Raw genomic sequence first — 72,089 nt, 5'->3', positions numbered from 1 at the left:
TGGCTTGTCAACAGCTCCCTTCTCCCCGTGGGCTCACTTGGCTCTTCCTCTGTGTGTGCACATAGAGAGGGAGATTGCTCTGTCTTCTCCTTCTCAAAATGGCACTAATCCTGTCATGAGGGTCCCACCCTCATGACCTAATCTAAACCTCATTATCTCCCAACGGTCCCACATCCAAATGCCATAACAGTGGGGGTCAGCGCTTCAACGTATGAATTTTGGGAGGACACAGACGTTCAGCCCACAACACACGGGAACCATAGAGGATGTCTGTACATGGAAATAGACCAGTGTATTAGTTTCCTGAGGCTGCTGAAACAAATTGTGATAAACTATGTGGCTTAAAACAGCAAACATTTATTTTTTTATTTTTGTTTTGTTATTGAAGTATAGTTGATTTGCAATGTTGTGTTTGTTTCTGGTGTACAGCAAAATGATTCAGTTATACCTATATGTATATCCTTTTTCATATTCTTTTCTATTATGATTTAATCACAGGATATTGAATATGGTTCCCTGTGCTATACAGTAGGACCTTGTTTATCTATCTTATATATAATAGTTTGCACCTGCTAATCCAGAACTCCCAATCCAACCCTTCCCCACTCCCCTCCCCCTTGGCAACCACAAGTCTGTTCTCTATGCCTGTGAGTCTGTTTTTGTTTTGTAGGCAAGTTCATTTGTGTCGTATTTTCGATTCCACATATAAGTGATATCATGTAGTGTTTGTCTTTCTCTTTCTGACTTAACTTCACTTAGTATGATCAGCTCTATGTCCATCCATAGAAATTTATTCTCTTACAGTTTTGAAGGCCAGAAGTATGAAATCAAAGTGTCGGCAAGGCCACACTGCCTCTGGAGTCTGTAGGGGAAAACCAGTTCTTTGCCTCCACCAGCTTCTGCTGCCTCCTGGCATTCTTCGACTTGAGGCTGTATCATTCCAATCTCTGTCTCCTCCTCTTCCGTCAGTGGAATCTTCCTCCTTCTCACTCTTTTAAGGAGACTTGTTTCCCTGGACAACCCAGATATGCCCTTCCTCTAAAAATCCTTAACCACATTTTTAGTCATATAAGGTAATATTTACTCTTTTATTATATAAGGTGATTATTATTATTATTATTTTCTTCGGTACGCGGGCCTCTCACCGTTGTGGCCTCTCCCGTTGCAGAACACAGGCTCTGGACACGCAGGCTCAGCGGCCATGGCTCACGGGCCCAGCCGCTCTGCAGCATGTGGGATCTTCCTGGACCGGGGCATGAACCCGCGTCCCCTGCATCGGCAGGCGGACTCTCAACCACTGCGCCACCAGGGAAGGCCCTCATATAAGGTAATTTTGACAGACTTTGAGGATCAGGATGTAGACACATCTTTTTGGGAGCTACTATTCAGTCGAAGACAATTTTGGAAAACTGGATTTACCTAGCTCAGTTTAGTAAGAGTGGAAGGAGAGGGTACAGGTGAGTACGTGAGCAGGTGCTAGGAAAGCTCAAGAGGGAGTAGGTTCATCATGAACCTGCTGGTGGCTGTTAAGAACGTGAGTCAGGAACTTTCTTCAATGGAGGAAAGCACACAGACTCAAAAATGCATTGCTTCATCACTTCGCTGCTTCATCCATCCCCTTAACTTCCACAGCATCAGAGGGAACTCCAAACTTCAGCCTCCAAAGTACACATCTCAGATCCTTCCACAGACCCAGATTCCTGTGGAACATACTCTATTAGCTATTCATTACCTTGTAACAAATCACCCTCCAGCTTAGTGGCTTAAAACACATGTTTAGTAGTTCACAGTTTTTGTGGGTCAGGATTCTGGACCTGGCTTAGCTGGGTGCCTCTGGCTCATGGTGTCTTACGAAGTTGCAGTCAAGCTGCCGGCTAGGACTGGGGTCTTATCTGAAGGCTCTACTCAGGGCAAGGCATCTGATTCTATGTGGTTGTTGTGAGGGAGCCTTTCCACATGGTCACCTCACAACATGGCAGGCGGCTTCCTCCACAATGAGTGAGAGAGAGAGGGAGAGAGAGAGGGAGGGAGAGAGAGAGAGAGAGGGAGAGAGAGAGGGAGGGAGAGAGAGAGAGGGATTAAACGGACATCAAGTGCCTCAGCAGGGTTTTGAGTTAGATGGCATTATCCCCTCCTCCCTTTGTTTTTCTAGATGAAATAGGGCTTGGAGAAGTCAAAAACGTTTCTTAAGTAAACACAGACAGTAAGCCAGCATTCAAACTCGGGTCTTAGATGTGCCCTTTCCATTGGGCCATGATGATCCTTGAGGGGAGAGAAGATTGTATGAGGGACCCTCAGCTTCTTGTCCACTCAGTTGACTCCTGTGTTAGTTTCCCAGGGCCACTGTAACAAAGTGTCACAAACTGTGTGCTTTGAAACAACAGAAATTGGCTCACAGTTTTGGAGGGTAGAAGCCCCAACTCAAGGTGTCAGCAGGGTTGGTTCCTTCTGGAAGTTCTCAGGGAGGGTCTGTTCTCTCTCCTAGCTCCTGGCAGCCCCAGACACTCCTTGTGTCTGGGGTCACTCCCATCCTCCGTCTTCACGTGACATTCTCCCTGTGTGTCTGTGTCTTTTTTTTTTTTTTTTTTTTTTGCGGTACGCGGGCCTCTCACTGTTGTGGCCTCTCCCGTTGTGGAGCACAGGCTCCGGACGCACAGGCTCAGCGGCCATGGCTCACGGGCCCAGCCGCTCCGCGGCATGTGGGATCTTCCTGGACCGGGGCACGAACCTGCGTCCCCTGCATCGGCAGGCGGACTCTCAACCACTGCGCCACCAGGGAAGCCCCTGTGTCTTCTTATAACAACACCAGTCATATAGGGTTGGGGGCCCACCTTACTCCAGTAGGACCTCATGTGAACTAAATACATCTGCAATGACCCTTTTTCCAAGTAAGGTCACATTCTGCAGTACTGGGGATAAGATTTCAGCCTATCTTTTTTTGGGAGGATATAATTCTACATAATGGACTCCCAGTGAATGGAAAAGAGTAGCATTTAGGACCCCTGGGCTCAGGTGAGTTAGAAAAACGACTTGTGTTTTACCAAATAAAGGAGGGATTTGAAATTGTTGATTCAGCTTGACGTTTTCAAACACTTTTGACTCTAGGGTTTGCCTGACAGGTTAAAGGCTCTCCCAGTTGTAGCCATCGGAGGGATTTAATTGGGCTGCCACACATGGCAATCGTTCCACCTGGGCCCTTCTTGGCCCTTGAAGCTGGAGGGGCAATTCCTTTAGTAGTTGCTCCTGTCACAAAATACCGAGCTGTTGCCTGGGCATACTGGGAGGAGGGGATGTCCCTAGGACTCCTGCGGATGACTTCTAAGGTGGCTCTAAAGCCTCTTGGGTAGTGGCCTTTTGGGATGAGGGACTGGTGGCATCTACATGCCTGGAGGGAGCTGGAACGCTGTGGTCACTTTCTCTTCCCTCTCTACCCTCCCTCCAGCCCCGTCAGTGCTTTGACTCAACGATTATGTCAAGTACCAGGTCATTCCACTAGAGGGCCGTAGAGCACAGTGTTAGGAGTTTGGGATCGGAAGGCAGTTCTTTCAGTTTGTCTCTTCCCTTCCAGGTGAGTAGAATGCAGACAGGAGAGTGAATCATTTTGGATCATGATGATGAAGACAACAACCTAGGGATAGTGGAGGAGCAAGTTGGGGCCAGTAGCAATATAACACATACAACACGACGGTTAAGAGCAGGTTTTTAGACTCAGAGAGAACAGACTTATGGTTGCCAGGCGTGGAGGGGAGGAGGGGGAGGGATGGGTTGGGAGTTTGGGATTAGCAGATGCAAACTATTGTGTACAGAATGGATAGACAACAAGGTCCTACTGTATAGCACAGGGAACTATATTCAGTACCCTGTGATAAACCATAATGAAAAGAATCTGAAAAAGGATGTACATATATGTATAACTGACTCACTTTGCTGTACAGCAGAAACGAACACAACAATGTAAATCAACTATACTTCAATAAAATAAATTTAAAAAAAGAACTTAGATTTTTGTTTGTTTGTTTTTGGAGGTAGGCTGCCTGGGTTCAAAAGTGGAGGGAAAGGACACATCTCTCCCCTTTAAAGACAACCTAGAGGTTGTGTACATTACTTCTGCTCACATCCCACCGTCCAGAAAACATGCTGCTAAGGATTCATATGGCCAGACTCTTCTGCAAGAGAGGCTGTGAAATGTAACCTTTCCTCTGGGTGGCCAAAATTCTGTATTATGGAAGAAGGGAAAAATGGATATTGGCAGTTAATTAGCAGTTTCGACCACAAATCCTCAAACCAGCTTAGGTTAATTAACCTGGATTATAAATGGACTGATTTTTGGTTAGAGAAGGAGACTTCCAAGGTGACTGAGATCCAAGTTTCTGGCTTAGCTTCCTTCTTTTGTTTGTATTTTAACTTAATTTGTTACATCAAGAAGATTTTTGGATATTACAACCTGGATCCAACCCCAATGATGTTCTTTTAGAATCCTCTTTGGCTGGTGTCCTGTCACTACGATTATGCTGAACTGGTCTCTTAGCATTATTATTATTATTATTTGCCGTACGCGGGCCTCTCACTGTTGTGGCCTCTCCCGTTGCGGAGCACAGGCTCCGGACGCGCAGGCTCCGGACGCGCAGGCTCAGCGGCCATGGCTCACGGGCCCAGCCGCTCTGCCGCATGTGGGATCTTCCCGGACCGGGGCACAAACCCCGTGTCCCCTGCATCGGCAGGCGGACTCTCAACCACTGCTCCACCAGGGAAGCCCCATGTAGGCTTTCTTTACTCTTTTTTATTCTTTTTTCTTTGTTCTCCTCTGATTAGATAATTTCAAAGTTATTGTCTTTTAGCCACAGATTCTTTTTTCTGCAAGATCCATTCTGCTGTTGATGCTCTCTATTGCAATTTTCATTCCATGCACTGTATTCCTCATTTCTAGAATCTGTGTGTCCTTTCTTTGTGATTTTCATCTCTCTCTCTCTCTTTTTTTTTTTGGCTAGCTACAAAGCTTGTGGGATCCTGGTTCCCTGGTTCCCTGACCACGGATCAAAACCGAGCCCCTGGCAGTGAAAGTGCAGAGTCCTAACCCCTGGATGGCCAGTGAATTCCTGATTTCCATCTCATTTTTATTTAATTATTTATTATTATTTCTATTTTTTACCATCTTTTTTTTTAAGGCTATGACATAAATTAATGCTTTTTTTGTCGTTATTTATTTATTTTTAACATCTTTATTGGGGTATAATTGCTTTACAATGGTGTGTTAGTTTCTGCTTTATAACAAAGTGCATCAGTTATACATATACATATGTCCCCATATCTCTTCCCTCTTGCGTCTCCCTCCCACCCTCCCTATCCCACCCCTCCAGGCGGTCACAAAGCACTGAGCTGATCTCTCTGTGCTATGCGGCTGCTTCCCACTAGCTATCTACCTTACGTTTGGTAGTGTATATATGTCCATGCCTCTCTCTCGCTTTGATGATGGCCATTCTGACTGGTGTGAGCTGATATCTCATTGTAGTTTTGGTTTGCATTTCTCTAATGATTAGTGATGTTGGGCATCTTTTCATGTGTTTGTTAGCAATCTGTATATCTTCTTTGGAAAATGTCTATTTAGGTCTTCTGCCCATTTTTGGATTGGGTTGTTTGTTTTTTTGATATTGAGCTGCATGAGCTGCTTGTATATTTTGGAGATTAATCCTTTGTCCATTGCTTTGTTTACAAATATTTTCCCCCATTCTGCGGGTTGTCTTTTTGTCTTGTTTATGGTTTCCTTTGCTGTGCAAAAGCTTTGAAGTTTCATTAGGTCCCATTTGTTTATTTTTGGTTTTATTCCTATTTCTCTAGGAGGTGGGTCAAAAAGGATCTTGCTGTGATTTATGTCATAGAGTGTTCTGTCCATGTTTTCCTCTAAGAGTTTTCGAGTGTCTAGCCTTACATTTAGGTCTTTAATCCATCTTGAGTTTATTTTTGTGCATGGTGTTAGGGAGGGTTCTAATTTCATTCTTTTACATGTAGCTGTCCAGTTGTTGCAGCACCGCCTATTGAAGAGGCTGTCTTTTCTCCATTGTATATTCTTGCCTCCTTTATCAAAAACAAGGTGACCATATGTGCATGAGTTTATCTCTGGGCTTTCTATCCTTTTCCATTGATCTATATTTCTCTTTTTGTGCCAGTACCATACTGTTTTGATTACTGTAGCTTTGTAGTATACTGTGAAGTCAGGGAGCCTGATTCCTCCAGCTCCAATTTTCTTTCTCAAGATGGCTTTGGCGATTTGGGGTCTTTTGTGTTTCCATACAAATTGTGAAATTTTTTATTCTAGTTCTGTGAAAAATGCCATTGGTAGTTTGATAGGGGTTGCACTGAATCTGTATATTGCTTTGGGTAGTATAGTCATTTTCACTGTGATGATTTTCCGATCCAAGAACGTGGTCTATCTCTCCATCTGTTCGTATCATATTTAATTTCTTTCATCAGTGGCATAGTTTTCTGTATACAGGTCTTTTGTCTCCTTATGTAGGTTTATTTCTAGGTATTTTATTCTTTTTTTGTTGCAATGGTAAATGGGAGTGTTTCCTTAATTTCTCTTTTGGATTTTTCATCATTAGTGTAGAGGAATGCCAGAGATTTCTGTGCATTAATTTTGTATCCTGCTACTTTACCAAATTCATTGATTAGCTCTAGTAGTTTTTTGATAGCATCTTTAGGATTCTCCATGTACAGTATCATGTCATCTGCAGACAGTGACAGCGTTACTTCTTTCCTGATTTGGATTCCTTTATTTCTTTTTCTCCTCTGATTGCTGTGGCTAAAACTTCCAAACCTATGTTGAATAACAGTGGTAAGTGTCAGCAGCGTTGTCTTGTTCCTGATCTTAGTGGAAATGCTTTCAGTTTTTCACCATTGAGAACAATGTTAGCTGTGGGTTTTCCATATATGGCCTTTGTTATGTTGAGGTGTCCTCCCTCTTTGGCTACTTTCTGGAGGGTTTTTATCATAAATCTGTGTTGAATTTTCTTTTTCTGCATCTATTTTGATGATCAAGTTGTTTTTCTCCTTCAATTTGTTAATATGCTGTATCACATTGATTGATTTGCGTATATTGAAGAATCTTTGCACTCCTGGGATAAACCCCACTTGATCATGGTGTATGATCCTTTTAATGTGCTGTTCGATTCTGTTTGCTAGTATTTTGTTGAGGACTTTTGCATCTATATTCATCATTGTTATTGCCTGTAGTTTTCTTTCTTTGTTACATCTTTGTCTGGTTTTGTATCAAGGTGATGGTGGCCTCATAGAATGGGTTTGGGAGTGTTCCTCTCTCTGCTATATTTTGGAAGAGTTTGAGAAGGATAGGTGTTAGCTCTTCTCCAAATGTTTGATGGAATTCACCCGTGAAGCCGTCTGCTCTTGGACTTTTGTTTGTTGGAAGATTTTTAATCACAGTCTCAATTTCAGTGCTTGTGATTAGTCTTTTTATATTTTCTATTTCTTCCTGATACCATCTTGGAAGGTTGTGCTTTTCTAAGAATTTGTCCATTTCTTCCAGGTTTCCCATATTATGGGCATATATTTGCGTGTAGTAATCTCTCATTATCCTTTGTATTTCTGCAGTGTCAGTTGTTACTTCTTTTTCATGTCTAATTCTCTTGATTCGAGTCTTCTCCCTTTTTTCTTGTTGAGTCTGGCTAATGGTTTATCAATTTTACTTACCTTCTCAAAGAACCAGCTTTTAGTTTTATTGATCTTTGCTATTGCTTCTTTCATTTCTTTTTCATTTATTTCTGATCTGATATTTCTGGTTTCTTTCCTTCTGCTAACTTTGGTTTTTTTTGTTCTTCTTTCTTTAGTTGCTTTAGGTGTAAGGTTAGGTTGTTTATTTGCGATGTTTCTTGTTGCTTAAGGTAGGATTGTATTGCTATAAGCTTCCCTGTCAGAACTGCTTTTGCTTCATCTCATAGATTTTGGGTTGTCGTGTTTTCATTGTCATTTTTTTCTAGGTTTTTTTTGATTTACTCTTTGATTTCTTCAGTGATCTCTTGGTTGTTAAATAGTGTATTGTTTAGCCTCCTTGTGTTTGTAGTTTTTACAGATTTTTTTCTTGTAATTGATATCTAGTCTCATAGCGTTTTGGTCGGAAAACATACTTGATGTGATTTCAATTTTCTTAAATTTACCAAGGCTTGATTTCTGACCCTTGATATGATCTATCCTGGAGAATGTTCCATGAGCATTTGCAAACAGTGTACTCTGTTGTTTCTGGATGGAATGTCCTATAAATATCAATTAAGTTCATCTTGTTTAATGTATCATTTAAAGCTTGTGTTGCCTTATTTATTTTCATGTTTGATGATCTGTCCATTGGTAATAGTGGGGTCTTTAAATGCCCTACTATGATTGTGTTACTGTCAATTTCCCCTTTTATGGCTGTTAGCATTTGCCTTATGTATTGAGGTTCTCCTATGTTGGGTGCATAAATATTTACAATTGTTATATCTTCTTCTTGGATTGGTCCCTTGATCAGTATGTACTGTCCTTCTTTGTCTCTTGTAATACTCTTTACTTTAAAATCTATTTTGTCTGATATGAGAATGGCTACTCCAGCTTTCTTTTGATTTCCATTTGCATGGAATATCTTTCTCCATCCCCTCACCTTCAGTCTGAATGTGTCGCTAGGTGTGAAGTGAGTCTCTTGTAGACAGCATATATATGGGTCTTGTTTTTGTATCCATTCAGCTAGTTTATATCTTTTGATTGGAGCATTTAATCCTTTCACATTTAAAGTAATTATCAATATGTATGTTCCTATTACCATTTTCTTAATTGTTTTGGGTTTATTTTGTCGGTCTTTTCCTTCTCTTGTTTTTCCTGCCTAGAGATGTTCCTTTAGCATTTGTTGTAAAGTTGGTTTGGTGGTGCTGAATTCTCTTAGCTTTCGCTTGTCTGTAAAGGTTTAATTTCTCTGTCAAGTCTGAATTAGATCCTTGCTAGGTAGAGTAATCTTGGTTGTCGGTTTTTCCCTTTCATCACTTTTACTATGTCCTGCCACTCCCTTCTGGCTTGCAGAGTTTCTGCTGAAAGGTCAGCTGTTAACCTTATGGGGATTCCCTTGTAGGTTATTTGTGTTTTTCCCTTGCTGCTTTAATATTTTTTCTTTGTATTTGAGTTTTGATAGTTTGATTAATATGTGTCTTGGAGTGTTTCTCCTTGGATTTATCCTATATGGGACTCTCTGCTCTTCGTGGATTAGACTGACTATTTCCTTTCCCATGTTAGGGAAGTTTTCAACTATTATCTCTTCAAATATTTCCTCAGTTCCTTTCTTTTCCCCTCCTTCTTCCTGAACCCGTATAATTCGAATGTTGCTGCATTTAACGTTGTCCCAGAGGTCTTTGAGACTGTCCGTGATTCTTTTCATTCTTTATTCTGCTCTGTGGTAGTTATTTCCACTATTTTATCTTCCAGGTCACTTATCAGTTCTTCTACCTCACTTATTCTGCTATAGATTCCTTCTAGAAAATTTTTAATTTCATTTATTGTGTTGTTCATCATTGTTTGCTTGCTCTTTAGTTCTTCTAAGTCCTTGTTAAATGTTTCTTCTGTTTTCTCCATTCTATTTCCAAGATTTTGCATCAACTTTGCTATCATTACTCTGAATTCTTTTTCGGGTAGACTGCCTATTTCCTCTTCATTTGTTTTGTCTGATTGGTTGTTACCTTGCTCCTTCATCTGCTGTGTGTTTCTCTGTCTTCTCATTTTGCTTAACTTCCTGTGTTTGGGTCTACTTTTCGCAGGCTGCAGGTTCGTAGTTCCCATTGTTTTTGGTGCCTGCCCCCAGTGACTAAGGTTAGTTCTGTGCATTTTGTAGGCTTCCTGGTGGAGGGGACTGGTGCCTGTGTTCTGGTGGATGAGGCTGGATCTTGTCTTTCTGGTGGGCAGGAGTATGTCTGGGGGAGTGTTTTGGGGTGTCTGTGAACTCATTACTATTTTAGGCAGCCTCTCTGCTAATAGGTGGGGTTGTGTTCCTGTCTTGCTAGTTGTTTGGCATAGGGTGTCCAGTACTGTAGCCTGCTGGTCATTGAGTGGAGCTGGGTCTTAGCATTGCGATAGAGATCTCCTGGAGAACTTTCACTGTTTGACATTACGTGGAGCAGAGTGGTCTCTGATGAACCAATGTCCTGAACTCAGCTCACCCACTTCAGAGGCACAAGACGGACACCCAATCGGAGTGCCAAGACCCTGTCAGCCACACGGCAGGCTATTTTTGTGCCTCATCTTCCAATCCTCAAGCCACCACATGTCAGCCACTTCCGCGCCCTCAGAGTTTCCCAGTGGCATCTGCTTACCTGATCTGCAGGTGGATTCTTAACCACTGCACCACCATTGCCTGGTAATTTTTTTTTAAACATCTTTATTGGAGTATATGCCTGGTAATTTTTGATGGAAGCCAAGTATTATGACTCTTCACTTGCTGGGTGTTGCATATTTTTGTATTCTTAAAAATATTTTTTAGCTGTATGGGATGTGATTAAGTTATTTGCAGACACTGAGTTTGGGGGTTCTTGCTTTTAAACATCTTTAAGTACCACAGAGCAACATTTAACCTAGGGTTAATTTTTCCCCCTAATGAATGAAAATTTTCTATGAATACTACCAAAAAACTCATGGGAATTATCAGGCTTTTCTACTTTTGTTGATAGGAGTTGGCACTATTCCCATCCTTGTAAGAAATTCAATGAGTTTTACCTCTAACAATCTAGGATAGATCTTTCTCAATCTTTTGTGTTTTTTCCACATGCATAAATACTTGAATAAATTCAGTGAGGGGCGCTCTGCCTAATGCTCAATGGAATCTCTCTACAGATCTCAGAATCAAAATAATTTCTAAGAAAGCCAATTGAACAAGATAGCTCAGGAAAAATGGCATGAAGTATGTAGGAGAATTTATGATATAGTTGAAGTTGAAAACAGTGTGGAAAGTAATATAGTCCTAGAAAAAATATTTAAATATTTTGGGTAAGTAATATTATAGCTTTATATTACATCAGAAAAAATTCCAACTAATTTAAAAGTTAAAAAATCTAATGTAAGTCATAAAATACTATGAGAAAATACAGAAGAACATCAAAGTTTCAGAGTGTGAAGAGTTTTTGTATCATAAATCCAATTTAAGTGATCAAAGATGTAAAGATCAAGATTTTGCTTACAGTAACATTTAAATATTTCTAAGGAGAATACATCTAATTACAGATTAATTAGAAAGAATAAAGTATAAAAATATTAATTTAAATTTCGGGGTCATTGACATTTAGGAAATTTTTATATTTTTTTGTATAGATTCTCTTAATTTCATGACTTTTAAAAACATATATATTAGGGGACCTTCAAGATGGCACAGGAGTAAGATGTGGAGATCACCTTCCTCACCAAAAATACATCAAAAATACATCTACATGTGGAACAACACTTACAGAACACCTACTGACCGCTAGCAGAAGACCTCAGACTTCCCAAAAGGCAAGAAACTCCCCACGAACATGGGTAGGTCAAAAGAAAAAAGAAAAGAGACAAAAGAATAGGGACAGGACCTGCACCTCTGGGAGGGAGCTGTGAAGGAGGAAAAGTTTCCACACACTAGGGAGCCCCTTCACTGGTGGAGATGGGGGGTTAGCGGGGGGAAGCTTCAGAGCCACCGAGGCGAGTGCAGCAACAGGGGTGCAAAGGGAAAAGCAGAGAGATTCCCACACAAAGGACCAGTGCTGACAGCACTCACCAGCCTCAGAGGCTTGTCTGCTCACCCGCTGGGGCAGGTGGGTGCTGGGAGCTGAGGCTCAGGCTTCAGGGGTCAGATTCCAGGGAGAGGACTGGAGTTGGCTGTGTGAACACAGCCTGAAGGGGGCTAGTGTGCCACAGCTAGCTGGAGGGAGTCCAGAAAAAGTCTGGAACCGCCTAAGAGGCAAGAGAGCATTGTTTCAGGGTGCACGAGGAGAGAGGATTCAGAGGACCACCTAAATGAGCTCCAGAGACAGGCGCGAGACAGGCTATCAGTGTGGACACAAGACACGGGCATGAAACACTAAGGCTGCTGCTGCAGCCATCATGAAGCCTGTGTGCGAGCACAGGTCACCATCCACACCTCCCCTCCTGGGAGCCTGTGCAGCCCGCCACTGCCAGCGTCCCGTGATCCAGGGACAACTTCCCCGGGAGAACACATTATGCACCTCAGGCTGTTGCAACGTCACACTGACCTCTTCCGCTGCAGGCTTGCCCCACATTTTGTACCCCTCCATCCCCCTGTACTGAGTGAGCCAGAGCCCCCTAATTAGATGCTATTTAAACCCTGTCCTGTCTGGGCAGAGAACAGACGTCCTCAGGCCACCTACACACAGAGGCAGGGTCAAATCCAAAGCTGAACCCCAGGAGCTGTGTGAACAAATAAGAGAAAGGTACATTTCTCCTAGAAGCCTCAGGAGCAGTGGATTAAATCTCCACAATCAAATTGAGGTACACTGCATCTCTGGAATACCTGAATAGACAATGAATCATCCCAAAATTGAGGCAGTGGACTTTGGGAGCAACTGTAGACTTGGGATTTGCTTTCTGCATCTAATTTGTTTCTGGTTTTATGTTTATCTTAGTTTAGTATTTAGAGCTTATTATCATTGGTAGATTTGTTTACTGGTTTGTTTGTTCTCTCTCTCTTTCTATATTTTTTTGTTTTTTACTTTTTGTGAGTGTGTATGTTTCTTTGTGTTATTTTGTCTATATAAAAGCTTTGCTTTTACCATTTGTCCTAGGGCTCTGTCTGTTCATTACTTTTTTGTTGTTGTTGTTGATGATTACTTTTTTTGGTATAGTTTTTAAGACTTGTTATCATTGGTGGATTGGATTTTTGGTTTACTTGCTCTCTTCTTCCTTTCTTTCTCCCCCCCCCACCCCTTTTTAAAATTACTTTTTTTTTTTTTTTTTTGCGGTACTCAGGCCTCTCACTGTTGTGGCCTCTCCTGTTGCGGAGCACAGGCTCCGGATGCACAGGCTCAGCAGCCATGGCTCACGGGCCCAGCTGCTCCGCGGCATGTGGGATCCTCCCGGACTGGGGCACGAACCCATGTTCCTTGCATCAGCAGGTGGACTCTCAATCACTGCACCACCAGGGAAGCCCTAAAATTACTTTTTAATTTTTTTTGTTTTTAATAATAATTTTTTAATTTTTCATTTAAATAACTTTATTTTATTTTTTTCTTTCTTTGTTTTTCTTTTCTCCCTTTTCTTCTGAGCCGTGTGGCTGATAGGCTCTTGGTTCTCTCACTGTGTGTCAGGTCTGAGCCTCTGAAGTGGGAGAGCTGAATTCAGGATATTGGTCTACCAGAGACCTCCCAGCCTCACATATCTAACAGCGAAAGCTCTCCCAGAGATCTCCATCTCAATGCTAAGACCCAGCTCCACTCAATGACCAGCAAGCTACAGTGCTGGACACCCTATGCCAAACAACTAGCAAGACAGGAACACAACCCCACCCATTAGCAGAGAGGCTGCCTAAAATAGTAATGAGTTCACAGACACCCCAAAACACACCACCAAAATCCGTCCTGCCCACCAGAAAGACAAAATCCAGCCTCATCCACCAGAACACAGGCACCAGTCCCCTCCACCAGAAAGCCTACACAACCCACTGAACCAACTTTAGCCACTGGGGGCAGACACCAAAAACAACGGGAACTACGAACCTGCAGACTGCAAAAAGTAGACCCCAAACACATTAAGTTAAACAAAATGAAGAGACAGAGAAACACAGAACAGATGAAGGAGCTAGGTAAAAACCCAACCGACCAAACAAATGAAGAAGAAATAGGCAGTCTACCTGAAAAAGAATGCAGAGTAATGATAGTAAACATCATCCATAATCTTGGAAATAGAATGGAGAAAACAGAAGAAACCTTTAACAAGGACTTAGGAGAACTAAAGAGCAAACAAACAATGATGAACAACACAATAAATGAAATGAAAAATTCTCTAGAAGGAATCAAGCAGAACAACTGAGGCAGAAGAATGGATAAGTGAGCTGGAAGATAAAATAGTGGAAATAACTACTGCAGAGCAGAATAAAGAAAAAAGAATGAAAAGAATTGAGGACAGTCTCAGAGACCTCTGGGACAACATTAAATGCAGCAACATTTGAATTATAGGGGTCCAAGAAGAAGAAGAGAAAAAGAAAGGGACTGAGAAAATATTTGAAGAGATTATATTTGAAAACTTCCCTAAAATGGGAAAGGAAATAGTCAGTCAAGTACAGGAAGAGTACAGAGTCCCATACAGGCTAAATCCAAGGAGAAACATGTCAAGACACATTAATCAAACTATAAAAACTCAAATACAAAGAAAAAATATTAAAGCAACAAGGGAAAAACAACAATTAACATACAAGGGAATCCCCATAAGTTTAACAGCTGATCTGTCAGCAGAAACTCTACAAGCCAGAAGGGAGTGCAGGACATATTTAAAGTGATGAAAGGGAAAAATCTACAACCGAGATTACTCTCTCTAGCAAGGATCTCATTCAGATTCGACGGAGAAATTAAAACCTTTACAGGGAAGCAAAAACTAAGAGAATTCAGCACCACCAAACCAGCTTTACAACAAATGCTAAAGGATCTTCTCTAGGCAGAAAACAAAAGAGAAGGAAAAAACCTACAATAACAAACCCAAAACAATTAAGAAAATCATAATAGGAACATATATATCGATAACTACGTTGAAAGTAAATTGATTAAATGCTCCAACTAAAAGGCATAGACTGGATGAATGGATACAAAAACAAGACCCATATATACGCTGTCTACAAGACACCCACTTCAGACCTAGTTACACATACAGACTGAAAGTGAGGGGATGGAAAAATTATTCCATGTAAATTGAAATAAAAAGAAAGCTTGAGTGGCAATTATCATATCAGACAAAAAAGACGTTAAAATCAAGACTATTACAAGAGACAAAGAAGGACAATACATAATGATCAAGGGATCAATCCAAGAAAAAGATATAACAATAGTAAAATTTATGCACCAAACAAAGGAGCACCTCAATACCTAAGACAAATGCTAACAGCCGTGAAAGGGGAAATCAACAGTAACACAATCATAGTAGGGGACTTTAACACCCCACCTTCACCAAAGGACAGATCATCCAAAATTAAAATAAATAATGAAACACAAGCTTTAAATGGCACATTAGACAAGATGGACATAATTGATATTTATAGGACATTCCATCCCAAAACAACAGAATACACTTTCTTCTCAAGCGCTTATGGAACATTCTCCAGGATAGATCATATCTTGGGTGCAAATCAAGCCTTGGTAAATTTAAGAAAAATCATATCAAGTATGTTTTCCGACCACAACACTATGAGACTAGATATCAATTACAGGAAAAATATCTGTAAAAAATGCAAACACATGGAGGCTAAACAATACACTACTAAATAACCAAGAGATCACTGAAGAAATCAGAGAGGAAATCAAAAAATACCTAGAAACAAATGACAATGAAGACACGATGGCCCAAAACCTATGGGATGCAGCAAAAGCAATTCTAAGAGGGAAGTTTATAGCAATACAATCCTATCTCAAGAAACAAGAAAAATCTCAAACAACCTAACTGTACACATAAAGCAATTAGAGAAAGAACAAAAAACCCCAAAGGTAGCAGAAGTACAGAAATCATAAAGATCAGATCAGAAATAAATGAAAGAGAAATGAAGGAAACGATAGCAAAGATCAGTAAAACTAAAAGCTGGTTCTTTGAGAAGATACAGTAAATTGATAAACCATTAGCCAGACTCATCAAGAATAAAAGGGAGAAGACTGAAATCAACAGAATTTGAAATGAAAGTGGAGAAGTAACAACTGACACTGAAGAAGTACAAAGGATCATGAGAGATTACCACAAGGAACTATATGCCAATAAAATGGACAACCTAGAAGAAATGCACAAATTCTTAGAAAAGCACTACCTTCTGAGACAGAATGAGGAAGAAATAGAAAACATAAACAGACCAACCACAAGCACTGGAATTGAGACTGTGATTAAAAATCTTCCAAAAACAAACAAGCCCAGGACTGGATGGCTTCACAGGCAAATTCTTTCAAACATTTAGAGATGAGGTGACACCTATCCTTCTAAAAGTCTTACACAACATAGCAGAGGGAGGAACACTCCCAAACCCATTCTATGAGGCCACCATCACCCTGATACCAAAACCAGACAAAGATACTACAAAAAAAGAAAATTATAAACCAATATCACTGATGAATATAGAAGCAAATATCCTCAACAAAATACTAGCAAACAGAATCCAACAACACATTAAAAGGATCATACACCATGATCAAGGGGGCTTATCCCAGGAATGCAAGGATTCTTCAATATATGCAAATCAATCAGTGTGTAATACCATATTAATAAACTGAAGGATAAAAACCATACGATCATCTCAATAGATGCAGAAAAATCTTTTGACAAAATTCAACACTGTTTTATTATAAAACCCTTCAGAAAGTAGGCATAGAGGGAGTTACCTCAACATAATAAAGGTCATATATGACAAACCTACAACCAACATCGTTCTCAATGGTGAAATACTGAAACCATTCCACTAAGATCAGGAGAAAGACAAGGTTGTCCACTCTCACCATTATTATTCAACATAGTTTGGAAGTTTTAGCCACAGCAATCAGAGATGACAAAGAAATAAAAGGAATTCAAATCGGAAAAGAAGAAGTAAAACTGTCTCTATTTGCAGATGACACAATACTATACATAGAGAATCCTAAAGATGCTACCAGAAAAATACTACAGCTAATCAATGAATTTGGTTAAGTAGCAGGATACAAAATTAATGCACAGAAATCTCTTGTATTCCTATACACTAACGACGAAAAATCTGAAAGAGAAGTTAAGGAAACACTCCCACTTACCATTCCAACAAAAAGAATAAAATATCTAGGAATAAACCTACCTAAGGAGAAAAAAACCTGTATGCCAAAAACTATAAGACACTGATGAAAGAAATTAAAGATGATACATACCAACAAATGGAGAGATATACAATGTTCTTGGATTGGAAGAATCAACATTATGAAAATGACTATATTATCCAAAGCAATCTACAGATTCAATGCAATCCCTATCAAACTACCAATGGCATTCTTCACAGAACTGGAACAAAAAAATTTCACAATTTGTATTGAAACACAAAGACCCCACATAAACAAAGCAATCTTGAGAAAGAAAATTGGAGCTGGAAGAATCAAGTTCCCTGACTTCAGACTATATTATAAAGGTACATTAATGAAGACAGTATGGTACTGGCAAAAAAACAGAATTATAGATCAATGGAAAAGGATAGAAAGTCCAGAGGTAAACCCACGCACATATGGTCACCTTGTTTTTGATAAAGGAGGCAAGAATATACAATGGAGAAAAGACAGCCTCTTCAATAAGCGGTGCTGCAACAACTGGACAGCTACATGTAAAAGAATGAAATTAGAACACTCCCTAACACCATGCACACAAAAAAACTCAAGATGGATTAAAGACGTAAATGTAAGGTCAGACACTCTAAAACTCTTAGAGGAAAACATAGAACACTCTATGACATAAATCACAGCAAGATCCTCTTTGACCCACTTCCTAGAGAAATGGAAATAAAAACAAAATAAACAAATGGGACCTAATGAAACTTAAAATCTTTTGCACAGCAAAGGAAACAATAAACAAGATGAAAAGACAACCCGCAGAATGGGGGAAAATATTTGTAAACAAAACAATGGACAAAGGAGTAATCTCCAAAATATACAAGCAGCTCATGCAGCTCAATATCAAAACAACAAACAACCCAATCCAAAAATGGGCAGAAGACCTAAATAGACATTTCTCCAAAGAAGATATACAGATTGCCAACAAATATGTGAAAGAATGCTCAACATCACTAATTATTAGAGAAATGCAAATCAAAACGACAATGAGGTATCACCTCACACTCGTCAGGATGGCCATCATCAGAAAACCTACAAACAATAAATGCTGGAGAGGGTGTCAAAAAAGGGGAACCTCTTGCACTGTTGGTGGGAATGTAAATGGACACAGCCACTATGAAGGACAGTATGGAAGTTCCTTAAAAAACTAAAAATAGAACTGCCATATGACCCGGAAATCCCACTACTGGGCATATACCCGGAGAAAACCATAATTCAAAAAGAGTCATGTACCACAATATTCATTGCATCACTATTTACAATAGCCAGGAGATGGAAGCCAACTAAGTGTCCATTCACAGACGAATGGATTAAGATGTGGCACATATATACAATGGAATATTACTCAGCCATAAAAAGAAACGAAATTGAGTTATTTGTAGTGAGGTGGATGGACCTAGAGTCTGTCATACAGAGTGAAGTAAGTCAGAAAGAGGAAAACAAATACCGTATGCTAACATATATATATATATATATATATATATATATATATATATATGGAATCTAAAAAAAGGGAGGGGGTTTGAAGAATTAGGAGCTGGATAGGAATAAAGATGCAGAAGTAGTGAATGGACATGAGAACATGGGGAGGGGGAAGTGTAAGCTGGGATGAAATGAGGGAGTGGCATGGACATATATACACCACCAAATGTAAAATAGATAGCTAGTGGGAAGCAGCCACACAGCACTGGGAGATTAGCTTGGTACTTTGTGTCCACCCAGACTGGTGGGATAGGGAATGTGGGAGAGAGTTGCATGAGGGAGGAGATATGGGGATATATGTATATGTATAGCTGATTCACTTTGTTATACAGCAGAAACTAACACGAGATTGTAAAGCAATTTTACTACAGTAAAGATGTAAAAAAAAATTAAAAAGAATTTTTTAAAATTAAAAAATAATATTTATATTTCACATATATTAAAAAACATGTTTTTAGTGAAATCTAATAATTTAATAGTTAAAAGCAAACAATTGGGGCTTCCCTGGTGGCGCAGTGGTTGAGAGTCTGCCTGCCGATGCAGGGGACATGGGTTCGTGCCCCAGTCCGGGAAGATCCCACATGCCCGTGAGCCATGGCCGCTGAAACTGCGCGTCCGGAGCCTGTGCTCCGCAACGGGAGAGGCCACAACAGTGAGAGGCCCGCGTACCGCAAAAAAAAAAAAAAAGAAAAAAGCAAACAATTAATTTTAAAACTCTTTGTAACATTTTTAGAGTCTAGTTTTTATTCTAATATTATGAGTCCTTTTAAGGAAAGAAGTATAATAAACACTGGATTTTTAACGAAATTGCTCAAGGGACACTGAACAGTTACTGAGAGAAATGCGAGAGACTAAAAAATATGAAAAGATGGTCAAGCTCAATAATAACAAAATTAGAAAATTAAAATTTTTATGTCACTTAAAACTTATGAGGTTCATCAGATTAAAGTGGAAGAGTATTATAGAGGATGTGGGAAAACCAAAATTTCTGGGGGTACTTGCAGTAGTATAATTAGGCACAATCTTTATGAGGCTATTTTAAAAATACAACTAAATTAAAAGGGCTTAACCTTTATTTTAGAAACTGAATGGGAAGAACTTAACCTTAAAGAAGTAATTAATGAAAAGGAATAGAATGCATGTACTAGGCTGCTCATAAATGAAAGTTTCAAAGTAAAACTGAAAACGACCTTAATTTTCTCATTTAATAAATTCAAATATATCCATCCAAACTGCTTTCACTTCTGTCATTACAAAGGATAACTGTATGCATTGAAGGGGGGAAAAAAGAACATGTTAAGTTAGGAAATGAGGAAAAACCCAAAATGTATAACAGGACACTATTCTTATGGTCAGAAATAAAGTTCTATATATTTAGCCAAAATATTAACAGTATCTATGTGTGTTAATACAGCCTAGATCTTATGTGAAGTAAAATTTTATTTCCAACTTTTTCTGTGAAGAAGTTTTAATTCTATAGTGATAGAAAATAAAAGAACTATTTTCCATAGTGGAAAGAAAAGATTATTTGTGTATATTTGCCAATTTCCTTGTCCTTGGGGAAAGAAGTCATAGTTTTCTATAATGGGGCTGTGCGGCTTACAGGAGCCCCATCTCACCACCCTTTCCTGCCTCTATGAATCTAAAGCTGGGACCTTCCAGAACCCAACTTATAGCAAGTCCTGGCCAAGCTGGCCAATAGACCCACTTCTTCCAACAACTACTCATTTCAGCTTGTGGAGGCTCAGCAGCCCCTCCTAACCCTGATCCCTCTTCCTTAGGCACTCATCAGACCCCCCCTTGAATCAAGCTCCCATTCCTTATCCTGCCAAGGTGCCCCTCTGGGGACATCTACTCTAAGGCCAGGGATCACCCAAGGGCTCCCTGAATATCCCCCCTCCCTGAAAAAAAATTCTGAATAGACTGGCCTTTCCCTACACAGGACCCTTCTCTGTGAGACTGGGAAGTGCATGGAGTTGTGCAGGCAGGGGAAGAGGTTGCTGATAAAGATGTCAATCCCATCCCATCTGTGCTCCTTGAAACTGCCACGTGTCACCTACACAACTCAGTGAACTTAGGTATGTGGTTTGAGGTAACTTCTCTCCATTTTGCACTTTGGACTCAAGTCACTGAATGTGGTTGCTCACTTTTCCCAGTAAATGTGAGACTGTAACTACAAAGTAAATCCTTGGAATTCCCTGGCAATTCTACTATATTTGCAGGATGATTTAACCCTAACTTTAGAGCAGGACCAGTCTTCCAGTTTATGTACACAGTCCTCTCTCCTCAGACTTACAACACTGCTTCTCCTACAGGTGTACTACCTGATGGGCACACAGTTAGTTATCTCAATAAGGGTAAAAATAACAGAGGAGACATCATTTTTACTCATATCTTTACCCACAAACTCTGCATTTTTTCATTTGCACAGCATGACCTTCTCCTGACCAAAGCCAAACATTTCATTTTTAAAGGAATCTCATTTCCCCACATCTACTCAAAGACTTGGCTTCCATGAATATCTCTATTCTCTCTTCAACATCCCTCTTTCCCTGGTTACTAAACTTTATGAGTTTTGTTCATCTCCATCTTGTCCAAGTTTTTGCTTTTCTTTTTTTAAAAATTTAATTATAGAACTTACTTATCTACAGAAAACAATTTTTTAAAAGACACTCATATATACACCATATACACAAAAATTAAACAGGTATTAGTAGTTCATAGTACAGAGCTTTCCTTAAGAAAGGAGGAAGGAGGAAGGCTCTGATGCTGGGGATGATAGACTAAGCATACTGGCTCTGGTCTCTTTGACTAAATGCACCTTGAAACCTGAAAGAAAGCAGTGCAGGAATGCCCCAGGCTAAACAAATCACAGGGTCAGCACAAGGCCCCACCCATCAGCAAATAGGCTGCTTAAAGACTTCCTGAACCCACAGCCACTTCTAAACATGCCACTCGACACAGCCCTGTCCACCAGAGGGCCAAGACCCAGCTCCACCCACCAGTGGGTAGGTACCAGCCCCTCCCACCAGGAAGCTTGTACAAGCCTCTAGACCAGTCTCACCCACCAGGAGGCAAACACCAGAAGCAAGAAAACTACAATCCTTCAGCCTATAGCACTGAGTTTGCAAACACGGGTCAGAGATGAGCCTGGGGCCAGCTGGTCCCTGGCCCTAGGTTGACGAGAAAGGAGTGTACTCCTGGGACATATAGGACATCCGCTAGAGAGGACCACTTCTCCAAGTCGAGAAATGTAACTAAGCTACTACATACACAAAATGCAAATACAATTTTAAACAAAATGAGACGCCTAAAGGATATGTTCCAGATGAAGGAACAAGATAAAACACCAGAAGAACAACTAAGTGAAGTGCAGATAGGCAATCTACCTGAGAAAGAGTTCAGAATAACGATCAAAGATGATCCAAGAACTCAGGAAAAGAATGAATGCAAAGAGTGAGAAGTTACAAGAAGTTTTTAGCAAAGAGTTAGAAAATACAAAGAATAACCAGAGATGAAGAATACAATAACTGAAATTTAGAATACACTAGAAGGAATCAATAGCAGAATAAATGAGGCAGAAGACCAAATCAATGAGCTGGAAGACGGAGTGGTGGAAAGACTGCCACAGAACAGAATAAAGAAAAAAGTTGAAAAGAAATGAGGATAGTTTAAGAGACCTCTGGTACAATGTCAAACACAGCAACATTAGAATTATAGGGGTCACAGAAGGAGAAGAGAGAGAGAAGGGCCTGAGAAAATATTTGAAGAGATAATAGCTGGAAACTTCCCTAACATGGGAAAAGAAACAGTCACCCAAGTCCAGAAAGCACAGAGTCCCATACAGGATTAACCCAAGGAGCAACACGTCAAGACACATAGCAATTAAACTGACAAAAATGAAAGACAAAGAGAAAATATTAAAAGCAATAAGGGAAAAGCAACAAATAACACCCAACAGAATACTCATAAGACTATCAACTGATTTTTCAGCAGGAACTCTGCAGGCCAGAAGGAAGTTGCACAATTTAGTTAAAGTAATGAAAGGGAAGAAACTACAACCAAGAATACTCTACCCAGCATGGCTCTCATTCAGATTTGACAGAGAAATCAAAAGCTTTACAGATAAACAAAAGCTAAGAGAATTCGGTACCACCAAACCAGTTTACAACAAATCCTAAAGGAACTTCTCTAAGTGAAATACAAAAGGCCACAGCTCGAAACAAGAAAATTACAAAATGGGGAAGCTCACCAATAAAGGCAAACATACAGTAAAGGCAGGCAATCATCCACACACAAATATGATATCAAAACCAGTAAACATGAGAGGAGGAGAGTACAAATGCAGGATATTGGAAAAGCATTTCAAATGAAGAGATCAGCAATGTAAAACAATCTTGTATACATATAGACTGCTATATCAAAACCTCATGGTAACTGCAAATGAAAAATCTATAATATACATGCAAAAAAGAAAAGTGAATCCAAGCAAATCACAAGAGAAGAGAACACAAGAGGAAAGGGAAAAAAAAAGGCATACAAAAACAAATCTGAAACAAGTAACAAAACAGCAATAAGAATATATATATGGATAATTACCTTAAATGTAAACAGATGAAATGCTCCAAATAAAAGAGATAGACTGGCTGAATGGATACAAAACAAGACCCATATATATGTTGTCTACAAGAGCCCCACTTCAGATCTAGAGACACAAACGGACTGAAAGTAAGGGGATGGAAAATGGTATTTCATGCAATTGGAAATCAAAAGTAAAGTGGAGTAGCAATACTTATATCAGACGAAATAGACTTTAAAATGAAGACTGTTAAAACTAAAGACAAAGGAAGACATGACAAAATCCTCAAGGGATCAGTACAAGAAGAGGATATAACAATTGTAAATATATATGCACCCAACATAGGAGCACCTCAATATATAAGGCAAACACAAACAGTCATAAAAGGAGACATTGACAGTAACACAATAATAGTGGGGGACTTTAACACCCCACTTACATCAATGGAAGTTCATCTAGACAAAAAACAAAAAATCAATAAGGAAACAGGCCTTAAGTGACACATTAGACCAGATAGACTTGATATTTATAGAGCATTCCATCCAAAAGCAGCAGAATACACATTCTTTTCAAGTGCAAATAGAACATTCTTCAGAATTGGTCACATGCTGGGCCACAAAGGAAGTGTTGGTAAATTTAAGAAAATTGAAATCATATTAAGCAACTTCTCCAACCACAAGGCTATGAGGTTAGGAGTCAACTACAAGAAAAAAATTGTGAAAAACACAAACACATGTAGCCTAAACAATATGCTACTAAACAACAAATGGATCACTTGGAAATCAAAGAGGAAATTAAAAAATACCTAGAGACAAATGAAAACAAAAACATGACAATCTACCACCTATGGGACACAGCAAAAGCAGTTCTAAGAGGGAACTTTATAGTGATACAAGTTTACCTTAGGAAAAAAGAAAAATCTCAAATAACCATCCTAACCTTACACCTAAAGCAAATAGAGAAATGAAAACAAAACCCAGTGTTAGTAGAAGGAAAGAAATCATAAAAATCAGAGCAGAAATAAATGAAAGACTAAGAAAACAATAGAAAAGATCAATGAAACCAAAAGCTGGTTCTTTGAAAAGATAAACAAAATTGAAAAACCTTTAGCCAGACACATCAAGAAAAAAAAAGAAAGACAGCCCAAATCAGTAAAATTAGAAATGAAAAATGAGAACTTACAACAGACACCACAGAAATACAAAAGACCATAACAGAGTACTACAGGCAATTACATGCCAATAAAATGGAAAACCTAGAAGAAATGGACCGATTCTTAGAAAGGTACACTCTCCCAAGACAGAACTAGGAAGAAATAGAAAATATGAATAGGCAAATTACAAGTATTGAAATTGAATCTGTGATTTAAAAACTCCCAATAAACAAAAGTCCAGGACCAGCTGGCTTCACAGGTGAATTCTATCAAACATTTGGGGAAGAATTAGCACCTATTCTTCTGAAATTATTTTTAAAAATTGCAGAGGAAGGAACACTTTTAAACTCATTCTATGAGGTCCCCATCACCCTGATACCAAAATCAGACAAAGATACTACACAAAAAAGGAAATGACAGGCTGATATCACTGATTAATATAGATATACAAATCCTCCACAAAATACTAGCAAATCAAATTCAACAATACAATATAAGGATCATACACCATAACCAAGTGGGATTTATCCTAGGGATGCAAGGATTTTTCAATATCCACAAATCAATCAGTGTGATACTCTACATTAACAAACTGAAGAATAAAAACCATATGATCAAAAAAAAAAAAACAAACCATATGATCATCTCAATAGAGGCAGAAAAATCTCTTGATAAAATTCAACATCCATTTATGATAAAAAAAACTCTCCAGAAAGTGGGCATAGAGAGAACCAACCTCAACATAATAAAGGCCATATATGACAAACCCACAGCTAACATCATACTCAATGGTGAAAAGCTGAAAGCATTACCTCTACGATCAGGAAAAAGAAAAGGATGTCCACTCTTGCCAATATTATTCAACATAGTTTTGGAAGTCCTAACCACAGCAATTAGAAAAGGAAAAGAAATAAAAGGGATTCAGACTGGATAAGAAGTAGTAAAACTGTCACTGTTTGCAAATGACATGATACTATACATAGACAATCCTAAAGATGTACCATAAAACCACTAGAGCTCATCAATGAATTCGGTAATGCAGCAGGATACAAAATTAATACAGAGAAATCTGTTGCATTTTTATACACTAACTATGAAAGATTAGAAATAGAAATTAAGGAAACAATCCCATTTACCATCACATCAAAAAGAATAAAATACCTAGGAATAAACCCACCTAAGGAGGCAAAAGACCTGTACTCTGAAAACTATAAGACACTGATGAAGGAAATCAAAGATGACACAAACAGATGGAAAGATATATGGTGTTCTTGGATTGAAAGAATCAATATTGTCAGAATGACTATACTACCCAAAGCAATCTACAGACTCAATGCAATACTTATCAAACTACCAATGGCATTTTTCACAGAACAAGAACAAAATATTTTAAAATTTATATGGAAACACAAGAGACCACCAACAAAGCAATCTTGAGAAAGAAAAACAGAGCTGGAGGAATCAGGCTCCCTGACTTCAGACTATACTACAAAGATACAGCAATCAAAACAGTATGACATGCACACCAAAACAGAAATATAGATCAATGGAACAGGATAGAAAGCCCAGAGATAAACCCATGCATCTATGGTCAATTAATCTAAGACAAAGGAGGCAAGACTATACCATGGTGGAAAGACAGTCTCTTCAATAAGTGGTGCTGGGAAGACTGGACAGCTACATGTAAAAGAATGAAATTAGAACATTCTCTAACACCATACACAAAAGTAAACTCAAAATGGATTGAAGACCTAAATGTAAAACAGGATACCACAAAACTCCTAGAGGAAAATATAGTTAGGACACTCTTTGACATAAATTGCAGCAATATCTTTTTGGGTCCACCTCCTAGAGTAATGGATTTAAAAACAAAAATAAACAAATGGGACCAAATTAAACTTAAAAGGTTTTGCACAGCAAAGGAAACCATAAACAAAATAAAAAGACAACATACATAGTGGGAGAAAATTTTTGCAAATGATGCAACCAACAAGGGATTAATCTCCAAAATATACAAACAACACATATAGCTCAATATCAAAAAACAAACAACCCAATCAAAAAAGTGAGCACGAGATCTAAATGGACATTTCTCCAAAGAAGACATACTGGTGGCCAAAAGGCACATGAAGTGATGCTCCACATCAATAATTATTAGAGAAATGCAAATCAAAAGTACAATGAGGTATCACCTCACACCGTTCAGAATGGCCATCATCAAAAAAGTCTACAAGTAGCAAATGCTGAAAAGAGTGTTGAGAAAAAGAAACCCTCCTACACTGTGGGTGGGATTGTAAATTAGTACAGCCACTATGGAGAACAGTATGGAGGTTCTGCAAGAAACTAATATAGAGCTACGATATTATCCTGCGATCCCACTTCTGGGCAAATATCTGGAGAAAATCATAATTTGAAAAAATACACGCACCCCATGTAAATAGCAGTACTATTTACAATAGGCAAGACATGGAAGCAACCTAAATGTCCATCAACATATGAATGGATATGCATGTGTATAAACATATATATATATGTATGTATATAAACATATATATAATGGAATATTACTCAACCATAAAAAAGAATGAAATAATACCATTTGCAGCAAAATGGATGGACCTAGAAATTGTCATACTAAGTGCAGTAAACTGGACAGAGAGAGATAAATATCATATGACATCGTTTATATGTGTAATCTAAAAAAAGAGATACAAATGAACTTATTTCCAAAATGGAAAGAGACTCACAGACATAGAACACAAACTTATGGTTACCAAAGGGGAAAGGGGGTGGGGGGAGAGATAAATTAGGAGGTTGGGATTAACATATACACACTACTATATATGAAATAGGTAACAAACAAGGACCTACTCTATAGCACCGGGAACTATATTCAATATTCTGTAATAACAGATAAGTGTTATTATATAGTTTCTAGTCCCTTGTTACAGTGATCTGTGTTTCTACTGATATATTTTCTTAATTCCTTTAGCATCTTTATTACCTCCTTTTAAAACTGGGGTTGTAATAGACTGGTGAGGTCTGCTTTGTTATTTCAGAGGATCTCTCATGTTCTTTTAATTAGGAGTAGTTCCTCTGAATTTTCATTTTACTTAACATTCTCTATCTCTATGAATTTAGGGGAAACAGTTATGCATTGTGCTGTTGAAGGGGTGTTTTAGATGGGAGCATACTGGTGTAGACCCTGTGTGTCCAATATCTTTGGTTCAAGGGCTGGTTTGTAATGGATGCTAGCCATGTCTTCTCTCAGGTTGGTGCGGTTGGTTTTGGGGGATCTAAAGCCAGTCCAGAGTGAGGCAGGAATTCCTCTCTGCTCCATGCCTATCACCATGCTCTCATGGGCGGGTCTGCTCCCCAGTTTTTGGAGTAGAAGCTCTGAAAGTCAGGTTCCATCTGGTTTCTTTCCCCTTGAGTGCATGCCCTGCCCCAAAAGAGAGGAGTATGGAAGCAATAGAGGTCCGTGTGCTCACAGAGAACTGAAGCACTGCCTGTGTTGGTGTCCACAGCTCCACTCAGATGCACCCCATCCTTTTCCCTGATGTGTTCATCCCAGATCTAGTTCAAGGCTGTGGTGTGGAGTGGCCAGGCTGGCGCATTCACTAGACTGGGGCTTGGGGTCAGGGCTCTATGGCTGCAGTAATTGAGGTGGCTGCACTTCTGTCAGGTATATGGGCTGCCTCACTGGCAGTATTCTCCCAGGACCTCTCTGCCCCAGATGCAGCAGTAAGATGTGCTGTGGAGTGAGTGGGGGTGGGATGTTTGCCCCCTCAGATTGGGGAGTGCAGCGAGGCGGTAGCTGCCAGTTCAAAGTTCTGTCCACCCTGATTATTGGAGCCAAAATATGTGCTCTCCTTGTGTGTAGGGTCAAGCCTCCTCCAGCTCATCTATCTGTCCCAGAGGTTCTCCCAGCCACCAAGAGGTCTTGTCTCATCCATGCAGGAACCCAGATTGGGATGTCCAGGCTGTGACTCAACCAGATAGCTCCTCAGGGTGAGGGTCTGCCCCTGCAAAATTTCCCTCTTACTTGAAGATCCCTTTCCAGGGCTGGGATCCTGACCATAGGCATTTTTTTCTGTCTTCCTCTGTTACGTGGAAATCTTTCTTGAAGCTTTGTTTGTTTAGGAGTTCTTCTGACAACTTGCATTCAGTATTCTGTGAGAATTATTCCACATGTTGATGTATTTTTCATGTGTGTAAGGATTGGTGAGCTCCACGTCCTCCCACTGCACCCTTTTGATCCCTCCCCTCTATATAGCAACTTTTAAATGACAGAGGTTAAATAATGGAAAACAGATCACTAGATGCCAAAGGTAGGAAAGGGAATGACGGGAGCAAGGGTTGGTGGTACATTTATAAGAGTACTAAAACAGGATTTCCTGTGAGAGGGAATTATTTAGTATCTGGGCTATGGCGGTGGGCACAGGAAGCTACGGGTGATAACACTATACAGTTCTAATTACATGCACACACAAACACAAGTACAGGAAAACCTGACTGGGGAAATCAGGAATAAGATCAGTAGACTGTGTCACTCTCAATGTCTTTGCTGTGATTATTATACTACAATTTTATAAATATTATTATTGGGGCAAACTGAGTGAAGTGCACGCAGATTCTCATTATATTTTTTCTTGCTACTGCATGTGAATCTTCAATAATACCAATAAACACTTCAATTAAAAGTATACCAGATTGGAAGGTGTAGCATGTAAACTGTAAGTATAAGAAACCTGGAACTGTTATATTCATATAAGTAAAATACATACTGGGAATCGAGAAGCATTACTAGACGTAAAGAGGCCAGGAGCATCTTGATAAAGTGACGAATTCATCAGGATTCTGACCAGTAACGCATAAAAATCCTTAATATATTCTTGTAAGGGAAAACCTCAGAAGATAAATCCTTAGGTGAGCTCACCTCTCTTTCTCCACTATCTTTATTTGAAGGAATTTAAAATTATTTTGAGTTCTGGGTGTGACTGAAACTGAAGCACATATCAGTTGCTAAAAGGTAGCAATTGTACCATATTCCACTATGCTTTAATTAGAAACAAAGGATTATATTTTGTTAATTATTGTAACTTAAAGTCAGTATAAACAAGAAAAACACTTGCTTTGTGTTCTTTCCCCAGAAAAATCATAAAGCATTCACTTCTGTGTCTCTCAAATTCCATTTTCTGGAAATGACTAAAGACTGTAGCAGGCATATTTTAGATTATTTAGAGACCATGTACACGCCAAAGTCCAATGTTGATTTCACAGAATCACTGAGAAGAAGCACGTTAAGCGAGTAAACCTTTAAACAGATTTAATGTTCATCAGATAGAAGTATCTTTGGTAAATAATTTTCTCTATGACTTTACTTAAAAAACTAATACCTCGTGATTCCAGACAGATTGGGGAAACTGCTTACGATGTTCTGGTGCAGTAGCAAAGTGACGAGAACCATTGATGAGAAACTGATGTGAGGTCACATAGATTTAGTGTGAGTTAATGAAAGGAAACATTTTTCTCCCTTTGAACTTACCTCTACAAATTCATTGTGAGTTTTCTTGAAAACTGCCTCTTCACAATGGCTTTTGAGGAGCTTCTGAATGAAGTTGGTGGCCTGGGAAAATTCCAGATCCTTCAGATGGTTTTCGTTCTTCCTCCGGTCATGATAGCAGCCTGTCACATACTGCTGGAAAACTTCACTGCAGCCATTCCTGGTCATCGCTGCTGGGTCCCCATCCTTGATAATGACACTGTCTCTGATAATGACACTGGGATCTTCAGCCCTGATGTCCTCCTGAGAATCTTCATCCCGTTGGATTCTAACTTGAAACCAGAGAAATGTCATCGTTTCCTCCTCCCCCAGTGGCAGCTCCTTCAACTGAACGGGACCTTCCCCAACATGAGTGACCTGGACACGGAGCCCTGTGTGGACGGCTGGGTGTATGACCGAAGCTCCTTCTCCTCCACCATCGTGACTGAGGTAAAGGCCCCATTTACCTCTTCTGAGTACGTGGTGTGGGTGTTTAGAATAACATGAATAGGCACTGTTCAAATATTCAGTTACTGAGTAGCTAGTATAACCAGCTCTCTTTTATTCTTTCAGTGATTGTTTATCTTTTTAATTGCCAAACACTTACATTACAACTGAGGATGATGAAATCAACAAACTGCTCATGAATTTTACTATCACAAAGCTTAAAATTTAATATGAAGATTGACGTTTAGACAAGGACATACTTGATATAATGTGTGAAACATTATTCTTATTTATTATTATTTTTTTTGTGGTACGCGGGCCTCTCACTGTTGTGGCCTCTCCCATTGCGGAGCACAGGCTCTGGACGCGCAGGCCCAGCAGCCATGGCTCACGGGCCCAGCCTCTCCGTGGCATGAGGGATCCTCCCGGACCGGGGCACGAACCCGTGTCCCCTGCATCGGCAGGCGGACTCCCAACCACCGCGCCACCAGGGAAGTCCTGAAAAATTATTCTTGGTCACTTGTTCTCAGTCTAGTTGCAATTGGAAATATTTGTATTAACTTAAAAAAATTCCTTTTCCTGACTAATTGTCAGAGAAACAAATCAGAATGTATTTCACTATAGGTGTGATCCAGGCATCAATGATTAAAAAAAAATAAACAAACCTCAATTTTTCCAATGTGTGACAAAGATTGAGAACCACTGAGGTATGCAGTGCTCAGTCAATATGAAGACTGTCCCTGGTATAACCTGGTAGAGTGAGCTGAGGATCTAGCGAAAGCCATGCTTAAGCTGAGACATGAATGATACAGATGAGTAGATGTAGTAAAGGAAACCAGAGGGCGTGTTCACTGAGGGCTATTGGAGTCAGTGCGCATCGAATGGTAAAAGATGCTGTGAAGTTCCTCTGTGCTGGTTTCCTTCTCTTCCAGTGGGACCTCGTATGTGATTATCAGTCACAGAAACCAGTGGTTCAATCCCTATTCATGGCTGGAATGCTGGTGGGGGGCCTCATATATGGTCATCTCTCAGACAGGTGAGTGTCTCCAGATCACTGCTGCCATTCCTCTGTGGTGTTTTCACAGTTTATGATTAATTGCTTCATAAAGATTCTTTATTGAGTCCCAATATACAATTTATACTGTTGTGGGTTGCCTTGGTTCCAAGGGAGCTATAGATGGAAATGCAGAATTAGAATCATTGTGATGAGTGTCATTTTGTTGCCACAGAGCTCTCTGTACTGGTCACATAAATGGCCTCTTCGTAAGATCTGGGTGCATTTCAGAAGAGTAGTTTGAGGTGAGTTACCATAAACTTCATTTATAAAGGTGAGAAGGAGTTACCAATGGGAAGTGAGAGGAAGGTGCTTCAAGATAGGAGGTTCTGCCTGTTTGAAGAAACAGCATTGTAGGCCTTTCCCAAGGATTCAGTGAGCTAAATGTTTGTGGGTTCTCACATTAGTCCTCATATCATGGTTACCCCACTGTAATTAGTATTGATTTCTATAAAATTTGTGTGCTCAGTGAGATGGTACTGAAGTTGAATTAGAAATAATTGTGGCTATAATCTGTATGTTTAATTTTGTAAGAGATAAAAAGCCTCATTAGAGGTAATACTTTCAACAATATAAGGTAACTAATCTATAGAACTCAGGAGTCATAATTTTTGGAGTCAGAAGTTTGGGTTATCTTGTGCCTGGCAGGGGTCATCCAAAAGTAAGAGGACCAGCATGGCTGCCACATACTCAAGTCTCCCATAGGGGAAATGGGAGGCTTAAAGTACCCCTTGTCATCTGTAAGCCTAACGTCCTTTAATCTTACAGCTGAAAATTGTGGACTCTGAATGTGTCACCTCTCGAATCATGATTCTGTTCTATTGGTTTATCTGTCTCTTTATATGCCAGTACCATACTCTTTTGATTATTATAGCTTTGTAATATAGCTTGAAATAGACAGTGTTCTGCTTCTAGCTTGGATCTTCTTTGTCAGGATTGCTTTGACTATTTGGGTTCATTTGTGATTTCATATAAATTTTTGGACAGTTTTTTTCTGTTTCTGTGAAAGATGCCACTGGAATTTTGATAGATATTGCACTTAATCTATAGATGGCTCTGGGTAGTGTGAACATTTTAAAAATATTAATTTTTCTCATCCATGAACATGAGTTCTTTCCATTTATTTTTGTCCACTTCAATTTCTTTCATCATCTTGTTTTTTTCAGTGTCCAGATCTTTCATCTCCTTAATCATTTTATTGTTTTTGATGCTATAGTAAATGGGATTGTTTCTTTTATTACTGTTTTCAGATATTTCATTGTTGGTATATAGAAATGTGTTTGATTTTCATAAGTTGATTTTGTTTCCTGCAACTGTACTGAATTTGTAGACAAGTTCTAACAAAGTTTTTGGTTGAGTCTTCAGGGTTTTCTATATACAAGTTCATATCATCTGTAACAAAAAGAATATAATTCCTTCTTTCCCATTTGAATACATTTTACTTCTTTTTCTTGTCTGATAGCTCTGATTAGGACTTCCAGGATTATGCTGATAGGAGTGGTGTGAGTGGGCTCCCTTTATTCCCTTGAACTTAGAGGAAAATCTTGCAAACTGTCACTACTGAGTATGATGTTATCTGAAGGTTTGTCATATATCACTTTTATTGTGTTGAGTTATGTTTCTTCTACACCTAATTAATCGAGCATTTTTACCATGAAAGGATATTGTGTTATATAAATGGATTTTTCTTTATCTTTTGAAATGATCATATGATTTTTAACTTTCATTCCATTAATATAGTGTATCACGTATATTGATTTCCATATGTTGAACTCCTTGCATCTTAGGGATGAATCACACTTCATCATATTGTATGACCCTTTTATTGTGCTGTTAAATTTGGTTTGCTATTATTTTGATGAGAAATTTTTTGCATCTATATTCATCAGAGATGTTGGACTGTAGTTTTCTTGTTGTGTCCTTATCTGATTTTGATATCTTGAAAATGGTGGTCTTCTAAAATGAGTTTGACCATAATTCAAAAAGATACATGTACCACAAAGTTCATTGAAGCACTATTTACAATAGCCAGGACATGGCAGCAACCTAAATGTCCATCGACAGATGAATGGATGAAGAATATGTGGCACATATAGACAATGAAATATTACTCAGCCATGAAAAGGAACGAAATTGAGTTATTTGTAAGGTGGATGGACCTAGAGTCTGTCATACACAGTAAAGTAAGTCAGAAAAACAACAGGAAAATGTATGCTAGCACACATGTATGGAAACTAAAAATTGTACTGATGAACCTAGTGGCAGGGCAGGAATAAAGACGCAGACATAGAGAAGAGGCTTGAGGACACAGGGGGAAGGGGAAGCTGGGACGAAGTGAGAGAGTAGCATTGACATATATACACTACGAAATGTAAAATGGATGGCTAATGGGAAGCTGCTGCATAGCACAGGGAGATCAGCTCGGTGCTTGGTGATGACCTAGAGGGGTGGGATAGGGAGGGTGGGAGGGAGGCTCAAGAGGGAAGGGATGGGGGATATATGTATACATAGAGCTGATTCACTTTGTTGTACAGCAGAAACTAACACAACCTTGTACAGTAATTATACTTCAATAAAGATATTAAATAAATAAATAAATAAATAAAATGAGTTTGAGACTGTATTCTCCTCTTTAGTGTTCTGGAAATGTTTGAGAAGAGTTGGTGTTTATTCTTCAAATATTTGTAAGAATTCACCTGTTAAATTATCAGGTCTTTTAAAAAAAGTTTAAATATAGTCAATTTATAGTATTGTATTAGTTTCAAGTACATAAAATTGTGATTCAATATTTTTATAGATTGTATTCCATTTAAAGTTATTACAAATTAACAGCTACATTTACCTGTGCTCTACAATTTATCCTTGTGGCTTATATATTTTATTCATAGTAGTTTATGTCTCTTAATCTCATCCCCTATCTTGCCTCCCCCGCCCTTCCCTTGCCCCATTGGTAACCACTAGTTTGTGAGTCTGTTTCTGTATAATTACATAATTCATTTGTATTATTTTTTAGATTCCACATATAAATGGAAGCACAGAGTATTTGTCTTTTTCTGTCTGACTTTTTTCTCTAAGCATAATACTCTGTAGGCCCATCCACAGTGTTGCAAATTTTAGAATTTCCTTCTTTTTTTTTTTTTTTTGCGGTACGCAGGCCTCTCACTGTTGTGGCCTCTCCCGTTGCGGAGCACAGGCTCCGGATGCGCAGGCTCAGCGGCCATGGCTCACGGGCCCAGCCGCTCAGCGACATGTGTGATCCTCCCGGACCGGGGCACAAACCCGTGTCGCCTGCATCGGCAGGCAGACTCTCTACCACTGCGCCACCAGGGAAGCCCCTCCTTCTTTTTTATCATTGAGTAATATTCCATTGTATGTAGACATATGTGTGTGTGTGTGTGTGTATATATATATATATATATATAAAATATCTTCTTCATTCATTCGTCTGTTGATGGACACTTAGGTTGCTTTCATATCTTTTCTATTGTAAATAATGCTGCTATGAACATTTGTATGCACTTATCTTTTTGAATGGTGTATTGTTTCTTTTCAGATATGTATCCAGAAGTGGTATTGCTGGATCATACAGTAGTCTATTTCTAGTTTTTTGAGGAAACTCCATACTGTTTTACCTAGTTTCTGCACCAATTCACATTCCCACCAACAATGTATAAAAGTTCCCTTTTCTCCATATTTTCACCAAGAGTTGTTGTTTGTCGTCTGTTTCATGGTAAGTATTTGATAGCTTTGAAGTGATATCTCATTGTGATTTGGATTTGCCTTATCTGATGATTCCTAGTGTTGAGTATCTTTTCATGTGCCAGTTGGTCATCTGTTTTTGTATTTGGAAAAATGTCTAATCAGTTCTTCTGCCCATTTTTATATAGGGTTGTTTACTTTTCTTGATATTGAGTTATATATGTTGTTTAAATATTTTGGATATTTTCTTTTGAGGATGGGTGAGGTTTTGATTAGTGATTCAATATCTTTCATCATTATTGGTGTGTTCAGATACTGAACTTGCTAATGTTTCTGTCTTGGTAGATTGTATGTTTCTAGAAATTTTTCTATTTATTCTAGGTTATCCACCTTGCCACTTATAAATATCTGCAGTAGCCTCTTTGTATCTCTGTAGTATCAGCTGTAATCTATCTGCTTTCATTTTAAATTTTTTAATTTAAATATTCTCTCATTTTCTTAGTCAAATAAGTTTCTCAATCTTGTTTGCTTTTTCAAAAAATCGCGACTTGGTTTTGTTGATGGTTTCTATTGTTTTCCTAGTTTCTATTTTATTTATTTCTGAACTGCTATTAGTTATTTCTTTCCTTCTGCTAACATTGGGCTTAGTTTCTCCTCTTTTCCAGTTCCTTCAGGTGTAAATTAATGTTATTTGAGAGCTTTCTTTTTTAAAAACATCTTTATTGAACTATAACTGCTTTACATTGTTGTGTTAGTTTCTGCTGTATAAAAAAGTGAATCAGCTATACATATACATATATCCCCAAATCCCCTCCCTCTTCGTCTCCCTCCCACCCTCCCTATCCCACCCCTTTAGGTGGACACAAAGCACTGAGCTGATCTCCCTGTGTTATGCAGCTGCTTCCGACTAGCTATCTGTTTAACATTTGATAGTGTATATATGTCAATGCCACTCTCTCACTTCATCCCAGCTTACCCTTCCCCCTCACCATGTCCTCAAGTTCATTCTCTACATCTCCATCTTTATTCCTGTCCTGCCCCCAGGTTCTTCAGAACCATTTGGTTTTTTTTAGATTCCAAACATATGTGTTAGCCTACGGTATTTGTTTTTCTCTTTCTGATTTACTTCACTCTGTATGACAGATTCTAGGTCCATCCACATCACTACAAATAACTCATTTTCATTTCTTTTGATGGCTGAGTAATATTCCATTGTATATATGTGCCACATCCCATTTATCCATTCATCTGTCGATGGACACTTAGGTTGCTTCCATGTCCTGGCTACTGTAAATAGTGCTGCAATGAACATTGTGGTACATGACTCATTGAATTATGGTTTTCTCATAGTGTATCCCCAATAGTGGGATTGCTGGATCATATGGTAGTTTTATTTTTAGTTTATTTTTAAAATTTTTTTAATTTTTAGTTTTTTAAGGAACCTCCATACTGTTCTCCATAGTGGCTGTATCAATTTACATTCCCACCAACAGTGCAAGAGGGTTCCCTTGTCTCCACACCTTCTCCAGCATTGTTTGTAGATTTTTTGATGTTGGCCTCACACCTGACTGGTGTGAGGTGATACATCATTGTAGTTTTGATTTGCATTTCTCTAATGATTAGTGATGTTGAGTATCCTTTCATGTGTTTGTTGGCAATCTGTATATCTTCTTTTTTTTTTTTTTAACATCTTTATTGGAGTATAATTGCTTTACAATGGTGTGTTCACTTTCTGCTTTATAACAAAGTGAGTCAGTTATACATATACATATGTCCCCATATCTCTTCCCTCTTGCATCTCCCTCCCTCCCACTCTACCTATCCTACCCTGCTAGGTGGTCACAAAGCACCGAGCTGATCTCCCTGTGCTATGTGGCTGCTTCCCACTAGCTATTTGTTTTACGTTTGGTGGTGTATGTAGGTTCATGCCACTCTCTCATTTTGTCCCAGCTTACCCTTCCCCCTCCTGTATCCTCAAGTCAATTCTCTAGTAGGTCTGCATCTTTATTCCTGTTTTGCCCCTAGGTTCTTCTGACCATTTTTTTCCTTAGATTCCGTATATATATGTGTTAGCATACGGTATTTGTTTTTCTCTTTCTGACTTAATTCACTCTGTATGACAGATTCTAGGTCCATCCACCTCACTACAAATATCTCAATTTCATTTATTTTTATGGCTGAGTAATATTCCATTGTATATATGTAATATTCCATTGTATATATGTGCCTTATCCATTCATCTGATGATGGACAGTTAGGTTGCTTCCATGTCCTGGCTATTGTAAATAGAGCTGCAGTGAACATTTTGGTACATGACTCTTTTTGAATTATGGTTTTCTCAGGGTATATGCCCAGTAGTGGGATTGCTGGGTCGTATGGTAGTTCTATTTGTAGTTTTTTAAGGAAACTCCATACTGTTCTCCATAGTGGCTGTATCAATTTACATTCTCACCAACAGTGCAAGAGTGTTCCCTTTTCTCCACACCCTCTCCAGCATTTATTGTTTGTAGATTTTTTGATGATGTCCATGCTGATTGGTGTGAGATGATACCTCATTGTAGTTTTTTTTTTTTTGGGGGGGGTATGCGGGCCCATTTTTTCTAGGTATTTTTTGATTTCCTCTTTGATTTCTTCAGTGATCTCTTGGTTGTTTAGTAGTGTATTGTTTACCCTCCATGTGTTTGTATTTTTTATGGATTTTTTCATGTAATTGATATCTTGTCTCATAGCGTTGTGGTCGGAAAACATACTTGATACAATTTCAATTTTCTTAAATTTACTAAGGCTTTATTTGCGGCCCAAGATATGATCTATCCTGGAGAATGTTCCATGAGCACTTGAGAAGAAAGTGTATTGTGTTGTTTTTGTATGGCATGTCCTATAAATATCTATTAAGTCCGTCTTGTTTAATGTATCATTTAAAGCTTGTGTTTCCTTACTTGTTTTCATTTTGGATGATCTGTCCATTGGTGATAGTGGGGTGTTAAAGTCCCCTACTATGATTGTGTTACTGTTGATTTTCCCTTTCACGGCTGTTAGCATTTGCCTTATGTATTGAGGTGCTCCTATGTTGGGTGCATAAATATTTACAATTGTTATATCTTCTTCTTTGATTGATCCCTTGATCATTATGTACTGTCCTTCTTCATCTCTTGTAATACTCTTTACTTTAAAATCTATTTTGTCTGATATGAGAATGGCTACTCCAGCTTTCTTTTGATTTCCATTTGCATGAAATATCTTTTTCTATCCCCTCACTTTCAGTCTGAATGTGTCCCTAGGTCTGAAGTGGGTCTCTTGTAGACCGCATATATACGGGTCTTATTTTCATATCCGTTCAGCCAGTTTATATCTTTTGATTGGAGCATTTAATCCTTTTACATTTTAAGTAATTATCGATATGTATGTTCCTATTACCATTTTCTTAATTGTTTTGCATTTGTCCTTGTAGGTCTTTTCCTTCCCTTGTGTTTCCTGCCTAGAGAAATTCCTTTAGCATTTGTACAGCTGGTTTGGTGGTGCCAAATTCTGTTAATTTTTTGCTTGTCTGTAAAGGTTTAATTTCTCTGTTGAATCTGAATGAGATCCTTACTGGGTAGATTAATCTTGGTTGTAGATTTTCCCCTTTCATCACTTTAAATATATCCTACCACTTCCTCCTGGCTTGCAGAATTTCTGCTGAAAGATCACCTGTTCAACTTATGGGGATTCCCTTGTACATTATTTGTTGCTTTTCCCTTGCTGCTTTTAATATTTTTTCTTGGTATTTAATTTTTGATAGTTAGATTAATATGTGTCTTGGCGTGTTTCTCCTTGGAATTATCCTGTATGGAGTCTCTGCACTTCCTGGACTTGATTGACTCTTTCCTTTTCCATATTAGGGAAATTTTCAACTATAATCTCTTCAAATATTTTCTCAGACCCTTTCTTTTTGTTTACTACTTCTGGGACCCCTATAATTCAAATAGTAGTGCATTTAATGTTGCCCCAGATGTCTCTGATACTGTCTCAATTCTTTTCATTGTTTTTTCTTTATTCTGCCCTGCAGCAGTTGTTTACATTATTTTATTTTCCAGGTCACTTATCCGTTCTTCTGCCTCAATTTTTCTGCTATTGATTGATGCAGGGTTCATCAACTTGATTGTGGGGATTTAGTCCACTGCTCCTGAGGCTGCACAGAGAAATTTCCCTTTCTCTTCTTTGTTCGCACAGCTCTTGGGGTTCAGCTTTGGTTTTGGCCACACCTCTGGATGTACCTCGCTCTCAGGCATCTGTTCCCCACAGGAAGGAAGGGGTTAAAGCAGTGGCTGATTAGGGGGCTCTTGCTTACTCATGCCAGGAGCAGAGAGGGGTACGGTGGTTTTAACTGGAATGCGGGGTGAGCCTGTGGTGGCAGAGGTCACCGTGATGTTGCAACAGCCTGAGGTGTGTAGTGTTTTCTCCTCGGGAAGTTGTCCCTGGATCACGAGACCTGGCAGTGACGTGCTGCACATGTTCCTGGGGGAGTGTGTGTGGATAGTGACCTGTGCTTGCACACAGGATTCTTTGTGGCTGCAGCAGCAGTGTTAGCATTTCACGCCTGTCTCTGGAGCTCGTTTAGGCAGTGCTCTGCCTTCTGTGGGCAGACAGGGAAGGAATCCCCTCTCCTCACGCACCCTGAAACAATGGTCTCTTGCCGCTTTGGCAGGTCCAGACTTTTTCCCGGACTCCCTCCCAGCTAGCTGTGGTGCACTAGCCCTCTTCAAGCTGCGTTCATGCAGCCAACTCCAGTCCTCTCCCTGGGATCTGACCTCTGAAGCCCAAGCCTCAGTTCCCAGCCCCCACCCGCCCTGGGGGGTGAGCAGACAATCCTCTCAGGCTGATGAGTGCTGGTCAGCACTGATCCTCTGTGTGGGAATCTCTCTGCTTTCCCCTCTGCATCCTTGTTGCTAAGCTCTCCTCTGGGTCTCTGAAGCTTCTCCCCCGCCACTCCCTGTCTCTGCCAGTGAAGAGGCTTCTTAGTGTTGGAAACTTTTCCTCCTTCACAGCTCCCTCCCAGGGGTGCAGGTTCCATCCCTATTATTTTGTCTCTGTTTTTTATTTTTCTTATGCCCTACCCAGGTATGTGTGGATTTTCTTGCCTGTTGGGAAATCTGAGGTCTTCTTCCAGCGCTCAGTAGGTGTTCTGTAGGAGTTGTTCCACATGTAGATGCATTTTTGTTGTATTTGTTGGGAAGAAGGTGATCTCCACCTCTTACTAGTCTGCCTTCTTGAAGGTCCCCCTCTAGTTATCTATTTTATACATATCAGTGTATATATGTCAATCCCAATCTCCCAATTCATCCCACCACACACTCGTCCACTTTCGCCGCTTGGTGTCCATACATTTGTTCTCTACATCTGTGTCTTTATTTCTGCTTTGCAAACTGGTTCATCTGTACCATTTTTCTAGATTCCACATATATGTGTTAATATACTATTTTTGTTTTTCACTTTCTGACTTACTTAAATCTGTATGACAGTTGCTACATCCATCCACGTCTTTATAAATGACCCAATTTCGTTCCTTTTTAAGGCTGAGTAATATTCCATTGTATATATGTACCACATCTTCTTTACCCATTCATCTGTCGATGGGCATTTAGGTTGCTTCCATGATCTGGCTATTGTAAATAGTGCTGCAATGAACATTGGAGTGCATATGACTTTTTGAATTAGGTTTTTCTCTGGGTATGTGCCCAGTAGTGGGATTGCTGGGCTGTAATGCAGCTCTATTTTTAGTTTTTTAAGGAACCTCCATGCCATTCTCCATAGTGGCTGTATCAATTTACATTCCCACCAATAGATGCAAGAGGGTTCCCTTTTCTCCACACCCTCTCCAGTATTTGTGGTTTGTAGACTTTCTAGTGATGTCCATTCTAACTGGAGTGAGGTGATACCTCATTGTAGTTTTAATTTTCATCTCTCTAATAATTAGTGATGTTGAGCAGCTTTTCATGTGTCTCTTGGCCATCTGTATGTCTTCTTTGGAGAAATGTCTATTTAGGTCTTCTGCCCATTTTTGGATTGGGTTGTTTGTTTTTTTAATATTGAACTGCATGAGCTGTATGTATATTTTGGAGATTAATCCATTGTCTGTTGCTTCTTTTGCAAATATTTTCTCCCATTCTGAGGGTTGTCTTTTTGTCTTGTTTATAGTTTGCTTTGCTGTGCAAAAGCTTTTAAGTTTTGTTAGGTCCATTTGTTTATTTTTGTTTTTATTTCCATTACTCTAGGATGTGGGTCAAAAAAGATCTTGCTGTGATTTATGTCAAACAGTGTTCTTCCTATGTTTTCCTGTAAGAGTTTTATAGTGTCTGGTGTTACATTTAAGTCTTTAATCCATTTTGAGTTTTTTTTGTGTGTGTGGGTGTATGGTGTTAGGGAGTGTTCTAATTTCATCATTTTACATGAAGCTGTCCAGTTTTCCCAGCATCACTTATTGAGGAGTGTGTCTTTTCTCCATTGTATATCCTTGCCTCCTTTGTCATAGATTAGTTGACCATATGTGTGTGAGTTTATCTCTGGGCTTTCTATCCTGTACCATTTATCTATATTTCTGTTTTTGTGCCAGTACTAAATTGTCATAATTACTGTAGCTTTGTAGTATAGTCTGAGGCCAGGGAGTATTATTCCTCTGGCTCCGTTTTTTCCCCTGAAGATTGCTTTGGCTATATGGGGCCTTTGTGTCTCCATACAAATTTTAAGATTTTTTTGTTCTGGTTCTGTAAAGAATTCTGTTGGTAATTTGAATCTGTAGATTGCTTTGGGTAGTATTGTCATTTTCACAATATTGGTTATTCCATTGCAAGAACATGGTATATCTCTCCATCTGTATCATCTTTGATTTCTTTCATCAGTGTCCTACAGTTTCCTGAGTACATGTCTTTTACCTCCTTAGCTAGGTTTATTCCTAGGTATTTTATCCTTATTTTTGCAGAGGTGAATGGGATTGTTTCCTTAATTTCTCTTTCTGATCTTTCATTGTTAGTGTATACGAATGCAAGAGATTTCTGTGCATTAATTTTGTATCCTGCAATTTTACCAAATTCATTGATTAGCTCTAGTAGTTTTCTGGTAGCATCTTAGGATTCTCTATGTATAGTATCATGTCAACTGCAAACAGTGACAGTTTTACTTCTTCTTTTCCAATTTGTATTCTTTTATTTCTTTTTCTTCTCTGATTGTCATGGCTAGGACTTCCAAAACTATGTTGAATAATAGTGGCGAGGGTACACATCCTTATCTTGTTCCTGGTCTTAGAGGAAATGCTTTCAATTTTTCACCATTGAGAATGATGTTTGCTATGGGTTTGTCACATATGGCCTTTATTATGTTGAGATAGGTTCCCTCTATGCCCAGTTTCTGGAGAGTTTTTATCATAAATTGTTGTTGAATTTTGTCAAAAGCTTTTTCCGCATCTATTGAGATGATCATATGGTTTTTATTTTTCAATTTGTTAATACGGTGAATCACACTGATTTATTTGTGTATATTGAAGAATACTTGCATCACTGGGATGAATCCCACTTGATCATGGTCTATGATGCTTTTAATGTGTTGTTAGATTCTGTTTGCAAGTATTCTGTTGAGGATTTTTGCATCTATATTCATCAGTGATATTGGTCTGCAATTTTCTTTTTTTGTAGTGTTTACCTGTTTATATTTCCTATTTCTTCCTGGTTCAGTCTTGGAAGGTCATACCTTTCTAAGAATTAGTCCATTTCTTCCTGGTTGTCCAGTTTATTGGCATAGAATTGATTGTTGTAGTTTCTTAGGATGCTTTGTATTTCTGCAGTGTCTGTTGTAACTTCTCCTTTTTCATTTGTAATTTTATTGATTTGCGTCCTCTGACTCTTTTTCTTGATGAGTCTGGCTAAATATTTATCAATTTTGTTTATCTTCTCACAGAACCAGCTTTTAGTTTTATTGATCTTTGCTATTGTTTTCTTTGTTTCTATTTCATTTATTTCTGCTCTGATCTTTATGATTTCTTTCCTTCTACTAACTTTGGGTTTTGTTTGTTCTTTCTCTAGTTCCTTTAGGTGTAAGGTTAGATTGTTTATCTGAGACTTTTCTTGTTTCTTGAGGTAGGATTATATTTGCTATAAACTTCCCTCTTAGAACTGCTTTTGCTGCTTCCCATAGGTTTTGGATCATCGTGTTTTCTTTGTAATTTGTCTCTAGGTATTTTTTGATTTCCTCTTTGATTTCTTCAGTGATCTCTTGGTTATTTAGTAACGTATGGTTTACCCTCCATGTGTTTGTGTATTTTACTTTATTCCCCCTGCAATTTATTTCTAATTTCATAGAGTTTTGGTTAGAAAGATGCTTGATATGATTTCAACTTTCTTAAATTTACTGAAGCCTGATTTGTGACCCAAGATGTCATCTCACCTGGAGAATGTTCCGTGTGCACCTGAGAAGAAAGTGAAATCTGTTGTTTTCGGATGGAATGTCCTATAGATATCGGTGAAATCTATCTGGTCTATTGTGTCATTTAAAGCCTTTGTTTCCTTATTAATTTTCTGTTTGGATGATCTGTCCTTTGTTTTATGTGAGGTGTTAAAGTCCCCAACTATTATTGTGTTACTGTAGATTTCCTCTTTTATAGCAGTTAGCATTTGCCTTATGTATTGAGGTGCTCCTAAGTTGGATGCATATATATTTATAATTGTTATAACTTCTTGTTGGATTAATCTCGTGACCATTAAGTAGTGTCCTTCCTTGTTTCTTATAACATTCTTTATTTTAAAGAGTATTATGTCTGATATGAGTATTGCTACTCCAGCTTTCTTTTGATTTCCATTTGCATGGAATAACTTTTTCCATCCCCTCACTTTCAGACTGTATGTGTCCCTAGGTCTGAAGTGGGTCTCTTGTAGACAGCATATATATGGGTCTTCTTTATGTATCCATTCAGGCAGCCTGTGTCTTTTGGCTGGAGCATTTAATCCATTCGCAATGAAAGTAATTATCAGTATGTATGTTCCTATTACCATGTTAAAAATTATTTTGGTTTTGTTTTTGTAGGTCTGTTTCTTCTCTTGTGTTTCCCACTTAAAGAAGTTCCTTTAACATTTGTTGTAGAGCTGGTTTGGCTGTGCTGAGTTCTTTTAGTTTTCATTTGTCTGTAAACCTTTCGATTACTCTGTTGAATCTGAATGAGATCCTTGCTGGCTAGAGTAATCTTAGTTGTAGGTTCTTCCCTTTCATCACTTTAAATATATCATGCCACTCCCTTCTGCCTTGTAGATTTTCTGCTGAGAAATCAGCCACTACCTTATAGGAGTTCCCTTGTATGTTATTTGTCATTTTTCCCTTGTTGCTTTCAATAATTTTTCTTTGTCTTTAATTTTTTCGATTTGATTACTGTGTGTCTTGGCATGTTTCTCCTTGGGTTTATTCTGCCTGGGAGTCTCTGGCTTGGATGAACAATCATCCAAGTGCTTCCTGGACTTGGATGGCTATTTCCTTTCCCATGTTAGGGAAGTTTTCAACTATAATCTCTTCAAATATTTTCTTGTGTCCTTTCTTTTTCTCTTCTCCTTTGGGGACCCCTATAATGTGAATGCTGGTTTATTAATGTTGTCCCAGATGTCTCTTAGGCTCTCTTCATTTCTTTTCATTCTTTTTTCTTTATTCTTTCCATGGCAGTGATTTCCACCATTCTATCTTCCAGGTCACTTGTCCGTCCTTCTGCCTCAGTTATTCTGCTATTGATTCCTTCTAGTGTATTTTTTTCATTTCAGTTATTGTATTGTTCATCTCTGTTTGTTTGTTCTTTAATTCTTCTAGGTGTTTGTCCTTTAATTCTTCTAGGTCTTTGTTAAACATTTCTTACATCTTCTCGATCTTTGCTTCCATTCTTTTTCTGAGGTCCTGGATCATCTTCACTATCATTATTTTGAATTCTTTTTCTGGAACGTTGCCTATCTCCACTTCATTTAATTGTTTTTCAGGGGTTTTACCTTGTTCCTTCATCTGGTACGTAGCCCTCTGCATTTTCATTTTGTCTGTTCTTCTGTGAATGTGGTTTTCCTTCTACATGATGCAGGATTTTAGTTCTTCTTGCTTCTGCTGTCTGCCCTCTAGTGGATGAGGCTATCTAAGAGGCTTGTGGAAGCTTCCCGATGGTAGGGGCTAGTGTGGGTAGAGCTGCATGTTGCTCTTTTGGGCAGAGCCCAGTAAAACTTTAATCTGCTTGTCTGCTGATCAGTGGGGCTGAGTCCCCTCCCTGTTGGTTGTTTGGCCTGTGATGACATAGCATTGGAGGCTACAGGCTCTTTGGTGGGGCTAATGGCAGACACTGGGAGGGCTCAAGCCAAGGAGTATTTCCCAGAATTCCTGCTTCCAGTGTCCTTGTCCCCACTGTAAGCCACAGCCCTGTCCTCTGCAGGAGACCCTCCAACACTAGCAGGTATGTCTGGTTCAATTTCCTATGGGGTCATAGTTCCTTCCTCCTGGGTCCTGATGTGCACACTACTTTGTGTGTGCCCTCCAAGAGTGGAGTCTCTGTTTCCCCAAGTCCTGTCAAAGTCCTGCAATCAAATCCTGCTAGCCTTCAAAGTTTGATTCTCTGAGCATTCCTCTCCCATTGCCAGACCCCCAAGTTGGGACGCCTGACCTGGGGCTCAGAACCTTCACTCCAGTGCACGGACTTCTGTGGTATAATTGTTCTCCAGTTTGCGAGTCATGCACCCTGTGGTTATGGGATTTGATTTTATTGTGATTGTGCCCCTCCTACCATCTCATTGCAGCTTCTCCTTTGTCTTTGGATGTGAGGTATATTTTTTGATGAGTTTCAGTGTATCCCTGTTGATGATTGTTCAGCAGTTAGTTGTGATTCCAGTGCTCTTGCAAGAGGGAGTGAGTGCACGTCCTTGTACTCCACTATCTCAAATCCAATGCCAATACTTCTTGAACTCTTCCATAAAGCAGAAGAGTAGGAAAACTTCCTAACTTATACTATAAGACCAGTGTTCTTATGATATCAAAGCTAGATAATGACTTCAGAAAAACGAAAATTACAGAGCCATATCCCCTCTGAATATAGACCTAAAAATATTTAACAAAATGCAAGCAAACTGAATCCAACTTCATATTAAAATGTTTATATACTGTAAAAAAATAGGATTTATCACAGAAATGCAAAGTGGTTCATCATAAGATAATCATCCAATATAATATACCACATCAATACAATGAAGGAAAAAAACCTATATAATGTCAACTGATGCTTAGGAGACATTTTATAAAATCAAACAATTTTCTTGGTGAAAATAATATAGGAATTAAATGTAACTTCCTCAATATTTTAAAGGGTGTTTAGGAATAAAGCTACAACTATCACTATAGTCAATGGTGAAAGAATATTAACTTTCACACTAAGGTAAGGAGAAAGATAAAGAGGTCTGCTTTCACTGCTGCCATTTGACATCATACTGTAAACGTATGTAGAGCAATTAGAGAGAAAGAGAAATAAAATTTACCCAAAGTAAAAAGGAAGAATAATAATATAATTATATATATATATATATATAGATAGATGACATGATCATATAGATATAGAAAATTCCAAAGAATGCCCAAGAAATTCATTAGAACTAATAAACGAATTTAAGAAAGTTGCAGAGTACAAAACGAACACACAAAAATCAGTTGTTTTTCAAAGTGAACAATTTGAAAAGAAATTAGGAAATTTATTACCCATACATCATCTTCTAAAGGAATAAAATACTTAGAAATAAATTTAACCTAGGATGTGAAAGACTTGCACATTGAAAACTATACAGCGTTGTTGAAAGAAATTAGAGAAGACCTAAATAAATGGAAAGTATCCCATGTTAATGAGGTAGGAAGACCTAATATTATCAATGAAGTCAATCATATTTAATGCAGCTACAGTTTCAATGAAATCACAATCAAAACTCCAATGTAATGTTTTTCTAGAAACAGAAAAGCTGAAACTTATATTCATATGAAATCAGGGCTCCAAATAGCCAAACAATTTTGAAAAAGAAGAGTAAATTCAGGGGACTCATGCATCTCGGTTTCAGAACTACAATAAAGCTACAGTTACCAAATGTTATGGTACTGGTATAAGGATTGACATACAGACAAATGTAATAGAACTGAGAGTTCAGAAATAAATCCATACATTTACAGCCAACTGTCTTTTTTTTTTTTTTTTTTTTTTTTGCGGTACACGGGCCTCTCACTGTTGTGGCCTCTCCCGTTGCGGAGCACAGGCTCCGGACACATAAAAAAAAAAAATGATCACAATCTACAAGATCTCTGAGATAACATGAAGCATGACAACATTTGCATTATTGGGGTTCCAGAGGGAGAAGAGAAAGATAAGTAGATTGAAAATGGATATAAGGAAATTATGTCTGAAAATTTCCCAAACCTGGAGAAAGAAACAGATATCCAGGCACAGGAAGCACAGAGGGTCCTAGAAAAGATTAAACCAAACAGACCCACAACAAGATATATCGTAATTAAAATGATAAAAGTGAAAGATAAAGAAAGGATTCTAAAGGCAGCAAGAGAAAAACAATGAGTTATATACAAGAGAATTCCCATAAGGCTATCAACTGATTTTTCTGCAGAAAATTTGCAAGCCAGAACGGAGTGCCATGACATATTCGAAGTGCTGAAAGGAAAAAAACAGCAACCCAGGATACTCTACCAAGCAAGAGTACCATTTAGGATAGAAAGAGAAATAAAGAACTTCTTAGAAAAGCAAAACTGAAAGAATTAATCAATACTTAACATATCGTAAAAGAAATGTTGAATATTCTTCTCCAAATAGAAAAGAAGTAAGGATCTATAAGAAAGGGAAAATCCCATTAGGAAACACAAATATATAGAAAGAATTTAAGATCACTAAGTGTGCCAGGTGTACATTAAAAGTCAAAAAATTGTAAAAAACAACCATAACTACTATGAGATAAACAGTTAAGAGATAAACATGAATATGTAAAATATGACATCAAAACCACAAATGTGGGGGAGGGGAATAAAAATGTGTATGTCTTAGAATGTGTTTGAATTTAAATTAACAGCCAGTTTAAAACAAGTGGGTATAATTATGAGTCAACATACATGAACCCCATGGTAAAAATAAGTCAGAAGCCTATAGTAAATACACAAAAATCAGGACTTCCCTGGTGGTGCAGTGGTTAAGATTACATGCTCCCAATGCAGGGGGCCTGGGTTCAATCCCTGGTTGGGGAGCTAGATCCCACATGCATGCCACAACTAAGGAACCCGTCTGCTGCAACTGACAGGGTGCAACCAAATAAATAAATAAATAAATAAATATTTTTAGGGCTTCCCTGGTGGCACAGTGGTTAAGAATCCGTCTGCCAAGGCAGGGGACACAGGTTCGAGCCCTGGTTGGGGAAGATCCCACATGCCACGGACCAACTAAGCCCATGCACCACAACTACTGAAGCCCGTGTGACTGGAGCACATGCTCCGCAACAAGAGAAGCCACCGCGATGAGAAATCCATGCAGTGCAAGGAAGAGCAGCCCCTGCTCCCTGCAACTAGAGAAAGCCTGTGTGCAACAAGGAATACCCAACGCAGCCAAAAATAAATAATAAATAAATTTATAAAAGGAATACACAAAAATCAAAAAGAGAGAAAACCAAGCACACTAGTAAAGAAAATCATCATTTTATATATAGTAGTGTGTACACCTGAAACCAACACAACATTGTACATCAACTATACTCCAATAAAAATTAAGAAAAATATTTAAAAAAGAAAATTATCAAATCACAATAGTAGGAACTAAAAGAAGATAAAATGAAGAAAGCAGATCTATAAAAACAACCAGAAAATATGTAATAAAATTGTAAAAGTACACCACTATCAATAATTACTTTAAATATCAATTAACTAACTGCTCCAATCAAAAGATATAGAGTAACTAATTGGGAAAAGAAACCAAGACATTCAGTATGCTGCCCACATGAGACAACTTGAGAGTGAGTCTGAAAGTGAAGGGATAGAAAAAGATATTTCAAAGGGAAACGACAAGAAATCAGAAGTAGCAGTACTCATATGAAACATAATAGATTTTGTAACAAAGCCTATAAAAAAAGACAAAGAAGGCTTTATATAATAATACACGGATAAATACAAGAACAGGATATTACACTAGCTAACATATATGCACTCAATAGAGGAACACCTAAATATATAAAGCAAACACTAGCAAACATAAAGCGAGAAATTGACAATAATACAATAATAGTAGGAAAATTTAACATTCCACTGACATCAGTGGACAGATCATCCAGACAGAAAATCAGTAAGGCAAAAGTGGTCTTAAAGACACAATAGACCAGTTGGACTTGGTTGATATCTACAGGACAGTACATCCCCCTCACCCCAAAATCAGAATACACATTCTCTTCAAGTGCACATGGAATGTTCTCCAGGATAGATCACATATTGGACCACAAAACAAGTCTCAACAAATTTAAGATAGAAATAATATAAAACATTTTTTCCTACCACAGCAGTATGAATCCAGAAATCAACCACAGGAAGAAAAATGGGAAAACAACAAACATGTGGAGACTAAATAACATGCTACTAAGAAACCACTGGGTCAATGACAAAATCAAAGAGGAAATCAGAATATACCCTGAGACAAGTGAAAATGCAGCACACTTTCCATAAACTGTGAGATGCATCAAAAGCAGTTCTAGGAGGGAAGTTTATAGCAATACAGGTCTTCCCCCCAAAACAAGAAAATTCTCAAATAAATCACCTAAATGTAATTAGAAAAAGAAAGACAAACAAAACACAAGTCACTAGAAGGAAGGAAGTAATAAAGTTCAGAAAGAAAATAAATAAATATAGATTAAAAGAATAGAAAAGATCAATGGAACCAAGAGTTGGTTTTTTGAAAATATAAACAAAATTGATAAACCTGTAGCCAGGCTCACTAAGAAGAAAAGAGAGAGGACCCAAATAAACAATATAAGAAATGAAAGAGGGGAAATAACAACTGATACCACAGAGAAACAAAAAAATCATAAAAGAATACTATGACTAGTTGTACATCTAAATATTGGACAACCTAGAAGAAATTAACACATTTCTAAAAGCATGCAGCCTGCCAATACTGAGTCAAGAAGAAACAGACAATTTGAACAGACTGATCAGTAGAAGTGAGATAGAATCTTTAATTTAAAAACTTCCTGCAAACAAAAGTCCAGGGCCAAATGGCTTCAAAGGGGAATTCTACCAAACATGTAGAGAACAGTTAATATCTATCCTTCTCTAAAGAAGGTAAATATATACAGTGGTACATATATACAGTGGAATACTACTAAGCCACAAAAAAGAATGAAATAATGCCATTTGCAGCAATTTGGATGGACCTAGAGATTATCATACTAAGTGTAGTAAGTCAGAAAGAGAAAGACAAACAGCATATGATAGCACTTATATATGGAATCTAGAATAAGATGCAAAAGAACTTATCTACAAAACAGAAACAGATTCATAGATACAGAGAACAGACTTGTGGTTGCCAAGCAGGAGGAGTGGTGGGGGAGGGATAGATTGGGAGTTTGGGATTAGCAGATCCAAACTATTATATACTGAATGGACAAACAAGTTCCTACAGTATAGCACAGGGAACTATATTCAATGTCCTGTAATAAACAAAAAAAGACAAGAATATGAAAAAGAATGAATATATATATATTCATATATATAGTCATGTATATATATGACTAATCACTTTGCTGTACAGCATAAATTAACACTACATTGTAAAACAACTATACCTCAATAAAATAAAATAAAAAACAAAAACATCTATACTTCTCAAACTATTCCAAAAAATTTCAGAGGAAGGAGCACTTCTGAACATATTCTATGAGGCCATCATCACCCTGACACCAAAACCAGACAAAGCTGTCACAAAAAAAGGAATTAGAGGCAAATATCACTGAAGAACATAGTTGCAAAAATCCTGGATAACATGTTGTTATTAGGAAACTGAATCCAGCAATATATCAGAAGGATCATACACAATAATCAAGTGTGCTTTATTGCATGGATGCAAGTATTTTTCAGTTTCTGCAAACAAATCAATGTGATACACCACATTAAGAAACTGAAGAATTAAGAAAAACAATATGGTCATCTAAATAGATGGAGAAAAAGATTTTGATAAAATTCAACATTCATTTACAGTAAAAAATCTTCAGAAGGTGGGCATAGAGGAAAGATACCTCAACATCATAATAGCCATATATGACAAGCACATAGCTAACATCATAATCACTGATGAAAAACTGAAAGCATTTCTTATAAGTTCAGGAACAAGAAAAGTGTGCTCATTCTTGCCACATTTATTCAAAATAGTATTGGAAGTCCTAACCATGCAAATACAATAAAAAGAAATGAAAGAAAACAATTTTTTAAAAAACTGCCATTGTTTGCAGATGTCATACTATTCATAGAAAATCCGATGATGCCACCAGAAAACTACCAGAGCTCACCAATGAATTCACCAATGTTGCAGGATACAAAATTAACATACAGAAATCTGTTGCATTTCTATACACTAACAAAAAACTATTGGAAAGAGAAATCAAACACAAAATTCAATTTCCAATCAATCAAAAAGAATAAAATACCTAGGAATAAAACTACCTAAGGAGATGAAAGACCTGTTCTTGGAAAACTACAAGACACTGATGAAAGAAATTGAAGAGGACACAAACAGATGCAAAGATATGCTGTGTTCATGGACTGGAAGAATTAATGTTAAAATGACCATACTGCCCAAGGGAATCTACAGATTCAAAGTAATCCCTATAAAAATACCAAGAACATTTTTCACAGAATTAGAGCAAATAATTTAAAATTTTGAATGGAATCAGAAAAGGCCATCAATAGCCAAAATGATCTTGAGAAAGAACGGAGCTGGAGGAATCAAGATCCCTGACTTCAGAGTATACTACAAAACTACAGTAATCAAAACAGTGTGGTACTGGCACAAGAACAGACATATAGATCAATGGACCAGAATAGAGAGCCAAGAAATAAACCCATACACTTATGATCAACAAAGGAAGCAAGAATATAGAATGGAGGAAAGACAGTCACTTCAATAAGTGGTGCTCAGAAAACTGGACAGCTTCATGTAAAAGAAGGAAATTAGAACATTCTCTAAAACCATAGACACTTAAATAAAAAAAGAAAATGGATTAAAGATCTAAATGTACGACTAGAAACCATAAAACTTCTAGAAGTAAGTATATGTGGAACACTCTGACATAAATCAAAGCAATGTTTTTATTGGATCTGTCTCCTAAAGTAAAGGAAATAAACCCAAAAATAAACAGTTGGGACAAAATTAAACTTAACAGCTTTCACACAGTAAAGGAAATCATCAACAAAATGAAATGACAACCTGCTGAATGGGAGAAAATATTTGCAAATGATATGACTGATAAGGGGTTAATATCCAAACATGTAAATAACTCATACACACCAACATCAAAAAAACCAAACAACTAGATAAAAAAATAGGAAGATCTAAATAGGCATTTCTCCAAAGAATACATACAGATGATCAATAGGCACATGAACAGATGCTCAACATCTTTAATCATTAGAGAAATGTTAATTAAAAAGACAATGCGATATCACCTCATACCTGTCAAAATGGCTATCAACAAGAATACAAATAACAAATATTGGTGAGAATGTGGACAAAAGGGAACTCTTGTACACTATTGGTGAGAATGTAAATTGATGCAACCCCTGTGGAAGACAGTATGGAAGGTTCTCAAAAAACTAAAAATAGAGCTACCATATGACCCAGCAATTCCATTCCTGGGATAATATCTAGAAAAAACTGAAAACACTAATTCAAAAAGATACATGCACCCCAATATTCATAGCAGCACTATTTATAATAGCTGAGACATGGGAGCAATTAACAGACTAATAAAGAAGATGTAGTATATATTTAAAATGGAATATTACTCAGCCATGATAAAAATGAAATTCTTGCAGCAATGTGGATGGACCTAGAAAATATTGTGCTAGTGAAATAAGTCAGAGAGAGAAAGACAAATACTCTATAACATCACTTATATGTGGAATCTTAAAAAATAATACCAATGAATGTATGCAAAAAAAAAAAAAAACAGGCTTACAGATACAGAAAACAAACTAGTGGTTACAAAAGGGGACAGAAAGTGGGGAGGAAGATATTAGAGGTATGGTATTAAGAGATAGTTAAGACTATTGTGCATAGAACAGAAGAGCAACAAGGATATATTTTAAAGTACAGGGAATTATATCCATTATCTTATAATAACTTATAATGGAATATAATCTGCAAAAATACTGAATCACTGTGCTGTACACCAGAAACTAATATAATATTGTAAATCAACAGTACTTCAAAAAAATTAGAAATTTCAAATGTTGGTGAGCATGTGGAGAAATTGAAACTCTTGTCCATTGATGGTGGGAATATAAATTGGTGAAACCACTGTGGAAAGCAGTTTGACAGATCCTCAAAAATCTAAACATGTAATTGCCATCTGAACCAGCAATTCCACTCCTAGGTGTATACTCTAAACACAGGGACTTAGACAGCTGTATATCAAATACAGCAAAAAAGAATGAAGTTCTGGTACATGGTACAACACGAATGAACCTTGAAAAAATTATGCTAAATGAAATAAACCCGACACAAAAGAACAAATGTTGTAGGCATCCACTTATATGAAATATATCTAGAATAGGCAAATTAAGGGAGACAGAAAGTAGATTAGTGATATCAGAAGAATAAGAGGGCAGGAATGAATGGGAAATTACTGCTTGATGGTGATAGAATTTCTCTTTGTGTTGACGTAAATGTCTCAGAAAAAAGACAATGATGGTAGCACAACATGACGAATGTAATTAATCACAGGTTTGTACATCTAAAAAAGATTAAAATGACAAGTATTGTATCTATCATATGACATTAAAAACATTCAAACATATCTCCAAATATCATTGTGAATTATGTGTCTAATTCTGTCAATATTGTTTCATGTATTTCAAACTTTTTTTAAGTTAAGGTACATCTGACATTTCCAGCATTATCTTTTCTGGAAATGTATTTTGTTTTGAAATTTATTTTGTTTGATATTAATATAAAGACTCCCACATTATTATTACTATTTTAATTCTATATCTTTTTCTGTCAATTTACATTTTTTTACCTCTTTATTGGAGTATAATTGCTTTACAATGTTGTGTTAGTTTCTGCTGTATAAAAGGTTGAATCAGCTATATGTATACATATAACCCCATATCCCCTCCCTCCCACCCTCCCTATCCCACCCCTCTAGGTCCTCACAAAGCATCGAGCTGATCTCCCCGTGCTATGCAGCAGCTTCCCACTAGCCATCCATTTTACATTTGGTAGTGTATATATGTCAATGCTACTCTCTCGCTTCGTCCCAGCTTTCCCTTCACCCGTCTGTGTACTCAAGTCCTTTCTCTACGTTTGCATCTTTATTCCTGCCCTGCCACTAGGTTCATCAGTACCGTTTTTTGTTTTTTTAGTTTCCATATAAGTGTGTTAGCGTACGGTATTTTTTTTTCTCATTCTGACTTACTTCACTCTGTATGACAGACTCTAGGTCCATCTTTCAACTGACAATATTTTAAGTACTACAGTGGGCAGTATAAAAGTACATCACTTTTTTTTATCACTACAAGAAACCATATGCCAATAAAATGAAAAACCTGGAAGAAATAGAAAAATTCTTAGAAAAGCACAATCTTCAGAGACTGAACCAGGAAGAAATAGAAAATATAAACAGACCAATGACGAGCACTGAAATTGAAACTGTAATTTAAAATCTTCCAACAAATAAAAGCCCATGACAAGACGGGTTCACAGGTGAATTCTATCAAACATTTAGAGAAGAGCTAACACGTATCCCTCTCAAAATCTTCCAAAATATAGCAAAGAGGGGAACACTCCCAAACTTATTCAACGAGGTCACAATCACCCTGATACCAAAACCAGACAAAGATGTCACAAAGAAAGACCACTACAGGCCAATATCACTGATGAACAAACATGCAAAAATCCTCAACAAAATATTAGCAAGCAGAATCCAACAGCACATTAAAAGGACCATACACCATGATCAAGTGGGGTTTACCCCAGGATGTAAGGATTCTTCAATATATGCAAATCAATCAATGTGATATACCATATTAACAAATTGAAAGAGAAAAACCATATGATCATCTCAATAGATGCAGAAAAAGCTTTTGACAAAATTCAACACTGATTTATGATTTAAAAAAACCTCCAGAAAGTAAGCAGGGAGGGAACTTATCTCAACATAATAAAGGTCATATATGAAAAACCCACAGCCAACATCATTCTCAATGGTGAAAAACTGAAACCATTTCCCCTAAAATCAGGAACAAGACAAGGATGCTCACTCTCACCACTATTATTCAACATAGTTTTGGCAGTTTTAGCCACAGCAATCAGAGACGACAAAGAAATAAAAGGAATACAAATCGGAAAAGAAGAAGCAAACTCACTGTTTGCAGATGACCTGATACTATACATAGAAAATCCTAAAGATGCTACCAGAAAACTACCAGAGCTAATCAATGAATTTGGTAAAGTAGCAGGATACGAAATTAATGCACAGAAATCTCTTGCATTCCTATACACTAATGATGAAAAGTCTGAAAGAGAAATTAAGGAAAAACTACTATTTACCATTGCAACAAAAAGAATAAAATACCTAGGAATAAACCTACCTACGGAGACAATAGACCTGTATGCAGAAAACTATAAGACACTGATGAAAGAAATTAAAGATGATACAAACAGATGGAGAGATATATCACTTTCTTGGATTGGAAGAATCAACATTGTGAAAATGACTATACTACGCAAAGCAATCTACAGATTCAATGCAATCCCTATCAAACTACCAATGGTATTTTTCACTGAACTAGAACAAAAAATTTCACAATTTGTATGGAAACACAAAAGACCCCAAATCACCAAAGCAATCTTGAGAAGAAAAACGGAGCTGGAGGAATCATGCTGCCTGGCTTCAAACTATACTACAAAGCTACACTAAACAGGACAGTATGGTACTGGCACAAAAACAGAAATATAGATAAATGAAATAGGATAGAAAGCCCAGAGATAAACCCATGCACATATGGCCACCTTATATTTGATAAAGGAGGCAAGAATATACAATGCAGAAAAGACAGCATCTTCAATAAGAAGTGCTGGGAAAACTGTACAGCTACATGTAAAAGAATGAAATTTTTTTTTTTTTTTTTTTTTTTTTTGTGGTACGCGGGCCTCTCACTGTTGTGGTCTCTCCCATTGTGGAGCACAGGCTCCGGACGCGCAGGCTCAGTGGCCATGGCTCACGGGCCCAGCCGTTCCGTGGGACGTGGGATCTTCCAGGACCGGGGCACGAACCCGTGTCCCCTGCATCGGCAGGCGGACTCTCAACCAGTGCACCACCAGGGAAGCCTAGTACATCTGTTTTTTAACTCACTCTGGTAATCTCTATCATTCGATGGAGTGTTTAGGTCATTAGCAATTAGTTTGATGTGATTGTTTTGGAATTTTCTTTCCATCTACCATTTCATTTTTTGTTTTCTAAATTATTTTCTTGATGATGATAGTGATTATGAACATGATTATTTGGTGTTGTGTTTGTTCTTATGTATCCCATTTTCTGTTTGGGGGGAAATTATTTGATTCTATTTTAAAATATTGCAGAGGAATTCCTAATACCAAACACTGTCTGTCTGTTTTTATTTCAGACAATGGGCTTATATTTACATTACCACATCTCGTTTAGTCCACGATGTCTCTACTAAGACCCTCTTCTCTTGATGCCCAATGAAAGACAAAATTCACTTTTCCTTATTTGTCTTTCACATTCTTTTTCCCTTCATTCTCCATTTTACATAATTCTTTCCTGTGAGAGGTTGATACAATAGTCACTGTCTGGGTTATGGCGCTCCTATATTCTATTCTAGGAAAGCACATTACTTGAGGTTTATAAATACAGATTCAACAAAGAGTGACTCTTACATAAATCTTCAACAACTTTGATGCATTGCTTCACTGATCATTTGTATCAGTTGCATCTTCACCTGTCTGGTGCTAGAGACCAAAGTACACTTTTAGCTCACTATACAGACTCTCCACTATGGTAAATACATATGTTAGTACAATGAATGCTCATGGTGTATTCCAATTTCCAACACTGTAGTTTCTTTCGTATGGTATCACTTCCTGTCAGAGTCCTCCTGGGGATTGGATGATGAAGTTTTAGTATAGTAATGTTAGTCTGTAAACCAGAGTGTTAATATGAAGTGATTTCCATTGTTGATTTAGCTCTTGTTTACTCAAGGTTTCAGGTACAAAGAATCACTTGCTAAAACATTGTCTAAATTTCAATGTATGCTTTGTTTTCTTAATTTTTTTTTTACCACAAATTATCATTGCTCCCATAATCTAACCTGCCTCTCTGTTTCTTAGGTTTGGAAGAAAGTTGATTCTCAGGTGGTGTTCGCTCCAGCTCGCCGTCTCTGGGACCTGTGCAGCCTTTGCTCCCACCTTCCTCATTTACTGCTCACTACGCTTCTGGTCAGGTTGTTCTGCTGTGGTCATCATAACAAATAACTGGATGCTCAGTAAGTCAACAGTTTTGATTTTCTTGATTTTGCAAGCCTTGAATTTAACCTTGAAATTTCACCCTTATGTGACATTAATATCCCATTTGGGTTTTCTTTCAGTTGTAGAGTGGACAAGGTCCCAGTCAAAAGCCATGGTAATAACACTGATAACCTGTGCCATTAGTATTGGACAGATAATGCTGGGAGGACTGGCTTTTGTCTTTCGAGACTGGCATACCCTGCAGCTGGTGGTGTCTATACCATTCTTTGTCTTCTTTTTCTCCTCAAGGTATGAGCCTCTCTCTCACTCCACTTAAGGGAACCTAGGATGAAAATGCATATTGATTTGGGATATACTGATTTTCTTATTCCCTGGACCATTTCCTGTTGATTTGACCTAAACCAGCATTTCTCATTTGTTCACTCTGATCAATTTGAGATTTGAGAAGTAGAATAGGGAGTAACAGTGATCTTCCTTCCAGGGAGCTCGAGGTATTTTCTGCCATTTTGCTTCCTAAGTCTTACCCAGTATTGTGGTCATTGAGTTATTCCAATATTATTTTTCTTATAGACTTGAAGATATACCTTCAATTTTTTGGCTTTGGAATGAATAAGGTACAATAAAGTTTTCCATGATCTTCTATGTTGCAGATGAAATTGGATAAAGGAAGAGGCAGAAAATTTATTCATAGAGCAATTTAACAAAATAGCAACAGAATTTCTCCAGAAGTGAAAATGACATGCAGATTGGACGACTTACATTACATGTTCAACACTCCCTCTTCCCTTAAATAATTTTAACAAATATTTATTTATGGATAATTCCATCCCTACACTTAAAACCACTCTAGGGAGAATTAGCTTTAGTAGATCGCAGAAAGATGACTACAGGATTACTATAGTGAGATGAGTACAGAGAGAAAGAAGAGTGTAATCCATGTCAGACTCATCTGCTAAGTCATTCTTTTCTCATAACAAGGAAGATGTGCTTATTGTTTCCATTTAGTTATAAGAAAACTAAAGCAGATGTAAATAAGTGACTCATTTATGTAGTTAGTTACCGACACTTCTGGTAGTGGCAGGAGTATTCACAATATTTGTTGGCCTAAAAGTTTACATAATTTGGGGACTTCTTTTGTCAAAATAATATACATTATATACACTATATATAATAATATATATAACATACATTATATACACTATATATAATAATATATATAATATACATTATATACACTATATATAATAATATATATATAATACACATTATATATACTATATATAGAATATATACTACGGCACAAATTTGCCAGATCTCATGCTAAGCTTTGGAAGGGAATTATGCAAGTGAGGGACTCTCAAACTTAAGCTTCATAAGCCTCTTGGAAAATCTCCTGGTGAATAAGCAGAGAGGCAATTTGAAAACAAAGTCTGTGACCCTATGCATGTAGTACATTTTTTGCCTTCCATCTAATAGCCACCACTTCAATTGGTGGTGGATATTGGATGGAAGGCAAAAAGCAGATGTTGTAATTAACCGCAGGACGAATAAGCGAGAGATAGCTGCCTGCACTAGTGTGCCCGTCTCTCATCAGGTGGCTGGTGGAATCTGCTCGGTGGCTGATTATCACCAATAAACCAGATGAGGGCTTAAAGGAACTTAAAAAAGTTGCTCACAGAAATGGAATAAAGAATGCTGAAGCAGCCCTGAACATGGAGGTGAGCAGGAAGGGGAAGGTGGTCATTGGGTTGGAGAGAAGATACAAATTGACACGTGCCTTCTCCTTATTAGAGACAAACTGCTTTTCTAACAAGGGCAGCTAGTCGAGAATGCAAATTCCCTGGTCTTTCATGGCCATCTCATAGAAAAGAAGCTGTGAGCACTGTACAGAGCTTCTTCCTATAGCTCAATTCCTGATCTGACTCTAAACCCTATGTACTCTCCTGGGTGCCCTACCCACCTCTGTGGCCTCATTTTCAAAATATCATTGTTGCCATTTAATTTCCTGGAGTCTCCCTTAACTCCCTGCATCCTTCTTCATACCATGTTCACTCCTGTGATTGCATGTGTAATATGTTACGTTATAAAGAAAGGGAACACATCTCTCCTCTCCTATCGGGTGCCAGTGCTCATCACAGTACCTGGCACTGTGTTGGCAAATGACACGTTTGTCATTCTTGAAGGGTTTGAGAGCGACCATGCAGGAGGAGCTGGAGGCCGCACAGACCAAAACCACTGTATTTGACTTGTTCCGCACACCCAACCTGCGTAAGAGGATCTGTCTCCTGCTCTTTGTGAGGTGGGCGCCACGCAGTGCATGACAACATTCAAAGAGTGGGGACATGAATCTATGTATTTCATAGGTTTTAACAGTGCTGTGAGAGGGAGGCGCTGATTTGGAGAAAAAATGAGGAAATCACACCAAGTAACACTCACACGGAACTGCTTATATGATGAAATTTAGTTAGGTCATTTCACACTATCAGTCTTTTCTCTGGAGATGGATGTTGAGAACTTCCATCACAGTACAGATTTGGGCACTTAATTTTCTGCATTTTTCTTTCAATTTTAATTGAAGCAAACGTTGCAAACAGAAACATGAAGAGGTCAGAAATATCTACAAATCAATGAATATGTCAGTATGTAAAAAGGTAGCCAACATACAGATCAAGATAGAAAATCCTAATTCCCCAAGACTTCCCCTCAACTCTCTGGTTCAGCAATATTCACCTCCACACCTTTGCCCAACACTGTTCTCTGCTCACCGCCCTCTCCTGTGCCAAATAAAACTTAACAGTGGTTCTGATCTCCTTCACTGCAGATGAGTGTTGCCTGACCTTGACCTTCACATAATATAAATGATAGAAGGGTTCTGTGACAGGTCATCTCATGCTCATTCATGAAGATTCATCCATTCTGTTGCACGTGACAGTAGGTTGTTCTCCTCCCCAGTGCTTTAGTCTCCATTGGATGAATACACTACAATTTCTTTATGTACTTCAATATCAATGGACTTTTATTTGTTTCCAATTTGGATACAGTTTTTTGTGTGTTAGCACAAGGGCTTCTGTTAAAGTCTTGCTCATTATCTCTTGAGGGGACATAAGTATTTACTTTGGTATCGTCAGGAGGAGAAATTTTAAATTCTGAATTTTTGAAGATTCACACACATGGACAAAAAGCACACAGGACGATAAACACCCACTGCCAAGCTTAAGAAAGTGACTATTGAATAGTATAATTTATCTTTCCCGGACATATCCTAGTAGACTGCTTATTCATTTAATTCCATTGTGCTTTTTGACCTTTTCACATCCACTAGGACACAGACTTACGTTTCTGAATTCTAGATAATCAGAGTGGAAGGAAAAAGTACCTACAATGATAGGAAAAGACCTGTTTGCAATTGCTGTGTTCTGTGATGTTTTCTTCTATTTTCTTTTTAAACATCTTTATTGGCGTACAATTGCTTTACAATGGTGTGTTAGTTTCTGCTTTATAACAAAGTGAATCAGTTGTACATATACATATGTCCCCATATCTCTTCCCTCTTGCATCTCACTCCCTCCAACCCTCCCTATCCCACCCCTCTAGGTGGTCACAGAACACCGAGCTGATCTCCCTGTGCTATGCGGCTGCTTCCCACTAGCTATCTGTTTTACGTTTGGTAGTGTATGTATGTCCATGCCACTCTTTCACTTTGTCCCAGCTTACCCTTCCCCCTCCCCGTATCCTCAAGTCCACTCTCTAGTAGGTCTGCATCTTTATTCCCGTCTTGCCCCTAGGTTCTTCTGACCTTTTTTTTTCTTTTTTTTACATTCCATATATATGTGTTAGCATACGGTATTTGTTTCTCTCTTTCTGACTTACTTCACTCTGTATGACAGTCTCTAGATCCATCCACCTCACTACAAATAACTCAGTTTTGTTCCTTTTTATGGCTGAGTAATATTCCATTGTGTATATGTGCCACATCTTTATCCATTCATCTGTTGATGGACACTTAGGTTGCTTCCATGTCCTGGCTATTGTAAATAGACCTGCAGTGAACGTTTTGGTACATGACTATTTTTTTTTTTTTTTTTTGCGGTACGCAGGCCTCTCACTGTTGTGGCCTCTCCCGTTGCGGAGCACAGGCTCCAGACGTGCAGGCTCAGCGGCCATGGCTCACAGGCCCAGCCGCTCCGCAGCATGTGGGATCTTCCTGGACTGGGGCACGAATCTGTGTCCCCTGCATCGGCAGGCGGACTCTCAACCACTGCGCCACCAGGGAATCCCCGACTATTTTTGAATTATGATTTTCTCAGCGTATATGCCCAGTAGTGGGATTGCTGGGTCGTATGGTAGTTCTATTTGTAGTTTTCTAAGGAACGTCCATACTGTTCTCCATAGTGGCTGTATCAGTATACATTCCCACCAACAGTGCAAGAGGGTTCCCTTTTCTCCACATCCTCTCCAGCATTTATTGTTTGTAGATTTTTTGATGATGGCCATTCTGACCAGTGTGAGGTGATATCTCATTGTAGTTTTGATTTGCATTTCTCTAATGATTAATGATGTTGAGCATTCTTTCATGTGTTTGTTGGCAGTCTGTATATCTTCTTTGGAGAAATGTCTATTTAGTGTGATGGTTTCTTCTATGGCAATACCTAAATCTGTCTCTCTCTGGGTGAAATAGATCTTTTATGTGGACTCCTTTCCCTTAGATGCTCTTTGGGTAAAAGGTAGATCCTCAGTGGGAATCTTTGATTCCATTTCTGATGGTACAGTTGGTACATGTTTGCTTTCCTGAATTCTTACATTTTCTTTTAGCCCCAAGAACTCTGTTATGACCTTTAAATTTCCCAGAACTGTGTTTGAAACCAGGACACTATGCTCCCAGTCAAGGGGACACAGGTAGTTTCTTTGCAGTTCCAGTCACTAGTTGAGGAAAGGGAAATGCTTTACAGTATTGGGGTTGGCGGAATAGAGGGAGGACTCACAGCATACAGACAACTCTCAAAAAGAAATGATTTCCCTAAATTTTAAGTTTTAATGCTTATATATTCAAATTCTCTATACCATCCAGTTCGGTGATTGAGTCAGGTTATGTTTTCCCGTCACTGCTAACTCTATGCTTGACTCAAAAAAAGAAGGACAAAAGGAATATCGTTTTCCTTGTTATTTTAATGGTAACGTTATCACCCTAAAAGGAAGTGTTATACAAATCAGACTACACCTTAATTGTCAAACATTGGTCATTGGCTACCTGTGTCAATATAATAATCGACTGCAACATGTTGGCTCTAAATCTTACAGCTTGTGTCTTTCCTCTTTTGTTCACTGCAGATTTGCAAGCACAATACCCGTTTTTGGCATCTTTATCAACCTACAGCACTTTGGGAGCAATATTTTCCTGTTCCAGGTAATCTTTGGCGTTCTCACTGCCTTAGCCCGATGTCTTGCACTTCTAGTATTGAATTATATGGGCCGTCGACCAACTCAGATGCTTTTCATGTTCCTGGTGGGACTTTCCATTTTGACCAACACGTTTGTGCCCCAAGGTGAGAGAAGACTGGACTTTGGGGAAAAAAGTGTCTTTTTCCCACCCTTCAGGGATTGTATTGGTCACACTTGTCTGAAGTCAGGTTTAAAAAGAGGTACCAGGGACTTCCCTGGTGGCGCAGTGGTTGAGAGTCCGCCTGCCGCTGCAGGGGACACGGGTTCGTGCCCCGGTCCGGGAAGATCCCACATGTTGCGGAGCGGCTAGGCCCATGAGCCGTGGCCGCTGAGCCTGCGCGTCCGGAGCCCGTGCTCTGTAGCGGGAGAGGCCACAACGGTGAGAGGCCCGCGTACCGCAAAAAAAAAAAAAGGGGTACCAGTTATGTGCTAAGTATTCCCCCCAAACCAATCTGATGGTTTATGAGAAATTCTGCTAAAAATTTTTTGGGAAAAAAACTAAAGATCAGCGAGGGGCAAATCAGGCATATGTTCATCTCATCACATTGTGAAGTGTCTTAAACTGGTACAATTTATCCCAGATTATTTCTCTAAGACAGCAATTGTTTACCTGCCTTTTGTCCATTCACACTTCAAATAACAAGTATGGAGGAGTGAGGCCTTGCAGTGATCCCCCAGGTGAGGACACAGCATGGTCACTCCCTCTGTTTGGGTTCTTCATTACCAGCTTTGATGACTAGTCACTTCCCCGTCTCTACATACCCACATATGAATGTGGTGTTAAGTCACCATGACTGCAGTTCTTGCTCATGAGAGTCTCCCAGGAAATGAAAAAAATCCCCCTTTTTCAAGGAATGAAGGAGTGAACAGTAGGAATAGAATTTAAGCAGATTAAAATCCTTGTCCGGGGCTTCCCTGGTGGCGCAGTGGTTGAGAATCTGCCTGCCAATGCAGGGGACACGGGTTCGAGCCCTGGTCTGGGAAATCCCACATGCCGCGGAGCAACTAGGCCCGTGAGCCACAACTACTGAGCCTGCGCGTCTGGAGCCTGTGCTCCGCAACAAGAGAGGCTGCGATAGTGAGAGGCCCGCGCACCGCGATGAAGAGTGGCCCCCGCTTGCCGCAACTAGAGAAAGCCCTCGCACAGAAACGAAGACCCAACACAGCCAAAAATAAATAAATTAATTAAAATAGGTATTAAAAAAAATCCTTGTCCATTCCCTGTTAGATTACTTTACAAGTTAATAGAAAAATGATATGTAATGATTAGTAGAACCTTAGTGAGCGCTATGCTTCACCATCTCCCAATGCAAGAATATGCTTCACAGCATTACAGATGGGTGGACTCTGCTCTTTAGAATATCCTTAACGATGCAGGCTTACTCCCTTGCACGAGAGTTCTTTCCAATATGATAAAGCTATAATTAGATTTCTTTTTATACTGTGCAGAAAACTGGTTCTCTGAAATTTTTTTTAGTGGTCCCAAATTCTTTTTTTCCAAATAGAAGTTTCCGTTCCTGGTTCCTCATGTCTAACATTGATGTAGGTCCAGCTTCTCTTCAGCCTGTCCCCTGACAGAAAAGCCCTGTCCCTCTATTACTCTCTTGGGCCATACTCACCCCATGGCAATGCTGTATCTACACGAGGTTGACTGACTCACTGAGGTTTGTCTGGGACTTTCCAGGTTTTATTAATGAAAATCTCACATTGCTAAAACCTCCTAATTCCCAGGAAAACCAGGATGACTGGTCACTTTAAATTCTGCACTTTAATTGTAAAGTCCTCAAGGTCAAAGCTGAGGCTTAGACACAGTAATTGTCCACGTGACAGTCCTACCTTCTATAATAAGCATAGAGCAAGTACTGGACAGAATAACTAAAAGCAAATTTCTGCCACACTCACCTTTTCTTCTTCTCTGGCAAATCTCAGATATACAGAGAGATTTGCTACAATTAACCGAGACAATTTTATGTACATTTTACAACCTATGTTGATAACTTTTATCTTTCTCAGTTGATAAGACTCCATGATCCTGCTACTGTGATATTTTCTACAATCTATTTCAAACATACAAATAACCTGTAGAGTTGTTTGTCCTGAATAAAGTTGGTGGTGGCTGATTCCTTTAACACAGCGTTCTTAACCTCACTGGTCTTCCTCTCTCTAGAAATGCAGACCCTGTGTGTGACTTTGGCAAGTGTGGGAATCAGCTGTGGTGCCGCTTCTATCACCAGTTATTCTGTCCACTGTAATGAACTCATCCCCACTCTCCTCAGGTATAAGGATTTTTTATATCCTTCCAAAGCCTGAGTAAAGATTGATATATAGTATCCAGTAGTTTAATATAATTTGTGGTTTAGGAAAGGGACCAGGAAAATGTTCTAATTCCACTAATAATAAGGTAGTAGTTGCCCATTTGTAAGTTCCAGTTATGAGTGTAAAACAGAAATATAAAGCACCAAACATATTAGAAAATAAAAACAAACAAAAAAAGTGGATTTAACCTTAATTACTGTGTCCTTGAGGTTGGCTTTGGATACGGATTTTCTAAAAAGTGACTTTTTATTGTTTATCATCTAATAACTGTAAACTGTACTACTAGAATAGAAAATGAAAAATCAAAAACCAAGAGCTTTGAATATCCCTCCAGGGCCAAAAAATAGGACTTTCCCAGCTAATTGATGCTTATTGTGGAATAACATAATAAGAAATGTTAATTATAAAGCAATTATTTGTAATAGTAACAATACACTAAAAAACAATTATCACCACAGTTTATCAGAAAAGCTGACTTGGTGCCGTGTACTGTGCTAAGCAGTACTTCAGTACATCTGTTTTTATTAAAATGATGAAAACGCGTCTTAACGCATTTTGACCCTGTCCAAGACAGCTAGAAAATCACAGAGCAAATCACAAAAACCAGTGTTTCGTAAAGCCCACATATGTAATAATTGTGTTTTAGTGTGTTCCATAATCACATCAAAATAATAGATCATAAGTTACATGTGTGGATTTTTACTGGATTCTTATGTATTCTTGTTTATCTTTCAGGGCAAAAGCTTTGGGATTAGATGTAATGGCTAGTAGGTGTGGGTCAGCACTGGCTCCCCTCTTGATGACCCTGGTGGTGTATCTACCCACTCTGCCCTGGATCATCTATGGAGTATGTCCCATTATTGCAAGTCTTGTTGTCCCTTTCCAACCTGAAACCAGAAATCTGCCTCTGCTTGACACCATCCAGGATGTGGAAAATAAGTGAGTAATGCTTCTAGCCATCCCCTGGGAGAGACTGTGTGCTTTGGATCTGTGAGTGAGAAAGACAAAACACAGAGTGGGTCCCTCAGATCACTGGTAAGGCTGAGCCTGCCTGGGATACTTCCATCTTGGGCCATGGCCTTCACAAGTGGCAAGGTCATTTCTAACCATTGTGAGTTCCAGTCTAGACTGCAGAGATTCCTCTCTGCCCTGTTCTCATTGGTAGTTTTAGTGCTGAAGAGACAGCAATTAGCTCTACTGTGAGGGCATATCCTACCTGCCCTCATGATAGTATTTCATGATCCTCAGATCCATAAGAGCAGGGGATATAAAGGGAAAAGAAATGGGATGACCAGTGAAGGAACAATGTTAGGAAGATCATGTTGAGCTAAAGACTCTTTGATGATGGCCATTCTGAAAATCTACAAACAATAAATGCTGGAGAAGGTGTGGAGAAAAGGGAACCCTCTTGCACTGTTGGTGGGAATGTAAATTGATACAGCCACTATGGAGAACAGTATGGAGGTTCCTTAAAAAACTAAAAATAGAACTACCATACAACCCAGCAATCCCACTACTGGGCATATACCCTGAGAAAACCACAATTCAAAAAGAGTCATGTAGCACAGTGTTCATTGCACCACTATTTACAATAGCCAGGACATGGAAGCAAACTAAGTGTCCATTAACAGATGAATGGATAAAGAAGATGTGTCACATATATACAATGGAATATTACTCAGCTATAAAAAGAAATGAAATTGAGTTATTTGTAGTGAGGTGGATGGACCTAGAGTCTGTCACACAGAGTGAAGTAAGTCAGAAAGAGGAAAACAAATACCGTATGCTAACACATGTATATGGAATCTAAAAAAAAAAAAAGGTTCTGAAGAACCTAGGGGCAGGACAGGAACAAAGATGCAGATGTAGAGAATGGACTTGAGGACACGGGAAGGGGGAAGGGTAAGCTGGGACGAAGTGAGAGAGTGGCATGGACATGTATACACTACCAAATATTAAATAGATAGCTAGTAGGAAGTAGCCACACAGCACAGGGAGATCAGCTCGGTGCTTTGTGACCACCTAGAGAGATGGGATAGGGAGGGTGAGAGGGAGACACAAGAGGGAGGAGATATGGGGATATACGTGTATATATAGCTGATTCACTTTGTCCTACAGCAGACACTAACACACCATTGTAAAGCAATTATACTCCATTAAAGATGTTAAAAAAATTTTTTAAAGAAAAAATATAAAGACTCTCTTTGATAAGATAATAAAGAAATAAATCTTGTGTAGGCACTTGTAAGATTCAGGCAAATTTTGTCACTACAAGTAACGGAAAGTATCAAGGATAGGGGAAAAAAGAAACTAGTAAAAGTCTTTTAATATGAGAAATATGCTACCTTCATAACCTAGGGCCTCAATAATAAAGTTCCACAAACTGAGTGAATTAAACAACAGAAATGTATTGTCTCACGGTTCTGGAGCCTGGAAGTCTGAGCTGAAGTTGTTGGCAGGGCCATGCTCCCTCTGAAGGCTCTAGAGAAGGGTCTGTTCCAGGTCTCTCCTGGATTCTGGTAGTTCCTTGGCTTGTGGCAGCTTAACTCCAATCTCCACATGGCATCTCCCTGGCATGTCTCTACGTCCAAATATCCCCTTTGTATAATGACACCAGTCAAATTGGTTTAGGGGCCCAACCTACTCCAGTATGACTTCATCTTAATTAATTATATCTGCAAGAACCATGTTTCTAAATATGGCAATCTCATATTCTGAGATACTGAGAGTTAAGGCTTCAGCATATGAATTTTTGAAGGGACACATTTCACTGCATAACAAATGGGGCTAAGATTTTCAACTCACCCCTTGACTTTCCAAAGGTGTCTTTGGTCAGAGGTCTAAAAAGACCAAGTGAGAGTAGCACTTTCTAACTGCTTTCTTGGGTCTGCACAGTCAGCAGAGCCTTTTGCAGGACGAGTGTCAATCTCTCATGGATTTTATTGGATTATAAAAAGCTGGTGGTTAAGGATCAGTTTGTACTTGTGCATGGATGGCATCCAAACTTACTTTTATTATTTTCTATTTTTTAATGTGTGTTTTTATTTGCTAACTCATCGGTTGATTTGGTTTTTTCTGTTTAGTTTTTCCAGCAAAAAATTCTCAAGAGAAGCACATGAAAAAGATTTCTACATTAAAGTGACAAAATTTTAAGTGGATTTCATGAGATGACTGGTGAGGAAAATAAAGATATGAAGAAAAAAATGGGAGTTTTCCTTTATCTTTACATACTAGCAAGAAAGTATACTGGAACATGAATCTCATTTACAATCATGGCAGTAATTTGCAATTAAACATATGATTTCTTGGAACATGTAATTCCATGATCAGAAAAATGGTGCCCACGTAGAATGTTAGGAAACATGTTTTCCTCTTGTATTCCTGAAGGAGTTGGTGTAAAATGGGTAATATGTCTTCCTTAAATATTTGGTAAAATTTCCACAGTAGTTTTCTTTGTGGGAGAATGTTTAACTATAAATTTATTTCATGTAATAGATATAGGACTATTTAGTTTATCTTTTTCTTCATTAATAGTTTCTCTCCTTATCATGGATTTTATTTTCCTATAACTTTACTTACCTGATTTTTGATGGATGCCAAGCACTGTGTCTTAACTTCTTGGATGCTAGATACTTTTTATTCCTAAAAATATTATTGAGTTGTTTGGGATATGCCTAAGCGACTTGAAAACACTGATCTTTTTGGGTCTGGGGGAAATCCTGTGGAGTGTCTACCAGGCAGCTGTTTGGACTCATCCACAGGCTATCAATACTGGTAAGGGGCTGAAGAACCATGGGCAAAAGGATTGTCTGGAGTTATCTCCTGGCTTGCTCACCAAATATGGAACCAAACCAGGTTTGTTTGCCCGTCGAACAACAAGCCAAACACTGAGTCACTGACGTTTGCAACAGGGAAAGTGTTATTTGTGAGGTAGCCAAGTGAGAACACAGGAGAATAAATCTCAGATATGCATCTCCAAAGGCCAGAGGCTTGAGATATTTATGATATAAAGAAGCAGAGTGGTCTCAGGCATTTGGAAAGGTGATTGGAGATTGGGGAAAGATGAAGTAACTCATTTCTGTGCAGGCCCAGCTTTAGGGTCAGTGGGCTCAACTAGTCTTAGCCAGGTGTATTGGGCAGGAGCTGACTCCAAATTTTTGGAAAACAACTTAAGCCCCCATTACCCTAGTGACTCATACATCAGAAGTATTATCTATAGGGGTGGTTAGAAGTCTGATGATAAACTATGTAGGGTTCATGAAATTTGGAGGGTTTGCAGTTAGAGAAAGGGGAAAAAATACAAATGAAGTAGGCTTAATCAGTAAAGGCAGGTTACAAGCAGAGGGTTTTCTAAGAAACTGTTCCCTTATCTGCTGCTATGTTAGACACATTCAATGATTTCTGTTAAACACCAGCTTCCGTTAATCCTATGGAGCATGGTTTCATAATTTCTCCCTCTTCATCATCTTTCTCTCTCTTGCTACCAAACTTTATGTGTTTCTCTGCTTCCTGTTAATTTCCCTTTTGTCCTATTCTTTATTTTTTCTTTTAAAAAATTTTAATTACAGAACTTAATTATCTACAGAAAACAGTGTTAAAAAGACACATATATACACCATATATACCAAAATTAAACATATACGACTAGTTTGCTGTGGTACAGAGCTTCCCTTAAAAAAGGAGGAGGGTTCTGATCCTGAAGAAGATAGAGTAAGCATACTGAATCTGTTCTCTTTTGACTAAATGCACCATGAAAGAACTCATGGGGCAACTATTCTAGACTGTGAAAGTATATATAGTAATATATTAACATGTCTTAAAAATAATAGCACAAAGTGGATGGGGGAGGAAATAGAGCTCTATAGGAGTAAAGTTTCTATATATTATGGAATTCAGTGAGTATAAATATGAAGTAGGTTCTGATAACTTATGCTGTGTATTATAACCTCTAGAGCAACTACTGAGAAACCACTGAGAAAAAAAAGAGTTTAAAATACTTAAATAAATTAAATGATACACTAGAAAATATTTACTTTAAAGGTGGTATCAAAAGAGGACTAGAGGAATAAAATAGTCATGAGACAGAAAGAAAAATAAAATCAAAATAATTGATGTGATTCCAACTGCATCAATAATAATATTTACAATCTAATTAAAAGCAGAGACTGGCTGGATGAGAAACAAAAATATCCAACTCTATGTTGTCTACAGGAAATAGACTTTAGACCTGATACCAATAGATTGAAAGTAAAAGGAGAGAAAAAGAAATACCTTTCAGACCGCAACTGCAAGATAGCTGGTGTGACTATATAAATATCATACAAAATAGACTTTCAGACAACAACTGTGACGAAAGCAAAATCTGCACATTTTAGGATGATAAATAGGTCAATTAATCGAGAAGATATAAGAATTATAAATGTGCATAAATGTAACAACAGAACCCTAAAATAGATGAAGCAAAAACTGACAGAACTGAAGGTAGAAATAGAAAATTCAACAGTAATAGTAGGAAACATCAATATCCTGCTAAATATAATGGATAGAACCTTTGTTAGAAGGTCAGGAAGTGTAAAGAAGACTTGAACAATGCTATAAACAAAGAAGACCTAACAAGTATAGAACACTTCGCCTAAAACATCACAGTACATATTCTTCTCAAGAACTCATGGAACATTCTCCAGAATAGACCATAAATTAGTCCATCAAACAAGCCTTTAGACACAGTAAAGGATGGAAATAATGCAAAATATGTTCTTCGACCACAATAGAATTAAATTAGAAATCAACAACATAAATTTTGAGAAATTTACAAATATGAGGAAATTAAGTTATACACTTCTACCTAACCATTAGTTAAAGAAGAAATCACATGGAAAATTAGAGAATTTTTCAAGATGAATGAACAGGAAAACATAACATAACAAAACTTATAGGATGCACTAAAGCAATTCTTAGGGGAAAAGACATGGAAGAAAATGACTATATTAAAGAAAAAGGAAGAGCACAAATCAGTAATCTAACCTTCAATCTTTGAACATGAAAAAGAAGAGAAAACTAAATCCAAAGAAAGCAGAAGGAAGGTAATAATATTAGTACAAAGATAAAAAAGAGAGAGATAATAGAAAAACAATGGAGAACAATCAGTGAAACCAAATTGATTCTTTGAAAAGGTGAACAAAATAGGGTGAATAAAACTTTAAGTGCCTTAACCAAGAGAAGAATTAGAAGAGACTCAAGTTTCTAAAATCATAAATAAAAAAGAGCAGATAGGTAATCCTGTGAACAACTGAATGCCAAGAAATAAGATAATTTGATGAAATGGACAAATTCCTAGAAGGGCAAAATTTACCAAAACTGACTCAAAGAAGGAATAGAAAATCTGAATAAGACTATAAAAATTAAAGATCTTAAGTTACTACTTTAAAACTTCCTACAAAGAGAAGCTCAGTCTAATTTACCTTCACTGGTGAACTCTACCAAACATTTAAAAGGAATTAACATGAATCCTTCACAAACTCTTTTAGAAAATAGATGGGAAGTGAGCAAAAGAAAGGGAGTTCACCCTGGTAAACAGCATATATGCCTTTTC

The 72,089-nt window shown here is 38.2% G+C and overlaps 1 protein-coding gene across 1 annotated transcript; it reads left to right on the top strand.

Moving 5' to 3' along the window:
* Window positions 1–29,834: 29,834 nt before the first annotated feature.
* LOC115840362 (solute carrier family 22 member 10-like) lies at window positions 29,835–68,650 on the top strand. The gene is made up of 10 exons (XM_030833098.1): window positions 29,835–30,236; window positions 31,166–31,269; window positions 57,605–57,759; window positions 57,862–58,030; window positions 59,337–59,460; window positions 59,926–60,041; window positions 63,071–63,285; window positions 65,349–65,457; window positions 66,233–66,436; window positions 68,590–68,650. Exons 1-10 carry the CDS (start codon window positions 29,835–29,837, stop codon window positions 68,648–68,650), a joined length of 1,659 nt encoding a protein of 552 aa, XP_030688958.1.
* The last annotated feature ends 3,439 nt before the right edge of the window (window positions 68,651–72,089 follow it).

This window comes from Globicephala melas, chromosome 8, assembly GCF_963455315.2.
Source record: "Globicephala melas chromosome 8, mGloMel1.2, whole genome shotgun sequence".
Taxonomy (NCBI): Eukaryota; Metazoa; Chordata; class Mammalia; order Artiodactyla; family Delphinidae; genus Globicephala; species Globicephala melas.
The sequence above is the reverse complement of the archived record's forward strand: the minus strand, read 5'-3'. Positions and strand labels throughout refer to the sequence as shown.

Excerpts from the sequence above, each read along its gene's own strand:
- LOC115840362 (XM_030833098.1), top strand. The coding sequence starts at position 29,835 with ATGGCTTTTGAGGAGCTTCTGAATGAAGTTGGTGGCCTGGGAAAATTC. Across the intron at positions 30,237-31,165 it reads CCTCCACCATCGTGACTGAG|TGGGACCTCGTATGTGATTA; the intron begins GTAAAGGCCCCA and ends CTTCTCTTCCAG. Across the intron at positions 58,031-59,336 it reads GTCTTCTTTTTCTCCTCAAG|GTGGCTGGTGGAATCTGCTC; the intron begins GTATGAGCCTCT and ends GTCTCTCATCAG.